General features: G+C 41.6%; 1 protein-coding gene and 1 gene segment (V, D, J or C); both read left to right on the forward strand.

Moving 5' to 3' along the window:
• The first annotated feature begins 12,363 nt into the window (after window positions 1-12,363).
• LOC115199772 (immunoglobulin lambda-1 light chain-like) lies at window positions 12,364-41,998 on the forward strand. The gene is made up of 7 exons (XM_029762189.1): window positions 12,364-12,528; window positions 12,733-13,039; window positions 38,207-38,247; window positions 38,874-39,182; window positions 39,505-39,567; window positions 39,953-40,000; window positions 41,014-41,998. The coding sequence occupies exons 1-7, from the start codon at window positions 12,486-12,488 to the stop codon at window positions 41,163-41,165; spliced, it is 963 nt and encodes a 320-aa protein (XP_029618049.1). The 5' UTR covers window positions 12,364-12,485; the 3' UTR covers window positions 41,166-41,998.
• A 25,047-nt stretch (window positions 41,999-67,045) lies between these two features.
• The window catches only part of LOC115199773 (T-cell receptor gamma chain C region C10.5-like), a 6,449-nt gene continuing 1,405 nt past the window's right edge, over window positions 67,046-72,089 (forward strand). Inside the window, 3 exon segments of the C gene segment in view lie at window positions 67,046-67,097; window positions 68,438-68,740; window positions 69,077-69,172. Of these exon segments, the coding sequence occupies window positions 67,091-67,097; window positions 68,438-68,740; window positions 69,077-69,172 (406 nt within the window).

Here is a 72,089-nt window from a genome sequence, read left to right on the forward strand (position 1 = left end):
AAGGGCTTAGGCGCGGGCACTGGCCTCCCCCGCCTTTCTGTTTTTCCCTCTGTTTACAGACTCGCAGATTCCCGGTCGGAATATTATCGCTTTTCTATGAGATAAATTGCATAAAAATTGATTTTAAACAGCGGTTGACATGCTTCGAAGTACGGTAATGGAATATTTAGAAATTTTTTGTCATATTATGCGCCATGCGCACGACCGTGACTTACCATTCTGATAGTGTCTAGAACTCACGAACAAAACGTCGCTGATGGAACATAACGATGGATTATTTGGGACCAAACCTACATTTGTTATTGAAGTAGAAGTCCTGGGAGTGCATTCTGACGAAGAACAGGAAAGGTAAGACCATTTTTCTTATCGTAAATGTGATTTTGGTGAAGGCTAAACTTGCTGGGTGTCTAAATAGCTAGCCCGTGATGGCTGGGCTATGTACTTAGAATATTGCAAAATGTGCTTCATCCGAAAAGCTATTTTAAAATCGGACATATCGAGTGCATAGAGGAGTTCTGTATCTATAATTCTTAAAATAATTGTTATGCTTTTAGTGAACGTTTATCGTTAGTAATTTAGTAAATTGTTAGTAAATTCCCCGGAAGTTTGCGGGGGGTATGCTAGTTCTGAACGTCACATGCTAATGTAAAAAGCAGTTTTTTGATATAAATATGAACTTGATTGAACAATACATGCATGTATTGTATAACATAATGTCCTAGGTGTGTCATCTGACGAAGATCATCAAAGGTTAGTGCTGCATTTAGCTCTCTTCTGGGTTTTTGTGACATTATATGCTAGCTTGAAAAATGGGTGTCTGATTATTTCTGGCTGGGTACTCTGCTGACATAATCTAATGTTTTGCTTTTTGAAATCGGACAGTGTGGTTAGATTAACGAGAGGCTTGTCTTTAAATAGCTGTAAAATCGTAATATGTTTGAAAAATGGAAGTTTTCGGATTTCTAAGGGATTTGAAAATCGCGCCACAGGATTCAACTGGCTGGTGAGTGGGTGGGACGCAAGTGTCCCGCATAGCCCCAAGAAGTTAAAGCTGGCTTTTTTAACTGACATCACCCGCCACCTGAACACGGTGAATCTCCAGCTCCAAGGGAAAGCTGCAACTCCAGACAAAATGCTGCATGTGGTCACAACATTTCAAAATACAATCACCACACTGTTTATACCTGACAAACAGTTTGTTCATTTCCCAAAACTCAGAGCAGTCACCACATCCAACCCAGACATACTGCAACATTTTAGCTGTGCTGCATTTTTGCGTGTGTTGAAGAGTTGGAGTTTGAGTCAAGATTCAAGGATATCATGGTGTACAAGGAGTTTTTCAAATTCATTAAGAACCTCTCATGTGCCAGTGTCATCTCCGATCCAATCATCACAGACCTCTGTCCTGACCATGCTGGAATAGAGAGTGAGATTGTGGAGATGCAGGCAAATGGCACATTGCAGTTAGATTAGTATTGTGGAGTAAGTACAATTTTATTGATCCATTCTCAGTTTTTTCTAAAACAGCTATTCAACTCTAACTGTTTTAAAGTCACCATTGGCTTCATGGTGAAATCCCTGAGCGGTTTCCTTCCTCTCCGGCAACTGAGTTAGGAAGGACGCCTGTATCTTTGTAGTAACTGGGTGTATTGATACACCATCCAAAGCGTAATTAATAACTTCACCATGCTTAAAGGGATATTCAATGTCATTTTCTTACCCATCTACCAATAGGTGGCCTTCTATGCATTTGAAAACCTCCCTGGTCTTTGTTATTGAATCTGTGTTTGAAATTCACTGCTCAACTGAAGGATCTTACAGATAGCTGCATGTGTGGGCTATAGAGATGAGGTAGTCATGCAAGCGTCCCACCCTAGTCAACAGCCAGTGGAATCGCGTGGCGCGAAATACAAATACCTCAAAAATGCTATAACTTCAATTTCTCAAACATATGACTATTTTACACCATTTTAAAGACAAGACTCTCGTTAATCTAACCACATTGTCCGATTTCAAAAAGTCTTTACAGCGAAAGCAAAACATTAGATTATGTCAGGACAGTACCCAGCCAAAAATAATCACACAGCCATTTTCAAAGCAAGCATATATGTCACAAAACCAAAACCACAGCTAAATGCAGCACTAACCTTTGATGATCTTCATCAGATGACACTCCTAGGACATTATGTTATACAATACATGCATGTTTTGTTCAATCAAGTTCATATTTATATCAAAAACCAGCTTTTTACATTAGCATGTGATGTTCAGAACTAGCATACCCAGCGAAAATCTCCGGTGAATTTACTAAATTACGCATAATAAACGTTCACAAAATACATAACAATTATTTTAAGAATTATAGATACAAAACTCCTTTATGCAATCGCGGTGTCAGATTTTAAAATAGCTTTTCGGCGAAAGCACATTTTGCAATATTCTGAGTACATAGCTCGGCCATCACGGCTAGCTATTTTGACACCCACCAAGTTTGGGACTCACTAAACTCAGAATTACTATTAGAAAAATTGGATTACCTTTGCTGTTCATCGTCAGAATGCACTCCCAGGACTTCTACTTCCAAATAATCCATAGTTATATTCAAATAGCTCCGTTTTGTTTGTGCGTTCAGGTCAATATCCGAAGGGTGACGCGCGAGCGCATTTCGTGACAAAAAATGTCAAAATATTCCATTACCGTACTTAGAAGCATGTCAAACACTGTTTAAAATCAATTTTTATGCTATTTTTCTAATAAAATAGTGATAATATTCTAACCGGGCAACGTTGTATTAATTCAAAGGCTGAAAGAAAAAAATGGAGAATTCTCATGACCGCGCATCTCCAGTGTCACTGTCCCCAGGCTGAACACTCACAAATTCTCCTGCTGTTCTTCACCCAGAGATAGCAGACAACACCTTCCACTTTCTGGCGGCTTTAGAGAGCCAATGGGAGCCTTAGAAAGTGTCACGTTACAGCACAGATGCTGTATTTTCGATAGAGATGCAACAGAAGGACAACAAATTGTCAGACATGGCACTTCCTGTATGGAATCTTCTCAGGTTTTGGCCTGCCATATGAGTTCTGTTATACTCACAGACACCATTCAAACAGCTTTAGAAACTGTAGAGTGTTTCTATCCAAATCTACTAATTATATGCATATTCTCCTTTCTGGGCAAGAGTAGTAACCAGTTTAACTTCTTGAGGCTACCTGGGACGTTAGCGTGCCACCTGTGGCGCACCCTATCAACAGCAGGTGCATTTCAAGAGCGGCAAATTTGAAACCAAATAAATGTACAAATTCAAATTTCTCAAACATACAACTAACTTACAGCCTTTGAAAGATAAACATCTTCTTAATCTAACCACGTTTACCGATTTCAAAAAGGTTTTACGGGGAAAGCATAAAGTTAGGTTATGTTAGGAGAGTACATTGACAATAGCTGTGTGCAATGCATTGTCGATTCAAAGACATGCCTCACCAAAACCATACAATCAGCTAAAATTATGCACTAACCTTTTACAATCTCCATCAGATGACACTCCTAGGACATTTTGTTAGACAATGCATGCATTTTTAGTTCTATCAAGTTCATATTTATATCTAAAAACAGTGTTTTACTATGGCGTTGATGTTCAGGAAATCGTTTCCCTCCAATACCGGCAGTCAAGTCATGACGACAAAATAATTAATTAATATTAGAAAACATTGCTAAAATATTATATTGTCATTCAAAGAATTATAGATTTACATCTCTTGAACGCAATGGACTTGTCAGATTTTAAATTAACCTTACTGGGAGATCACACTTTGCAATAATCTGAGCACTGCGCCAGACAAATACGCATCGCGATACAGACTAACCGCCATGTTGGAGGAATCTAAAATCGAAAATACTATATAAATAATCCATTACCTTTGATTCTCTTCATCAGATGTCACTTCCAAAGAGTCCCAGGTCCATAACGAATGTATTTTTGTTCAAAAAAGCTCATCATTTATGTCGAAAAACCTCCGTGTTGTAGCGCATGATCTAAGCCAGCCGGACTTCACTTCACTTCAAGAACGGAAAAAATATATTTCCGTTCGTTCAAACATGTCAAACGTTGTATCGCATAAATCATTAGGGCCTTTTTTAACCAGAACATGAATAAAATTCAAGGCGGACCATTGGGTTTTCTTTTAAAACGTTTCGGAATGAGAGTACCCACCATCAAATCGCGCGCCAGGGTGAATGATGGACCATCACGTTCCATGGCTCTTATTCGGTCAGATCTCACTGTAGAACACTCAAAACACTTTGTAAAGGCTGGGGACATCTTGTGGAAGCAATAGGAAGTGCCAGAATATAATTCACCCCCTTTGTTTTTCAATGGCATAGGCTCAAAGTCAATTCAACACATCAGGTATCCACTTCCTGTCAGAATCTGTCTCAGGGTTTTGCCTGCCAAATGAGTTCTGTTATACTCACAGACACCATTCAAACAGTTTTTGAAACTTTAGGGTGTTTTCTATCCATATATAATAAGTATATGCATATTGTAGTTACTGGGTAGGTGTAGGAGGCATTTAAAAATGGGCACATCTTTTTTCAAAAAATTCTCAATACTGCCCCCTATACCCTAACAGGTTAAATCGGGTACGTTTTTTATCCAGCTGTGCAAATACTGCCCCCTATAGTGAAGAGGTTAATAAGCTGCGCACGGTGATTTTTCCATTCATAATACATAACAGTGATACAATTTCAGTTAAATGTGTTTAATGCAGCCCTGAATCATTTCATTGAATATATCTATTGTTCCCTGGACGGCAGATAGATGGCAGTACAGCGCAGCTGTTGTACATTTTCCGAAATAGAACTCAAATGAAACAAATGAAACATGTATACAATTAATGGAAATGACACTAACAATTCTGTCAGGTGATAAGCACAAAACAGAATACAACTACCCACAATCCACAATACAAACAAACCCCTAATTATAGGACCTTCAATCAGAAGCTATGAGGAGCCGCTGCTTCCAATTGAAGTTCAAGAACAAAACTGCACATAGAAACAGAGTGACTAGAATAAACATAGAAAATGCCCTAACATAGAACATATACCAAAACTCTAGACCACTCTAATCAAACACCCCTTGTCTATACACATAGACTAACAATCCCCGAAACATATAAACAAAATACCCCCTGCCACGTCCTGACCACACTAACAAATAACACCTTTACAGGTTAGAACGTGACAGTACCCCAGAGCTTCTACGAGGAGCAGGAGTAGGATACACAGGGCCTTGGGTGAGTACTGGAAGTCTCGAACTCACCTCCTGCACAACCCGTCCTGGCTGGATGGCAGTAGTAGCCCTGTACGTTCGGGGTTCTGGTATAGGGCGGACTGGGCTATGCAGGGGCCTGATGGTCGCCGTGCGTAGAGGAGGTGTCCTGTAGCCTGGACTTCGGAGGCGTACTGGTAGCCAGACGTATTGGGCTGGCATCCTCCTTCCAGGCTGGATGCCCACTCTAGCACGGCCTTTGCTTGGGGCTGAGATCACACGCACCGGACTGTGCGTGCGCATGGGCGAGATCTTGCGTACCTCTTCGTACTTCGGTGCTCTACACTCCATGTGCTCCCCATAATAAGCACGAGGTGTTGGCTTCAGGGGCATCCTTTGCCCAGCCACCCACCCCATGTGCCCCCCCAAACATTTTTCTTGGGGCTGCCACTCAGGCTTCCTTGCTAGCCATGTGCCAACGTACTTCTCCCGGTCCTCACCGTTCCTTCGCCACAGACCACCTCCCGCCAGGATTTCCTCCCATGACCACGATTCCCTGTAATCCTGCTGCTTCCTTGGCTGCTCCCTCTTCTGTTGCTTGGTCCGGGTCTGGTGGGTAGTTCAGTAACGCGTGTTGTGTGTGGAGGACCAAGACGCAACAGGGAAGTGTATACTCATCTTCTTTTTAATATTGAAGAAGGAGAAACAAATGAAACACGTATACAATTAACAGAAACAACACTAACAGTTCTGTCAGGTGATAAGCACAAAACAGAATACAACTACCCACAATCCACAGTACAAACAAACCCCTAATTATAGGACCTTCAATCAGAAGCAATGAGGAGCCGCTGCTCCCAATTGAAGGTCAAGAACAAAACTGCACATAGAAACAGAGTCTTGGGGGTATGATATTTGACCTTCTGTAACTTTCTCACTCATCATTCACGATTCATTCAGAATTATCCATAATGACAGCAGTGTTTAGAAACATATTATATTGTTATTTATAGTAAAAGTGCATCTTTCTCTGAGAAATTGTATTAGTATAAAATAATATCATTTTGGACCACACTGATTATTGTACATCACATCCGGTCCGTCGAGCCAGCTGAGGCAAAAGAACCCGTCGAACCCGCCGAGGCATGGGAATCTGACAAACTGGTTGAGGCCTCCCAGGTAGCGCCGGTTCTGACTCCCGGATCTGACAGCACCTCCAAAACAAACAAAAAAACACTCCCTGATGCTTCCCTTTGGTGAGGTGTCATTCTGTAACGAGTGCGCTGAGAGTTGGGAAGCAAGTTCATTGGGTTTTAATAAATAAATGCAACATATTACAAAACACGAACAACGCACAGACATGAAACAATGACACCTGGGGAAGGAACCAAAGGGAGTGACAAATATAGGGCAGGTAATCAAGGAGGTGATGGAGTCCAGGTGAGTGTCATAATGCGCTGATGTGTGTAATGATGGTGACAGGTATGCGCCAAAACGAGCAGCCTGGTGACCTAGAGGCCAGAGAGGGAGCACACGTGACATAAATAAGGCCATAATGGGTGGACCGGTGGCTATTTATATTTCTATGGCAGCAAAAAGATGAATTGTTAGTATAACTTACATTTAAAATATAAAAATTTGCGAGGATATAATTTAAAACCGCAAACACAAAATTAAAAATATAAGCAATGAAAGTAGTGTTTTTCAGATGTAGATGGTGAAAGTTCTAAGGAAGGAGGTGAGAGCATGTACCAGAAGTATGCTACAGTTCTCCATTGTTTAAACAACCATTATTTTCCAACCGTGCGCACACAGTTAGAAGAAACAGTTAGAGGAAAGGAGAGATACAAAGAAGGAAGTGACATGCTGGTGAGCTACACAATCTAGGTCTAGGACACAGACACAGACACAGTTCTATCGATATAATACAATATAATAATATAGCAATGAAGCAAATTATATGAGGAATTTATTAGGAGTTGTTCAGTTTCAATGATGTCTATGGTGCTTCAAATTAAATGTTAGTTTCAAATTCTAATTTGTGCCACATCATGTCTGACAGCTCTTGGCCTATAGTAATACCCTACATAAGCCTTTTTCAAACTGCTCCTCTGGGACCCCCAGCCATTCCATGCATTTTAACTATTCCAGAACTAGGACACCTGATTTAAGTTGTCAACTAGTAATCAAACCCTTAAGTACTTGAATCAGGTGAGCTAGTTCAGATTTAATTTGGCATTACCTGATTTGACATATCTTTGTTTAATGTATAAGGCCAGATTCAAAAGACTTTTCGATAATCCCAAGGTCCTAAAATAGAAAATAAAATAGTGTGATGGTCCATGTTATCACTATTTTAAAACAAATATGTGTTAATAGGGCAATTAATATAGTACAGAAAATGCATGTATTTAGTGGAATGCACTGTACTTTGGAATTGTAAAGGTCTGCCACATCTCTCCTTTGAAAGATAACCAACGGAGATTGGATTATGATATCATATTCTATAATAATTTCAACACCAAGCCCCATAGTCTTGTGCTGTGAGTCTGACAACAATTGTAGGCATGCTATTATTTTATATTACTGAAATGTACAATGCGTATTCAAAACATTATGAACACATGTTCTTTCCATTACATGGTAAACCCAGGTAAGTTATGTTCCCTTACTGATGCCACTTGATAATTCCACTTCAAATAGTGTAGATGAAGGGGAGGAGACAGGTTAAAGAAGGATTTTTAAGCCTTGAGACAATTGAGACATGGATTGTGTCTGTGTGCCATTCAGAGGGTGAGTACCTTTGAACGGGGTATGGTAGTAGGAAGGTGTTCCTAATGTTTGGTATACTCAGTGTATATTTTTTTTGTGTTTTGTCGCAAACTGTCATAAAAATAATGCTTCCGGCTACTATTCAATCAAAGCCACATTAACATTATCCCACACTTGTTTAGCCACTATTGTTAAAAATCCAATCTAACAAAATACATTTTCTGCAATATTTCCCATCTGTCTGTCTGGAATGCGCGTTTGTCTATCACTCTGCATGTAGTGATGCTAATGATAACTGGCTTGTGGGTAGACAGAAATACTTTCCAGAAAAACCTTCTCAATTAAATGTTAACTGAAAAGTAGTCTTACCTGACATAACTATAGCATGATTGCGTGGCGATTGTTTTGCAAACTTGTGCTGCAGCAGTAGGCCTACAGTATCAACATACAACATCGCTAGACAGACACTTTCCTCTCTTGCAGTTAAAGGGGAATTACACCCCCAAAACCTTTTTTTTTACCTCAACATTTTTATCCTGATGTGATTTAAGCATAGAGATGGAGTCAGAACATCATTGTTTGTTGTTAATCTATGAATTATTGTAATATTAAATACAATTTTAAAAATGTGACATCCGCCCAGAAAAAGTGAATTCAGAAATGTTTTATGGGGGCCGCTTAGTTGTTAATTAACCATTCATTAGCAGGTATATTGACACAACACATATCTTGTACACCAAGAACCCGGGGAAGAGTTGCATGGAATAAGTAAAGAGAGGAATGTGCCTATTTTAAAAGCTGGGATGACCAGCGATGTTCTCTTTATAAGTGTGTGAATTAGACAATTTTCCTGTCCTGCTAAGCATTCAAAATTAACTTTTGGGTGTCAGGGAAAATGTATGGAATAAAAAGTACATTATTTTCTTTAGGAATGTAGTGAAGTAAAAGCAAAAGATGTAAAAAATATAAATAGTAAAGTGAAGTACAGATACCCCCAAAACTGACTTAAGTAGTACTTTAAAGTATTTTTACTTAGGTACTGCTTAACACAGCCTATGTAGTAGCAAATTTCTCAAAATAACCATATCCTTTCAAACGGGAATGGGTTTAATAATCACTGCCTTTGTGAAAGAAAAGTTACAACCGTGCTGTTTTATATGAGCAAACTGTCACCATAATTGAAAATAAATTATACTTAACCCCCCCGCCCTTACTATAAGATCATCAATTGTTTTTTGTGAAAATTGTATTTTATTGAATCACTTCAGAAGCGGAACTTAAAATCATAACATCCCCTATTCTCTATTTTCAACCTGTTGGCTTGAATCTGCAAGTTCCGACGCAGGTGTTGAGCTTAGACTCAATAGTGGTGGGAAAATGTGGTTACTATCTTTCTTTGTTGTTGTTTTTTCCAATGAAAGGTGAAACAGTAGTTACTGGAAACAAAATATAGCTGCATAACCTGCATGCACAGATAGTGTGATAAGTTGTTGGTTATTCAAAGCTGTTGGATGTTTAATTTTTTCTGGGTCAATTTCCAAATTTTAGTCATTAAGCAGACTCTCTTATCTAGTGCTCAAGGGCACATCCCACATACGTTTCTTCTAGTCAGCTCAGGGATTCGAATCAGTGACATTTCTGTTACTGGCCCATAACCGCAATGCTATGTGCCGCTATTCGGGTCTTGCCATCAAATTCGAGAATATGAGAGTGATCAGCGATCCTCAGACAAGACGATTCCATAGTGGTAGCTTATTGTTCTTGAATATGTAGAATTGTAGGTCTGTGGCAAAACAACTTCTTCATGCTTCTGTTTATGTGTACTTTTACCTTGAAACAATCAAAATAAATTAAATCAGGGTTGGAGTTTTGAATTTATTTTACCAGGAAAGTAATAGGGTTATCAAGAGAAGTAGCAAATACAGTAGATGCTAAGTACGTTTCCACGTTATTGTTATTTTAGTACCCATTCTGTGATGTAAAGTGTTACCGAAATGTCTTAAGATACTTTTTTTCTCTACACTTACCATAGAAGGCCCTTTAACAAAATAGTGCAAATGTTAGGCTACATTTTATTTAAATCTAATGGAAAACCAAAACTAACACACACATACATATATATATATATATATATATATAAGTGAAAATTATAGAATTTTATATATATATAAAATTCTATAATTTTCACTTTCATCCAAAAAAATGAAATACCAAGAAGAATAAAACCACCTTGAAAAATAACCTGGTGCCTTGAATGGTGAACCTTATTAATTTACTCTATTGAAAAATTAAGAGAATCTCTTTATTGGGTTTTCAATATAAAACAATAAGGCTGTGATTCAATCTGATTAACTTTGTCGGCTACAGTATTGACAGTCTGTTAGATACATGCAGCAGGATGTTTTTGTCACACATGAACACTTGCTAAAATGGACAATGGTTGTGGCATTTATGATGTTTGACAGATATACATTTCCAGTAAAGTAGGCAACCTAATCTATTCTCCAACATGACTGTCTTGGTATATTTTTCCAACATCTTAGAATTATTGATTGTTGTGTAAACATGTTCTGACATTCTACAATTCAACCTCTGATGCTAGTTCACAAAGCAGAGCAGTGTGCTAATATTTGTATTAGCCTTGTTAATGTCAAAGACGGATATTTGACATAGGTGTGTAATTCTTTGCTCAGAGCACCACATCATTCCTTATAACGTTGGTGAACTATTCTGCTCTACGAAAGCAAAATGCAGTAACTACAATTTGGTTAAAAAAATTGTTAAGAATGAAATCAGGCTTTGTAGTATCTGTTTTATATTCTGACTAAGTGTCCTTGTTCAATTATGTTCTGTTTCATAGAAAATGAAGTGTAACATTTGCAGTAACTACAAAATCCAATGATTTTTTTGTTGAAGTTACTGCACTTTGGCTTTGTTTCACATTTTAACTACAGTTACCTGCTCTGCCATACAAAGGCATAGAGCAGTAAGTACGCAAACAGTGAAACAGAGAAACATGGCTTGAAAATGTATTTGCTGTCCAGCCAAATATGCTGTAGGTAGGTAAATGATAATGCACTGATGTATTATCTTATGATGAAGTACTTTTTTATGTATATCAAGCATGACCATATCAAGCATGATTTTATCTATGATCCCTAAGCCAAATAAATGACCATACAAAGTCAAATAGAAAAACCACAAGAAAGTTGGATAAACACATTCATATTGTAGATACTCACAAAGTCAAACATTTGTTTTATGTATAAACATTTATAAACATGTCATGAAATAGTTCTTATCTTATGGTGAAACAATGCTTCTAGGTAAGTACAATATAACATTCAAAACATAACTACATAAAATCATTAAATATAGAATATAGTTAGAACTCTCAATCTGTTTCCATCAAACAGAAAAACAACAAAAAAGTTTGATGAAAAACATTTAGATTGTAGATACTGCACTTTGTATTACCCGTATAGTTGTTTAAGGTCATGCAAAGGCAGACTGCAGTGTCTGCGTTTTAGGGGTCATAGGAGGTTAAATCCGTGGTCATGGTTGATATGCATAAAAATTACTTCATAATTTGATGATACATCCCTGCATTATCACTTATCTACCTTCAACATATTTGGCTGGCTATCAAATAAAACTTTAAAGGCATTTTTTTTCAGTTTCACAGTTGGGGTAGTTAATGCATTTTGCCTTTGTAGGGCAGTATAAACCTTAACTGGTATATGAAAATGCTATAAATTAATAGTAACAGAACATCAGTGATAGCAGATTGTTGAGTCAAAATCAATGGTCCCCATTTATAAGACTGAAAAGATATAGCCTTTAGTTTGTTATGTGAACCATTTCACTATTTAACTTGATTTCTCAACATGATTCAAAGGCATATGTTTTAACACCATCTTGTGGAGAAAGAAACAAGGGAGCAATGTCAGTATTAAAGGAGTAATCTGGGATTGGTACATCGAGGTCTACATCAAAAGTATTTTTTTGATAGGAGGACCTTGAACAAGGATACATCAATAATTAATCACTTAGCTGAGTAGTATTGATAAATCTTTATTTTTTAGACAGTGAATGGGTGTGTCCCGATAGTATCCCGATAGTGTCCCGAAGTGTTTATTACTTCCCACAAGCATTAGATAGGTGGAGGCATGGGCTAGTGCCATTTCCACCATGTTTCTTTCAAATCAGTGAAGGGAAGTGAACAAGTGCACACTTTAGGAGGAAGGAGAGATAAGTAGATAATATAATTGGAACATACTGTAGCCCTTGTCAACGACCGCAGCAAGTGACATCAGATTGGAGGAGCCGTTAGAAACCACAAGGCCCAAGTGATGGTGTTTCACTCATATCTTTATCTCTGCTCCAACTGAATACAAGTATCTTCAGGTTCAATAGAGGACACATCATAATCATCATAGAAATGTCTTTAGGCTCTGTTGTCATTCTTTACTCACTATATTTAAGTAAGTGTCTGTCCATCACTTACAGTAGTTTTTTCCCTACAATTCAACCTGGTCAAGGAGCAACTGGAAATGACTAGAAGGAAATAGTTTCTGTCAGAATTTAAGTCTATGATTGATGCAAATACAGTGGACACGTAATTGCTTTTAAGTTTTGCTAATGTATTTTTGTCTCAGTGTGTTGATGTTGTCATTTTGTCATTGCAGTGTCAGTGGCAGGGCAGAAATTGGACCAGGAGATTTCATGGACTAGGAAAAAAGGAGAGGTTGTCTCCTTCAGCTGCAAATACAATGATCAGTGTGGAACGTATGTCTTCTGGTACCAGAAGAAAGAGGGCGAACCTTTTACCTTGATTCTCGACATCCGAAAGGATAACTGCGCTGTCGATGCATCTTACAACCATCCTCAAAAAGATGATTTCTCATCCGTGAGAAATAACAGATGTGATCTGAAAATCCAGTCAGTTAAAGTGTCCCATTCTGCCACCTACTACTGTGCCTGCTATTGGTCTGGGAACCCACAGTGAGAACTCATCCTCACACCCTGTACAAAAACTCTGTGGTTTTAATCAAGCTCTGAATTAATGGAAGAGAAAAAAAAGTTATTTTTGCACTGCACGGAGTGACATAATCAGAGGAACTGTTTGAAATGACACTCCCAGCTGGTGTTTCACCTCTCATCTTCATAATCGACTGCATGATACAAACCATACTTTATTAAAGTTCTGTGAAACCAATTACATTTTCAGTGATCATTTATCTTTCATAATCATATTGTTCAATGTTATCATTTTATATAGCTTTTGATTTTCTCAATTCATATTCACTGAACATGGAATGTGGTATAACAACATTCTACATTTTTTTGGTCAATAGATATAGACATTTCGGATTGTTCTTATTTTCCTCAATCGAGGGATCTTTGAAACTGCACGGTACTGTCTTTCCAAGCTAGTCGGAAGACTTCCAGTTTGGTGTGGCGCCATTTCAGTTCCAATTTTCTGGAAGCTTGCTTCAGAGCTCGGGTATTTTCTGTATACCAGGGAGCTAGTTTCTTATGACAAATATTTTTAGTTTTTAGGGGTGCAACTGCATCTAGGGTATTGCGCAAGGTTAAATTGAGTTCCTCAGTTAGGTGGTTAACTGATTTTTGAATGGAGGAGGTCTTTATTCTAGTGAGATTGCTAAGGCAAACACCGCCATGTTTAGTTTTACCCAACCTAGGTTGAGGCACAGACACGGTCTCAATGGGGATGGCTGAGCTGACTACACTAACTGTGCTAGTGGCAGACTCCACTAAGCTGGCAGTCTGGCTAACAGCCTGCACTATTCTCAAGGACTTTGAGGTATTGACATTGTTTTACACATTTGTGAATGAGTTAGAGCCCTGTCTATGTTCTTAGATAAGATGAGAGCACCCCTCCAGCTAGGATGGAGTCCATCACTCCTCAACAGGCCAGGCTTGGACCTGTTTATGGGTGAGTCCCAGAAAAAGGGCCAATTATCTACAAATTCTTCCCTACACTGAAATTACCCTTGCCTAACGATTGCGTCTGAAGCTGGGCTTGCAGCACAGCTATTCTCGCCGTAAGGTGATCGTTCTCCTGTATATTATGAGTACAGCGACTGCAATTAGAAGGCATCATGTTAATGTTACTACTTAGCTTCGGCTGTTGGAAATCCTGACGAACCATGTCCAGATAAAACATCCGGAGTGAAAAAGTTGAATGAAAAAAAGTTGAGTAAGGGAAAACTAAAATATAAACGGTAATTAAAAAGTAAAAACCGTAAAGTTGTCAGGTAGCAAAGTAAGGTTGGCAACAAAACGCACAGCAGCACATAAATGAGTCTGAAAGTTGTGGAGATGTTGTTTCCAACTTTCACCACCTGGGGGTGGACCGTCAGAAAGTCCAGGACCCAATTGCACAGGGCAGGTTTGAGACCCAGGTCCTCCAGCTTGATGATGACCTTGGAGGGTACTATGGTGTTGAATGCTGAGCTGTAGTCAATGAACAGCATTCTTACATAGGTATTTCTCATGTCCAGATGGGATAGGGCAGTGTGCAGTTTGATGGCGATTGCATCGTCCTGTTGGGGCGGTATGCAAACTGAAGTGGGTCTAGGTTGGCCGGTAAGGTGGAGGTGATATGATCCTTGACTAGTCTCTCAAAGCAATTCATGATGACAGAAGTGAGTGCTACGGGGTGTTAGTCATTTAGTTCAGTTATCTTTACCTTCTTGGGTGGCTATCTTGAAGCATGTGAGGACAGCAGACTGGGATAGGGAGAGATTGAATATGTCTGTAAACATACCAGCCAGCTGGTCTGCGCATGCTCTGAGGATGTGGCTAGGGATGCCGTCTGGGCCAGCAGCCTTGCGAGAGTTAACACGTTGAAATGTTTTACTCACATTGGCCACGGAGAAGGAGGGGGGGTGCAGTCCTTGTTACTGGGCCGTGACCATGGCACTGTATTATCCTCAAAGCGGGCAAAGAAGGTGCTTAGTTTGTCTGGAAGCGTGACGTTGGTGTCCGTGACGTGGCTGGTTTTCTTTTTGTAGTCCGTGATTTCCTATAGACCCTGCCACATACGTCTTGTGTCAGAGCTGTTGATTTGCGACTCCACTTTGTCCCTGTACCGGCATTTCGCTTGTTTTTCTTGTCTTGCGGAGGGAATAACTACAATAACTACACAATAACTTCAGTCATATTCCCAGACCTCTTTCCATGCTATGCGCGAGTGCCGCAATCAAGCCACGGTTTCTGGTTAGGGTAGCTTTTAGTAGTCACAGTAGGTACAACATCTCCAATGCACTTCTTTATAAACTCACTCACCGAGTCAGCATATAGATTGATGTTATCTGAGGCTGACCGGAACATACCACGGTCCGCGTGAACAAAACAATCTTGAAGTGTGGATTCTGAATGGTCAGACCAGCGTTGAATGGTTCTAGTCACTGGTACATCCTGTTTGAGTTTCTGCCTATAAGACGGTAGGAGAAACATGGCATTATGGTTGGATTTGCTGAAGGGAGGGTGGAGGAGGGCTTTGTATGCATAGCGGAAGTTAGAGTAGCAGTGATTGAGTGTATTACATGTGCGTAGTGCAATCAATATGCTGATCGAATTTAGGTATCCTTGTTCTCAAATTTGCTTTGCTAAAATCCGCAGCTACAATAAATGCAGCCTCAGGATATATGTTTTTTAGTTTACATAGAGTCCAGTGAAGTTCCTTGAGGGCCGTCTTGGTGTCTGCTTGAGGGGCAATGTACACAGCTGTGACCGTAATTGACGAGAATTCCTTTGGGAGATAATATGGCCGGAATTTGATTGTAAGGAATTCTAGGTCAGGTGAGCAGAAGGACTTGAGTACCTGTATGTTGTTATGATTACACCATGAGTCGTTAATCATGAAGCATACACCCCCGCCCTTCCTCTTCCCAGAGAGGAGTTTATCTCTGTCGGCGCAATGCATGGAGAAGCCCATGGCTGAACCGATTCGACAACATTTCCCAAGAGAGCCATGTTTCCGTGAAACAGAGAATGTTACAATCTCTGATGTCTCTCTGGAAGGCAAACCTTGCTCGAATTTCATCTACTTTTTTGTCAAGAGACTGTACATTGGCAAGTACTATACTCGAGAGTGGTGGGCGATGTGCACGTCTACGGAGCCTGACCAGGCGCCGTTGTTTTGGGTCGGCTTCTGGGGTTAGGTTCATTGTCCTAGGTGGTGGTCCCAACAGAGGATCTTTTCGGGAAAGTCGTATTCCTGGTCGTAATGCTGGTAAGTTGACGTCGCTCTTATATCCAATAGTCCTTCCCGGATGTAATAAGAATTAAGATTTGCTGGGTTAACAATGTAAGAAATTATGCGTAAAAAATAAAAATACTGCATTGTTTCCTAACAACTTGAAGCGAGGTGACTATCTCTGTCGGCGCCATGATGATGATACCATATCCTCAGAGAGCAGATTTCTCTGTTGGGAGGAAGTCTAACTTCAGTGAGCTGAAGATCCAGTCAGTTCAAGTGGCTACCTACTACTGAGTCTGCTGAACACACAGTGAAAACCTTTTCTACACAACTTGTACAAAAACTCTGTGGTTCTTTTTCAGTATGTCAACTTTGGTACAACATATTATGAGGAGTCACACTCCCTCATCTTTGGTTGAAGGATTTACAATCACGACTGACAATAAAATCCGTGCCTTGCTGGAAGCCCCACCTTCCATAGGTTATAAGCGTTAGGCTCAAATTTATTCCTTCAATCATTCTGCTCTTCACCTCGGTGTGAACAGGAATGATCCACCCTACTAAAATAAACAATTGGAAAATGAGACTGTCTTAAGTTGCAACAACTAAACTGTACCATGGTGGTAGAGCGTGCTCACCCACTGGACGTTGTGTGTTGAAGTTTGTATTTCTTCTCATAAGTTTCCTGATCACGAACAACTAGTTATTCTTACATTTTCTAGCACCATCAGTAAGATGGCTAAGAAAGCATCCGAAACAACGGTGACTAGGCTGGGTTCAGGGTCGAGATCATGCCCCCAGTCATGCAGTTATAGTATTTCTCCGAAAGATACTCATGATTTATGTCCAGTTTGTCTGGGCTTGAAACACTCACAGGCGGCCCTCGCTACAACCAGCCAATGTGCACATTGCCACATATTGTGGCCAAACTCTCTGGAAATACATATAGCATTCTTGAGGGAGCTGGGAGTTACCGATGGCGACTTACCTTTCCCGGATCCTGGTACCTCAGCTGGAACCCATGTGCAGGAAGTGGAGAAAGACTTGGGCCTGTGGTTGGAACAGGTGGAACTTGCATGCCAACAGTGGAATTGTGAGTCGGCTGGTTACATACAGGGCACAAGTTTGGATGACGACTTGGTGTCTCTGGAAGGCTCCTGGGGTTTCTCGGGTAATGAAGAGGACTTAGTTCTGGGACAGCCAGCTCCTCACGTTTCAGAAGTAGCAGGGGAAAACCTAGTATCAAACGCATCATTCGTAGAAATGTACAGCAGGTTGGCTATGCATTTGGAGGTGAAGTGGCCGTGTTCACCCCCAGCACAGATGTTATCAAGGTTCGGTGGGAAGAACCTGGCCCCTGTGCTGCATGGGTGTGTTCCCTTCATGGATCTGGAAGGGATGAAGGATCAGGGCTGGTACACACACCTGTCATGACTGTCCTGATCAGGTCAGGGTACAGGAGACCACCACCTCACGCCCATAATAAAACTTAGGCCACAGAGAAATTCCTTTGTCCTAACAATGGAGAACTGGCATCAGAACATTAAACATGCAATAAAGGGACTTTGGAAAAATGGTTTCCGTCAGCCACAATGGTGGTCATGACGAGAGGTGGAATATTAAAATGCATGTAACTTTTGTATTGTTTTTAAAGGTTAAGAGATTACGTTATTATGAAAACATTGTACCTTTAAGAGTTTTCCCAGTATATGCCTGATGTTTATACATTGTACGTTGTGTAGAAAATATCCAAATCAAACAGAATGTTTTGGTAAAGATGAAATGTGAAGTTAGTGTCTAAAATTGGATTTTTAGTAGAATCTAAGCCTTGCCCCCTTTTACTTGGTCCGCCCAGAAAATTGCCCTAAAGGCGGTTACACCCACTTCTGACCCGAGGGTATAAGACAGGAGAGTGAAGAATTAACATTGGAGACTAATTGACCCCAAGCTGCAGCTAAGGTCTAACAAAGTTGACGAACCCCAAAACGAAACACAAGGTTGAAGACAAAGAAATCTTTTTCTACACGAGCTACGGACGAGTAGCTGTGTCTAAGCGGGTGAATTCAAGCCGAACCACCCAGCCTCCACTCTCCATTGAATCGTGGTATCAACACCATTCGGGCCGAAGCTGTGAGCTCTGAGCTACAGAGCTGTCTGTCCTCAGAAGACCCCTTTCAGATCAAGGGTGAGGGATCAGACCATTTAGCCAAGAAGGACACTGACATCGTGAGGACAACCAGAGAGTTGCGCCGGAGAAGTGCGTCATTTAGAAGCCTAAACGACCCACCCGGAGCTTCCCACCTGAGACCTCCAACATGTAATTACATCATTATATTCTGACCCATAAGAGCGGCAGTTCGGGGCAAGGCTAAATAAGCATGGCTGACAAATGTATATTTCTCTCGTGTACTTCCTTTATTTCTCTCTCTTTAAAATCCCCATTTTGGGTAACAAGCGCCATAGTGTGTTGGCCCGTTATACTAAGTCCTAATCAATAGCTAGACTGTGTTTTGTGTATGTGTATTTTTATCATCATTTTAGCTTGCTAGTAAATAAATAATCAACTAAGATTGGTGTGGTAAATTCAGTGGTAAAGCCCGGGTCCGTGCAGATTCCCGGATTATACGACGTTCAGATTATGAGACTGTAGAGGAAATTGATTAATTTAGCGACTGTTGTAATCGATATTCTGATATCTTTTGAGTTAATTTGGGAAATAGAAACTCAATCAAAACAATGTTCCCATGGTGCCCCAGGTTAATGAGTTAATAATTGCTTGATTCATTGCTTAATTCATTTAATCACGCAATTATAAACCGTTAATCATTCGATGAGCAACAGTTGTCACATTAACTAATACAACGTCACGACATATGGCGCCCCCTGTGAGGAATCTAAGATAGGACTAGGCCGCACTGTTGTGTTATTCCATATCAATTGTGTAGCAATATATATACATTCCATTAATAGCTATAGGCAGGACTAGTGCGGGAGAGAAGTGTGTGTGTCGTTCCATTTCACCCAGATACTGGTCGGGAGAGAACGACCCCTGTTGTATATCTGACCAAAGCCAGTGTGAAGGGGGGTCTACCGAATGCTACGAGCTAGGGCATATGTACCAGCCGATGCAGGCATTCTGAGAAATAATACTAGTTGGGCCTAACGTAGTGTTATTTCTGTCGATCGCTTTCAGGAGTGATCTGACTCGGTCATAAGTAATTCCTAGAGCAGAGGACATATGAGCCAGCCATTACGGAAATTAGAGTAGCCAGATGCTAAGCTAACAAAGTGGAGCAGCCATTTTTGTTTTCCTATTTGTTCATAGTGAATTCCCGCGTTAGACGGGAATCCTGTGTGATCTCAGCTTGGGCTATCCGTAACCTCTGGCGAAGAAACGCCAGTCATTTTTCGTGAAATAAGTCAGGTTACGCTGTACGATATCCAACCAGTCTCAACTGATTGGATATCATTGTCTCGTTCAATTTAATATACATTAAATTGCTACACTACCTGGTTATGGTTGGTACACTATGGTTGGTTACGGGAATAATACACACACGAATGTGCCATAACCAATGAGACATGGTTAAACTGTTCCACGTTAACTTAGATATAGCAACTATTTCAGGTTAATTAAAGCTAATTCCTTTAGCCTATACGGGGTTGACTAATCATTCAAATTGATTAATAGATTAAAGCCATTTACCAGCTTAATGGTGTTTAGGTAGACTTTTTAACAGTATTGTAAAATTCTATTTTCACTGGTACCCTGTCGATTTTAGCTTGTGTTAACAGTGACCTCCGGTGGTGAAGAATCACCAGTAATTATTTTTAAATAATTCAGGTTATGCTGTACGATATCTAACCAGTCTCAACTGATTGGATATCATTGTCTCGTTCAATTTAATATACATTAAATTGCTACACTACCGTCCAGGTTGGTTATTGGAATAATACGCAAACTAATGTGTACTAACCAATGAGAAATAGTTAAACTTTTCAACGTTAACTTAGAGATAGCAACTCTTTCAGGTGAATTAAAATTAAAATTCCCAAATAGCCGATACAGGTTAGATTTAGCATTAAAATCGATTTAATCAATTAAACCTGTTTTGGCAAGTTCAGTAATAACCAACTCACATTACTGACCCAGTCTTGATGATTCATTGACGTTTACAAACTGAGTTAAATCGTGTTTGCAGCCTCCAACTAAAAAAAAAAAAAAAAAAAACATTACGTAAATTGAAATAACTGACAATCATAATAATGAGCAATCCATCAGATGGGTTTCCACCCATTTCCCCTCTAATCAGTGGACCTTCACCCACGGAAAGATTGATCGCGGACCTCAGCAACGATGCAAATCCTAACTATGCCGAGGGGCTGAAAATGTTAGATTTCAATGCCATAAGCGAGAAAAATGCAGACATTGCGACAGACGCTCTTCAAAATACACCATCAGGCGGAGGCCTTGTGAAGGTTCTCTCCAGTTTAGCCCTCAACTATGCCCACCAGCAGAGATGGACAGTGCACCAGTACCTCAGTGCCCAGCAGAGGCACGAGCAGGAAGCTGGGGAGTTCAAGGTACAGGTGGAGAGAACCAGGGAGCTGGCATCGAAAGCCGAAAAAGATAAGCTACTGCTAGCTGAGGAACTGTGTGTGAGAACAGATAAATTGGAAGATCTGTCTAACACTTATAACAAAGAACGCGAACAAACTCTTGACCAAGTCTGTATTCTAAAAGAACAACTCGGTTTAGCCAAAACTAAATACGATGAAGTCCACGCGAAACTAGATGAATCGGACGAGCTAGCTAGAAAACGGGGCGAGCAAATTGATGACCTACAAACGTTTGTGAATGAAACCACTCAAAGCAATAATGCTCTATTCCAAAAGCTGCAGACCAAAGACGATCAGTTAATGAACACAATGACCAAGTTGGAGGACAAAACAGCAGAACTCATTGAAGTCGCTGATTTAATGAAGGATGAGAAAGACCAGGTGAGAAAGTTGGAAAATGTGACCTCTAAACAAAAGGAGGACATCGCATCACTGGATCTCTCACTCCACACTCGCGACCTCTCCCTGCAAACCATGACAGATAAGTATGAGGCCGAGCAAAAAAAGGGCGACACCTACGTGTCGAAAATAAACACCCTCAACTCCCAGGTGGACTCTGCGATGCAGCATAACACCACCCTTAGGTATCATCTGGAGGAACTCCAGAACAGTCACGCGCTATCGCGGGACAACCAAACCAAGCAACCTAGCTCACATCCGGTGCTAAGAGAACGAGGGAATGTAGATGACAGGAGATTTCAGCCTCTTTCTCTTGGCCATTCGGCCCACAGTGAATTGGGGCCTCCTCGCCAACACAACCACAGCTTGACTTTTCCTCTTGGCCTCTCGGCCCACAATTCTCCACGGGAGAGTGCAGATGCTCCCCGCGCACTTGGCGGGGATCGCCTTGACAAAATCGTCAAAAACTTCCGCCTCTTCGACCCCGTTCCGGGAAAGCCAAACGACACTGAGACATTCTTAGCAGACATAGAGGACGCCTTGGATGGCTACCCAAACGCTACGAATGCAGACAGGCTCTATCTTTTGAAGCGAACGTCCAACAGACACGTGACAAGGTTCATCCGTCTACAAGAGCAACACGTGCAAAACGACGATGCTAAACTTGCCACGGTTTTGAAAATAGAATTCAGTGGTTCTGCGACTCGCAAACACGATAGTTCGTTGGCTAACAATATCAGACAAGCTCGAAATGAACACCCACAAGCCTACTATCACCGGCTTCGTTCAGCTTACTTTGGCATGCTCACTGAAACAGGAATGGAAGACCTATTACCGTTCAAACAACTTTTTCTGTCAAACATGTCTCCCAACTTCATTAACTACTTGGGCCCTACTGCCCACGTCGGGTTGCCAATCTCGACGCTCCGAGAGCTGGCAAGCACCGCTTTTGAAGCATCAAAAGCAAGCCGGGCTAAGAGCCCGGACACCTCGACTTTTGAGCTTAGGCGGGAACCATCACTCGAATTAGAAGGGGCTGCATCAGGGACATATGCTGTAAAAGAGGACGATCAAAGGGGGTGGCTACCAAGTAACCACCACCCCGACAACCACCACCGTAACAATAGCTACGATGAACGTCCCCAATCTAACAGGTCCCGTAGAGATCAACCTAGCCGACATGCCCCTCCGCCTAACTCTCACAAAGGGTCAGGACACAAGGGTAACAAGCGTAACAAGGGCAACAAAGTGTTCAACAATGATTTAAACGCTAACCGAAATGATATAGAAGCTCTGATAAAAGATGTACTGCATCGTAAGAAATTTGAGAAAGAGGACAAGGATAAATCCTCATGACTAGGCGTAAAATCGTTGGAAACCGAGTCCGCCGAAATTCATGCAATTCAAGAGGACGCAAACATTTCCATTACCCCCGACCCCACTCAAATCCCTGTCCAGGTACCGCCCGTTCTAGACACAAGCCCGCAGGTTTTGTCTACAGACTTGGACACGGAGGTGGAGATGCACGAGATAAGCAGCTTTGCAACAGATGATTCCTCTACCATTCCGACAGAGGACCCACTGGGTCACGTAGGTGACTTATCTGTCTTGGTAATCGACGCAGATTACAAACCGCTCCGTTCTCCCAACCCACTCCATTTTGTTGGGGATATGACGAGAAAAACCAACACGAACAGGCCATACCTTAGAACAGTCCTGGAGGACTGTGTGACCTGTCACGCTCTGATAGATTCGGGTTCAACAATTTCCCTCATATCCGAAACCTTGCTGGATGAACTAAAAAGGGCAGTGGACCCAACAAAACGTTGGTTGAAAACGGAACATTGCGATACGAATCTTCGAGGTTTCACTCAAGCTACCTCGCCCCTAACCAAACGTCTCCTACTTAAACTCAACTTCGAAAGCGTGTCACTGATACACCCCATGTATGTGACTAGCATCGAAATCGAACGAATGCTGATTGGGAGTGATTTAATTGACCGTTTGGTACCACTAATGGATTGGAAAACCAATCAAATCTGGTCACAAATACCTATGCCAACTCCGTTGACTTCGCCGCATTCTTTCAAGGCTACCTGCCATACATTGTGCAACGACATGGGTCCGACGTCAGCATCTGACGCAAACCCTGTGAACTTGGCCATGAGCCCGCCATTTGTGGCAAAGGACAATGTGAGTTCGACTCGGAACTTAACCGAACATGTGGTTTTCTTGTGCGGCTTGGGTGATTCACCAGCCGACACTTACCGCCCTCCTCTGATAGGGGGCGTGTGCCTAAACGGCACTATGGCTGAGGATACCAGGCTGGCCACCTGGTCAGAAAAATCCGCAATCAGTTTGGAAATGTTCAACGAAATTTCGAAAACGGCTAACTGCCATCCCCTTGTGCCGAAAACGTTTAGATTTCCACTGGGAACGACTCCCCAGACAACACTCACCGCAATAGGGGTGTGTGCGCTATCGATCCGCATTGGAACCAAGGAATTATTCCACTACCTACTGGTTGTCGCGGACCTCCCACATACAGTCTATGTGGGAGCGGACATTTTGGTAAGATTGGGTGTTAAACTTGATACCCTACACCAAGTTCTTTGGTCTTTGGCGCAGCCAAACAAACATGCCTTGTCTTTCGACCCGGTGCGAATGGCTTCCGGGCAGACTATTCCTGAAGCTTGCAAGACGATAACTGAGTCCGCCATGTTGATACCGGCAAGAACCACAGAGGTTTCTGTAAGACTGAACCTGGCGCCCGGATACCGGATGGAAGGCACCACTGCGTTCTTCCAACCCTCCCCAAAACTATTCGACTTGGGGCTAACTATCAATGGCAACCCACTGTTGGAACTAACCGCTAGATCCACTTACCTCCTGGTACAAAATCTGACTCAAGCGGATATTTCCATTCCTCGGCACACTCAGCTAGGAACATTGATCGATTACGCCTTCCATGATTTTGAACTAGTTGTTCCTGTGATTGGGCCTCTTCCGTCCTCCCTAGACCTAGATGGCGAGGGAGGTACGCTGTTTACTTGTCAGTCAAAAGCAATAGCACTAACTCCTGTATTGCCACTGGACGACACATTGGCATTCCGGCTGGATGTCGATCCTGACAGCAACCTGTTAATATACTCCATCGTCACGGAGGATGATATTGCGTCTCCTCCTGCATGTGAAGTACACTCTTGCGAGGTAACAACCCCGATGACTCTTCCAAAAGTGACATGCCGTCACCACCCGATGAAGACCTGTACAATGTCGCCGAACCATATCCTGGTTTCCATGCACAGGTAATACAACTACTGTCGGAGGCTGATGCTCTTGTCAATGACACTGAACGCCATCAGTTGAGAGAATTGTTTAACAAACACAGTGAGATCTGGTCGACAGACTCGCTGGATTGCGGGGTTACGGGTATCCATGTGGTGCGTATTCCTACGCCACCCGGAGCAACTCCTACGTTCGTTAGACAATACAAAATCCCGCTCGCAGCATACGCAGCAGTACAAGAGATTATCGATTCCTTATTAGCTAAACGGATAATCAGGGAATGTAACTGTACGTACAGCGCTCCCGTGTGGCCCGTTCTGAAACCAACGGGTAAATGGCGTCTTACCATTGACTATAGACAACTCAACAAACTGGTTCCGTTGTCTCGTTGGCCAATGACACAGCTCGACCAAGAGTTGCCAAAGGTGGCAAACGCCAAGTACTTCTCCACCGTCGACGTGGCAAATGGTTTCTGGACCATGACAGTCGACCTGCGTGACCAACACAAGTTGGCTTTCTCTTTCTCGAACAAGCTCTTCACGTTCAATCGTTGCCCATTCGGGTATGCGAACTCCCCCTCAGAGTTCAACATCTTCCTGCACAAGGCGATGCCAGACGCAGCCTCTAGGGGGACGATAATTTACGTGGACGACGTTCTCATGAGAAGTGAGACTTGGTCACATCACCTCAATGAAATGGACCACGTTCTCACCCAACTCGGGACTGCAGGGGCTAAGTTGGCCATCATGAAAGGACAATGGTGCAGGACCAAGGTAAACTACGTTGGGCTTCTGGTGGGTGCCGAGGGCATCCTGCCACAGTCTAACCGAATCCAAGCAGTCCGCAACATCAAAACACCTACAAACCTTCACGAGGTGCGCAGCTTCTTGGGAGTATGTAATTACTCCCGTCAATTCATCGAAAACTACGCCGACTTGTCAAAACCGTTGACTCACCTTCTTCAGAAAGACACCCCATTCGTTTGTGATGTCACTCACAACGAAGCGGTGGCTTCCTTGAAAAACCTGCTTTGCGAGGCACCCTGCCTGGTATACCCCAACAAAGACAAGACATTCTTTTTGGAAGTCGGTTTCTCAGAGCACTGCCTTAGTGCTGGGTTGTACCAAAAATACGACCAAGACAAACGTGTGGTTGCTTACGCGAGCAAACACTCAACCCCGCCGAACACAAATACTCAGACTGCGAAAAAGCGCTGCTGTCGACAGTCTGGGCGATCAAACACTTCACCAGTTATGTCGGCGGACAAAAGGTGATCATAGAAACATGTCACCAGCCTGTGACTTTTCTGAAAAGCCAACGAATCCGTGAGGGTGCTGTACACAACAGCAGGATAGCGGCTTGGCTCATGACGCTGCAGAGCCATGATGTAGTAATCAACTACGCAAAAGCAAAGAACCTGCCTTGGGGCAGTGCTTTGGCGGTGTGTCAACACTGTGGTGACGATGAAACCGACTCCGGACCACCCCCGCGTGACATCGCTCCGCCATTGCCTTCGAACCATCACTATTTCGAAGAGAACGTGTGTCTCGACATGCCGATGGCATTTGTAGATGGCTGTTCTTACCGCCATCTAGACCACTTGCAAGCTGGGGTGGGATTGGTATGGCACAACGACATTCCGTGCAAACCACTTCAATTTCAGCTTGGCAACAAGACCAGCCAGTTTGCAGAAGTGGCTGGCGTGCTGATCACCCTGCAAACAGCAGTAAAACACGAATTGGCAGAACTGGCGATCTGCACCGACTCTAACTACGTGAGACTCACCTTCTTTTGCCACTTGCCGTTTTGGAAACAAAAGCACATGACTACTTCAAGTGGTAAAGAGGTGAAAAACAAAGAGCTCATTCTAGCTTGTGATGATCTCATCACCAAACACGACATACAGGTGTATTGGAAGAAAGTCAAGGGACACTCCAAATCACCTGGTCGTGACAAACTTGGCAACGACCATGCTGACAGCATGGCGAAATCTGGTGCAATTCACGGCACCCCTTGGGTGTTTGCTGCTCGAGACGAAAAACCCACTGAGGAAGCTATGGTGTCTGCGGTAACGCGTAGCCATGTAGCACCACGGAAAACGTCGTCGCACAAACATAATGTGTTGCTAACGCATTCATTCATGAATGGCGACCTGGTAGCAATGCAACACCAAGATGAGTCCCTCGCCACTTTGATGGCATTCCTGTCGGATCCTGTCAACCACCCAGTGTCCGAACTGGCTTTGGCAGGTTCACACGACTTGCGTTCGCTGTACGCAACTAAACAGCACCTCACACTTGTAGATGACCTATTGGTGTATGTTTCAGAAACCGACACCGTTTGAAGGTGGGTGGTTCCTAAAACACAGAGGGGATAATGATAGCTCATGCCCACGACGAGCCATGTGGAGGCCATAGGGGGGTCAAGGCTACATGTGAAACATTGCGACAGGTGGCCCACTGGCCTCACATGGAACAAGACGTGGCACGATACGTGAGGGGGTGTCTAGTTTGCTGCCAGTTTCAACCCACCAAGCCACTTCACAGAGCACCCCTGCAACGCAAGGGTGTCTTACCCCTGGAGCTCGATCCAGATCGACTGGGTCGGCCCAGTTGCCAGGTCTGCCAGAGGCAACAAGTACCTCCTCACAGTGACTTGCGCATTCACAAAGTGGGTGGAATGCCTGCTGCGACCAATGACACAGCGGAAACCACTGCCGTTCTTTTGCTAAACCACGTTTTCAGTCGTTTCGGTCTGCCAGGAGAAACCGTGGACAGCGACAGAGGAACCCACTTTTCGGCAGCTGTAATGACCGAACTGTGGAAGCTCCTGGGAGTCAAAGCTAAACTCCACATTGCGTACCACCCTAGGAGCTCGGGGGGGGTAGAAAGGAGCAACCAATCAATTGTCAGAATCTTGAGGAAATATGTGGCAGCCAACCACAAAGATTGGGACCTCAAACTCCCATTGGTACTGATGGCAATCAGAGCCACACGCAATAGGTCTACGGCAATGACACCCTTTGAGATGATGACGGGCCGGCAAATGACCCTTCCACTGCATCTCCTGTACCAACCGGGAGATGTCGCCGCAGCCACCGCCTACACGGCTCACCAATACGTGACCGACTTGCGGAACCATCTCCAGACTACCTTTGCGTACGCTCAAGGACAATTGGAAAGAAGTGCAGAAGGTGACAAGACCTATTACGACAAAAAAGCCTCACACCAGGTGTTCGAGGTCGGAGATAAGGTGTGGTACTACATATACACCAAACCCGCGGGCGTCGCAACAAAGTTCCTGCCCCACTGGACGGGGCCACACGAGATTGTGGTGAAGCTATCACCTGTAGCTTACCAGATCAAAATCAGCAAAGGTCGACAAAACGCCACATTAAAGTGGGTCCACCGGAACCAAATCAAGTTGTACACTCCCCCCATGGGAATAGAAGGGGTGCTAGCCAGCACCGAATAGATAAAAACCCTAGCAAAAAAACAGAGGTACTAAGAAAATTCTTAACCTGTTAGGGTATAGGGGGCAGTATTTTCACGGCTGGATAAAAAAATTTACCCGATTTAATCTGGTTACTAATCCTACCCAGTAACTACAATATGCATATACTTATTATATATGGATAGAAAACACCCTAAAGTTTCAAAAACTGTTTGAATGGTGTCTGTGAGTATAACAGAACTCATTTGGCAGGCAAAACCCTGAGACAGATTCTGACAGGAAGTGGATACCTGATGTGTTGAATTGACTTTAAGCCTTTACCATTGAAAAACAAAGGGGCTGAGGAATATTTTGGCACTTCCTATTGCTTCCACAAGATGTCCCCAGCCTTTACAAAGTGTTTTGAGTCTTCTACAGTGAGATCTGAGTGAAGAAGAGCCTTGGAACGTGATGGCCCATTAGACACCTGGCTCCCGAGTTGATGGTGGGTACTCTCATTCCGAAACGTTTTAAAAGAGAACCCAATGGTCCGCCTTGAATTTTATTCATTTTCTGGTTAAAAAAGGCCCTAATGATTTATGCGATACAACGTTTGACATGTTTGAACGAACGTAAATATATTTTTTCCGTTCTTGAAGTGAAGTGAAGTCCGGCTGGCTTAGATCATGTGCTACAACACGGAGGTTTTTGGACATAAATGATGAGCTTTTTTGAACAAAACTACATTCGTTATGGACCTGGGATTCTTTGGAAGTGACATCTGATGAAGAGAATCAAAGGTAATGGATTATTTACATAGTATTTTTGATTTTAGATCTCTCCAACATGGCGGTTAGTCTGTATCGCAATGCGTATTTTTCTGGCGCAGTGCTCAAATTATTGCAAAGTGTGATTTCCCAGTAAGGTTAATTTTAAATCTGGCAAGTCCATTGCGTTCAAGAGATGTAAATCTATAATTCTTTGAATGACAATATAATATTTTACCAATGTTTTCTAATATTAATTAATTATTTTGTTGTCATGACTTGACTGCCGGTATTGGAGGAAAAACGATTTCCTGAACATCAACGCCATAGTAAAACGCTGTTTTTAGATATAAATATGAACTTGATAGAACTAAAAATGCATGCATTGTCTAACATAATGTCCTAGGAGTGTCATCTGATGGAGATTGTAAAAGGTTAGTGCATAATTTTAGCTGATTTTATGGTTTTGGTGACGCCTGTCTTTGAATCGACAATACACTACACACAGCTATTGTCAATGTACTCTCCTAACATAACCTAACTTTATGCTTTCCCCGTAAAATGTGCATTAGTAGATTTTGATAGAAAACACTCTAAAGTTTCTAAAACTGTTTGAATGGTGTCTGTGAGTACAACATAACTCATATGGCAGGCCAAATCCTGAGAAGATTCCATGCAGGAAGTGGAAATCTGATTTGTGGAATCACCTTCAACACTTTGCCTATGAAACACACCGTGAGTTAGGATTCATTTAGCACTTCCTAAGGCTTCCACTAGATGTCAACAGTCTTTACAAAGTGGTTTGAGTCTTCTCCGGTAAAAACTGACCGAATGAGAGGCCTGGAAAGTTGGTCATAGGGGGAGGGCCATTACTACTATGACGCGGGCGCCCGTGGGTACCCTTTCGTTCCGAAACGTTTAGTAAGACAATGCAATCGTCCGCCTTGAATATTATTGAAGCTCTGATTGAAAAAGGCCCTAAAGATTTATGTTATACAACGTTTGACATGTTTGAACGAACGTAAATATATATTTCTTTACACATTCGTGACGACAAGTCCCGCGCGCTTCAGTACATTATGAGTAGCCTTCGGAACGTGCTAACAAGAAGGAGCTATTGGGACATAAATTATTAACTTTTTCGAACAAAACTACATTTGTTGTGGACCTGGGATTCCTGGAAGTGCCTTCTGATGAAGATAATCAAAGGTAAGGGAATATTTACAATAGTATATTTGATTTTAGATGGTTCCAAGATGGCGCTAACCTGTATCGCCTAGCCTATTTTTCTGAGCATAGCACCTCGTTTATTGCAAAGTGTGATTTCCCAGTAAAGTTATTTTTAAATCTGGCAATGCGGTTGCATTCAGGAGATGTTAATCTATAATTCTTTGAATGACAATATTATATTTTACCAATGTTTTTGAATAGTAATTTTGTAAATTGTAGCGCATATTCACCGGAAGCATTTGAGGGAAAATATTTTCTGAACATCACGCGCCGATGTAAAATGCTGTTTTTATATATAAATATGAATTTTCTCGAACAAATGAATGCATGTATTGTGTAACATGATGTCCTAGGAGTGTCATCTTATGAAGATTGTCAAAGGTTAGTGCTTCATTTAGCTGTGTTTTGGTTATTTGTGATGCATGTGGTTGGTCGGAAAATGGTGGTGTGGCTATTGTGTCTATGTACTCTCCTAACATAATTTAATGTTTTGCTTTCGCTGTAAAGCCTTTTGGAAATCGGACAACGTGGTTCGATTCAGGAGAAGTGTATCTATAAAATGGTGTAAAATAGTCCTATGTTTGAGAACTTTGAATTATGACATTTTGTGGTTTTAAATCTGGCGCTCTGATTTTTCACTGGCTGTTGAATAGTGTGGGATGATTTCGTCCCACTACCCTAGAGAAGTTAACCTAGTAGTTACAAACAGCACATTAAATAATCAACATGTATTGATTACATCTTTACTAATGCTGCAGAAATATGCCTGTTGGGTATAGGGGGCAGTATTTGCACGGCCGGATAAAAAACATACCCGATTTAATCTGGTAACTACTCCTACACAGTAACTAGAATATGCATATAATTAGGTTTGGATAGAAAACCTAATTAAACACTCTGAAAACCTAGAAAACACTCTGAAGTTTCTAAAACTGTTTGAATGGTGTCTCTAAGTATAACAGAACTCATATGGCAGGCAAAAACCTGAGAAAAAATACAAGCAGGAAATGAACATTTTGTGGCTGTACTATTTTCAAGTCATTGCCAATAAAACACACAGTGACAAAGGATTCATTTTGCACTTCCTATGGCTTCCACTAGATGTCAACAGTCTTTATAAAGTTGTTTGAAGCGTCTATGATATGAATAATATGCATATCCTAGCTTCTGAGTTGGTGTAGAAGGCAGTTAAAAATGGGCACATATTTTTTTCAAAATTCTCAATACTGCCCCCTGGCCCCAGCAGGTTAGCACTTGGTGGTCTATAGCAGCTTCCCACAAGAATGGGATTTAGGTGAGGCAGATGAACCTGTAGCCATATTACTTCAACAGTATTTAACATGAGATCCTCTCTAAGCTTAACAGGAATGTGGTTCTGAATATAGGCCGCAACACAGCCCCCATAGGCAATTTTGTATTTTCGGTACAAGTTATAATCATGTATTGCTACCACTGTATCATCAAAGGTATTGTCATGACTCTCCTGGTTGAGGATCTAAGGCCTCAGATCAGCTTAGCAAATGGCTGACAGATAGCCAGACCCCCCTCTCTCCCACAGGAGAGGAGATGGGGGCTGGGCCGGTTTTATGACACCTGATGCCAATTGTAAATTGTATGCAGCAGACGACTCCATTTCGTCTGTAGTATCATGACTGGAATATCTTTGTTACAGAGACATTTTGCCGGCCAAAAACTCTTAAGGTCCAAAAAGTGAATATTGGAACAATATGTCTACAATAGGAATGTTAGGAATGGTCCACCATAAAGAATAATAATTTCATATTGTTTATTATCTAGTGATGTCATTAAAAACTGTAAAATGAAAATACTGTAACTTGAAGAGTTTTCACACTGTGTATGTTAAGCTTCCATCTAATATGATGTTATTACAATATGAAGAAGGATTAAACAATTTTTGTTAACATATTCAGAACAGAAAGTGTGGCACGTTTGCTACATGTGTGAAATGATTGAAATGTGGAACCTCACCAACCAGACCAGCAGACGTGAATCTTGAGCTGAACGTTACAAATGGTTGGAAACTCAGAAACTTGACACGAGGGGAAGAAGATAAGCTCACTACACCAAAACATTGACAGTCTAAAGCTGTAAATGTTAAGTGGTCTAGAACGTTGACTGTCTACCTGAGAAAGGATGGAGAAGATCCCATCACAGACAATCATTGGTGCATCTGAAGAAGCATCTGAAGAAACATCCAAGCCAGAACAACTAAGAAGGACATTGTGACCTCTGGTGGACAACCAGAGCCTTACAACCATCGAGCCCTTCCCATAGAAGGATCGATTGGTTTCAGAGAGACGACGGACAAAGACATCAACACGTAAATACATTACATTCCTTACCCAAACAGGCGGTGGTTCGTGAGCAAATGTACAATAAGTTCGACTCTCTTTGTCTCTCCTCACTTTATCTACCCCTCCCTCTGCTTATGTGTAATAAGCCGTCATATCAAATAAAATAAAATTGTATTGGTCACATGCGCCGAATACAACAGGTGTAGACCTTACTGTGACATGCTTACCTACAAGCCCTTAACCAACAATACCTCCAAAAATAAGGAATAAAAGTAACAAATATTTAAAGAGCATCAGTAAAATAACAAATAACAATAGCGAAGCAATATACAAGGGGTACCGGTACAGAGTCAATGTGTGGGGCCAACGGTTAGTCGAGGTAATTGAGGTAATATGTACATGTAGGTAGCGTTAAGTGACTATGCATAGATAATAACAGAGAGTAGCAGCAGCATGGGGGGGAATGCAAATAGTCTGGATAGCCATTTGATTAGATGTTCAGCAGTCTTATGGCTTGGGGGTAGAAAAGGCTGTTTAAAAGCCTCTTGGACCTAGACTTGGCGCTACGGTACCACTTGCTGTGCGGTAGCAGAGGGAACAGTTTATGACTAGCTTGGCTGGAGTCTTTGACAATTTTTAGGGCCTTGATCTGACATCGCCTCTGTCACCGCCTGGATGGCAGAAAGGTTGGCCCTGGTGATGTATTGGGCCGTACTCACAACCCTCTGTAGTGTCTTGCGGTTCAAGGCCGAGCAGTTGCAATGCCAGGCAGTGATGCAACCCGTCAGGATGCTCTCGTTGGTGCAGCTGTAAAACCTTTTGAGGATCTGAGGACCCATGGATGCCAAGGAACTTGAAGCTCTCAACCTGCTCCACCACAGCCCCGTCGATGAGAATTGGGGCGTGCTTGGTCCTCCTTTTCCTGTAGTCCACAATCATCTCCTTTGTCATTGATCATGTTGAGGGAGAGGTTGTTGTCCTTGCACCACACGGTCAGGTCTCTGACCTCCTTCCTATAGGCTGACTCATCATTGTCAGTGATCAGGCCTACCACTGTTGTGACATCAGCAAACGTAATGATGGTGTTGGAGTCGTGCCTGGCCATGCAGTCATGCGTGAATAGGGAGTACAGGAGGGGACTGAGCACGCACCTCTGAGGGCCCCTGTGTTGAGGTTCAGCGTGGCAGACGTGTTGTTACCTACCCTTACCACCAGGGGGCGGCCCATCAGGAAGTCCAGGATCCAGTTGCAGAGGGAGGTGTTTAGTTCCAGGTTCCTTAGCTTAGTGATGAGCTTTGAGGGCACTATGGTGTTGAACGCTGAGCTGTAAACAATGAACAACACCTTTTGTCTAGGTGTGAAAGGGCAGTTTGGAGTGCAATAGAGATTGCATCATCTGTGGATCTGTTGGAGCGATATGCAAATTGGAGTTGGTGTAGTGTTTCTGGGATAATGTTGTTGTTGTGAGCCATGACCAGCCTTTCAAAGCGTTTCATTGCTACAGACATGAGTGCTACGGGTCAGAAGGCATTTAGGTAGGCTACCTTAGTGTTCTTGGGCATAGGGACTATGGTGATCTGCTTGAAACTTGTTGGTGTTACAGACTCAGACAGGGAGAGGTTGAAAATGTCAGTGAAGACACTTTCCAATTAGTCAGCGCATGCTCGGAGTACATGTCCTGTTAATCCGTCTGGCCCTGCGGCCTTGTGAATGTTGACCTGTTTAAAGGTCTTACTCACATCAGCTTTGGAGAGCATGATCATACAGTCGACTAGAAGAGCTGATGCTCTCATGCATGTTTCAGTGTTACTTGCCTCCACACGAGCATATAAGTTATTTAGCTCGTCTGGTACACTCATGTCACTGGGCAGCTCTCGGCTGTGCTTCCCTTTGTGGTCTGTAATAGTTTGCAAGGCCTGCCATATCCAATGAGAGTCAGAGCCGGTGTATTACGATAAGATCTTAGTCCTGTACTGACGCTTTGCCTGTTAAATGGTTTTTTGGAGGGCAGAGCGGGATTTCTTATAAGCTTCCGGGTTAGAGACCTGCTCCTTGAAAGCGGCAGCTCTACCCTTTAGCTCAGTGCGAATGTTGCCTGTAATCCATGGTTTCTGGTTGGAGTATGTACGTACAGTCACTGTGGGGACGACATCCTCGATGCACTTATTGATAAAGCCAGTGACTGATGTGATGTACTCCTCAGTGCCATTGGAAGAATCCCAGAACATATTCCAATCTGTCCGAGCAAAACATTCCTGTAGTTTAGCATCTGCGTCATCTGACAACTTTTCTATTGACCGATTCACTGCTTTAATTTTTGCTTGTAAGCAGGAATCAGGAGGATAGAATAATGGTCAGATTTGCCAAATGGAGGGCCAGGGAGAGCTTTTACGTGTCTCTGTGTATGGAGTAAAGGTGGTCTAGAGTTGTTTTTCCCTCTGGTTGCATATTTAACATGCGGAAAGAAATTAGGTAAAACTGATTTAAGTTTCCCTGCATTAAAGTCATTGGCCACTTGGAGGGCCGCCTCTGGATGAGTGTTTCCCTGTTTGTTTATGGTGGTATACAGCTCATTGAGTGTGGTTTTAGTGCCAGCATCGGTCTGTGGTGGTATGTAGACAGCTAAGAAAAATAGACATGAAAACTCTCCCGGTAGATAGTGTGGTCTTCAGATTAGCCACTCGTCGCCTGATCCTCACAAGACACCCCGATCTCCTTCCACGCAATCTCAGTCTCTTTCTCCTGCAAATGAAGGGGTTGAGGGCCTGTTTGGGTGTCTGGAGTAAATCCCTCTTGTCCAACTCATTAAAGAAAAATTCTTCGTCCAATTAAAAGTGAGTAATTGCTTTTCTGATGTCCAGAAGCTCTATTTGGTCATAAGAGACGGAAGCAGCAAAACTATATACAAAATAAGTTATGAAAAGCGCGAAAAAACAAACAAAATTGCACAGTTTGTTAAGAGCCAATAAAACGGCAGCCATCCTCTCCGGGGCCATCATACACACTATGATGTATCTTGTCAGTCCACTAGGGACATTTGTCTCATGTAAGTGTGTATTTTGTGTTATTATTTAGTTAGTTAGTAAATAAATAATGCAATACATTTCTGTAGAACTGAATATCAGGAAAGGCTGGGGTTCTTATGTATTCAAGAAGTCTGTGATGTTCAGAATGAGACTGATATAAGGTAATGATTAATAAATGACTGTTATCAATATATCTTATATAGCTTGAGCTTATTTCAGGAGATGGTAACTCGTTAAACAACTTCTTCCGTGGTGCCCCATATTCCTAGGAAGGTAATTTTTACATGATTAATTTAGTTGAGTAACAATTCAACATAGTTAGTTGATTCGATAAATAACAGTCATCACATTAATGCAAGTCACGTCACAACAGTATTATCTAAGTGAGTGTCAGAGATAGTCAGAATATGAATGTCATCTGTTACAAGCAAGTTATTGACTTCATGAAACTTTTTTCTTAGGCTACATATGTTAGTATGGGCTATTTTTAACACTTTTCTGGGATGCTTGATTGTTTTTAATCCTTTACTGGGAAGCTTATCAGAAGTAGACTTGCTCATGGTATTTATATTGAAGATGATTGTGAGCTGCACACAGTGGACTTCCTACTAGGGCACACCGCCTCAGTGCAACTGGTTAATAAGTACGTGTTTACTGCATACAATAGCTGTAGGATCAACAGAGGTATTCAGGGCAGTTAGGGGGACATCAATTAAGTTACTTACATTGTGTCTGCCAACGCACATGGGATAATGTACATTTGATGCAGCATTATGGCAACTCAGCATCACAATGGTATGGATTACCTGAGCTCATTGATAAGTCATTGTCTCAACGCAGCCTTCAAATGCATGGACAGAGTCCAGGAGCCAAGATGATTTGGATGGACTCCATCATTCCTATAAAATATCTTCTGTTTCTAGAAGGTGTCAAAGTTATCTATAAAAGTGATTCCAACAGAGCTACAGTAATCTTTTAGCCAGGTGTGTAATGCCAGTAGCCTGCTGAATCTTTCACATCGCGGCCCAACAATGGTACAGGACCTGAAATGATTGGCCGCTTTTTGGAATCCTTCAGTGCTAGAATCAGTTCTTTAAAATCAATTTTCAGAAGTTCCGATCTAGCCCTCCTGATGTCGTTTGACCCCACATGAATTACGACATAGTCAACTCTTGGCATCTGTCATGGAGCTGTTGGAAGCAGCCTTTTAATGTCCTGTATTCATACTCTTGGGTAGCACAGGATTTTTGCCCCAGGAACCAAGATGTTTCTTACAACAGAGCTGCCGATGATGGTTCAGCCATTCTTTCGGCTCGAGTGGTTTCGCAAACCCCTCAACGACCGAAGCGCAGTGGGGCCGATCGACCCGAGCAGGCTGTAGTGTCCATCGTGGATGATGAATGGGCCGGTCTCTCAGGCAGCCTTACGGTCTTATGAGTGTGGTTGCTCTGAGGATCTGAGTCCGAGGAAGAAGCCACCAAAGAGGGCGAGAGAACAGAGGACGAAGGCGCCGGTACCTCCGGAACCGATCTCGAACCGGAAGCCCCTAGGGAAGAATGCATCGGAACCTCTGGATCCAGGGTGGCAAAGTCGTTTCTGGTCTGTGTCCGGTCCGGGCTTAACATTTCCAAGGAGGCCTCTGTTGCCAGAGGACTCTTTCTTTGATTTCCACAGCGAGTGACATATCTCCATAGCTGGATGGTTGGGTCAAGAACAGTAACATCCCCCAAGTCATCCAGGAGCATCTTACTAGCTCTGTTCTCTAGGGAGGGAGGAGACCCCTTCGGGGAGGGAAACCTGGAGAGTACTGGCCAGTCGGCTGTGGAGAGCCGATACGGTGGCGGAATTTCCACCAGACCAGAGCGACGTCCAGCTACTTGGGTAGAAGAAAAAGAAAAAGTAGGTGGGATTGGATTCCCCAGTAGCTTGTGTAGGTTCGTTACTTGTTTGCTAAGAGTTGCCACTTTGCCCCTATAGTCCTCTGCAAGCAAACAGTTGCTACATTGAATGTCCGGGCGGTCCACATTCTCCCCGAATAAAGCAAAATAAACACAGTTCCTGCAGCGTTGATAACATTCAATATCAACCTCCATTTCAGACTGCCGAGCTAGCTAGGCTAGCTGGGTTTCCGTGTCTCACCCTTTTACATGGAATCTGGCAGGATCCCGGGACAGATACTAGCATTCACAGCAACTGCGCCCAACTGAGCCACGGGATCCAAAATCCAAAAGTATATCAAATCAAATACAAGGAAACACTGTCACAACTTTACAAAAACAATAAACCGAGGTTTCTCATTCAGCAACATACGTCGTGCTCAGATGACGTGAGTATGACCAGGAGTTGGTGTGTGTGTGTGTGTGTGTGTGTGTGTGTGTGTGTGTGTGTGTGTGTGTGTGTGTGTGTGTGTGTGTGTGTGCGCGCGTGTTCTAAGGTGTGCATACATTTGTGTGTGCTTTTGTAAAATGAATTAAGGGATGATTTTTATGTTGATAACCTTGGAAATTATTAATGGAGAAGAACATGTGACATTCTGTTAAGTGGTCAACCTTTGCAGAGGCGTCATGCCCATAGAAGGTACAGGGGCACGTGCCCCCCTCAGATTATATCAATAAATAAATAATTAAACAAAGCTCAAGAGGTATGCTTAGATTTGCAAAACAATTGACATATTATTAACATAGAATTGAACATAATGATTATGGTTTTAGATTGCAGAAAAAAGCTGTACTCACCTACTTTGTGCCCCCTCAGATATTTGGGGTGCATGAGGCCCTTGAACCTTTGTACACTTAACACACGCCATGCCAAACACAGTGCAGGCTACTTTTTGACAAGGGAATTTTCACTGTGTATGTACTTGTATTTGGATCTGGTACGAAACTTTATGTGACAGGTAAGAGATTCATTCCTCTGATTTTCAGCAGATAAACAAAGCAGTAGTCATTAGTAATTAATAATTAATCTATATGTCTAATCTGTTTCCAAAATAATTGAGAAAACATCCTGCAGCATTGCTCCACAAATATGCATTATTCATGATCAACTCATGTTCGAAAATAAGAAAGCCTTATTTGAAAGCCTGTTATTCGCCTGTAGAATTAATCATTCTGATTTTCAATGATGCCATATGAACAATTTACAGTATATTGCATGTCCTTACTCTTAGAGATATACATCCTCAGTTAAATTTGTGATAGAAATGTTAAGTCATTTGATATAGGGTAAAAATGTTGAACTGTTTACTGAACTAGTAATCTTGTGAATTAAATGATATTGGAAGTTTAATTTACATTATATAGAAATAAGATATTCCAGAAAGGATATTTCTTATGAAAAAAATCTAGTTCATTTATTTATGTATGTAATTAATTGTTTACTTGAATATAGACAGTAAAGCTGGATATAAAACAAATGCTGTGGGACATCATGATTCAACAGACTACCTCTGTAGTCTGACAACTTGTGTGTGATGTCCCTTTAAAGAAGACTGTAAATGTTATTGTTTCTCTTGAAAATCAGACAACAATAGTGTACAAAAACCCAAAGTGACGGTCTACCCAGCGTCCAAACCTGAGCCAAATAGGAAAACCACCCTGCTATGTCTGGCTAGAGACATGTTTCCAGACTTGGTCAAGATTTCATGGAAGATGGTGGATGAAAATGGCCGAACAGTAGAGGTACCCAAAGCAGAGAGGGAAGAGCTGGAGCAGAGGGAGGAAGGACGGACGACCAGTATGATCATCATTGATAAAGGCAAGACATACAGCAACAAATACAGCTGTTCTGTGGAACATGAAGGGGGCCCTCAAGATGTTGACATACCAAAAGGTAAAGACAATCATTGAAATTGTTTTACATTAGTATGTATTATTCATGTAATATGTATTAATGTATATGTTTATATGAGTAGGCAGTCATGTAATCCGAAAATGGAATATTACCTTTTCAAAGTAAAAAAGAAAGTACGCCTAGCCAACATAAAAATTGGACTGACACTTGGTAATTGCACAGGAATGTTGTCTCGTTAGTTTCGCAAGTTTAAACAAATCTTGTTTTTTTGCGTAACTCTTAGTCTATCTCTGACTGTAGCCTACATAATGCTCTGAAAAAAAGTATTATTTAATATGACCTTTTTACATCTCGTTCTCAGAGGAACCAACTGAATCTTCTCCAACCACCATGGCTGCACCAACCACTTTGCAGGTTACCTATGGTAAGATTTTTTGTATTTACTTCATGCATGGTTGGGGTTAAATAAAAAAAACTAAATATTGTAATATATATTTATTTAGCATTTTTTTATGGAATCATGTGTGCATCTGTCTAAAACTGGCATATCACCGTTTCAAAGTAAAAAAGAAAGTACATAACAATTTGACTCAAGTAAACAACGCAAGTAAACAAATAGCCAATGCAAATGAAGGTTAACTTTTATCCCCAATGCAATCTCCAGAGAAAACGGCATAACTTGTCATAACTGTAGCAACAGAGATATGGCATGGCTGGGAACTTTTTCATTATCTGACAGTAGATAATGCTCTGCTTTTTTTCTTTAATATGATCTTTTTCCATCTCATTCTCAAATGAACCAACTGAAGCTTCTCCAACCACCATGGCTGCACCAACCACTCTGCAGGTTACCAACGGTAAATATTTAAGTGTATTTCATGCAGTTTTGGGGTCTATTCAAATAATTAAAAGTTGATGAACTGATTTAGATATGGTGAAGTTGTATTATTCAGGAGTGTAATATGGTTAGATGAGAAGTTGTTGAAAAGTGTGATAAAAGTGATTTAATGTGATATTTATGGTAAATTTGAGGTGTGGAGCAAGAATGATGCTTTGCATGGCCACATCTAAAGGTAAGGGAAGAATGTTTTGTAAAGAGAAACATTTTAAATCTCGTGACCTGCGGAGAGATGGCACTGTCTAATGAATCTAAAAACGTTGAAAGATCAAGGTTTTGTGAGACCGCATTCACGATAAACGCTGCATATGTCGGCTTAATTGTAAATAGCCGACAAAGTGCAATCAGATCGATTCAAGCCTTTGGCGGGTTCAAATCAAATCAAATTGTATTTGTCACATGCGCCGAATACAATAGGTGTAGACTTTACAGTGAAATTCTTACTTACAAGCCCTTAACCAACAATGCAGTTTTAAGAAACAAAACCTAAAAAGATAAGAAATAAAAGTAACAAATAATTAAAGAGCAACAGTAAAATCACAATAGCAAGGCTATATACAGGGGGTACCGGGACAGAGTCAATGTGCGGGGGCACCGGTTTGTTGAGGTAATTGAGATAATAGGCATAGCGGCTTTTAAAGACAATGTTCTGGTGTTCGCAGAGGTCCCATCCATGGTAAACGTTGCATATGTTCGGCTTGTTCAGAAATGGCTTTAAAAACCACATTGCTTATATCCCATGATCGGATTGAACCTTGTCCTTAAAAAAATGTATGATCAATATTTTATTGACATTTTTTATACAGAAACAACAAAATACAACAAATACAAATAGGACCCAGCAAACTCATGAAAAAGAGAAGAGAAAAAAAGAAACAAGATAACAGTAAACAAAAAAACAACAGAAAACTGAACTATATTATAATAAAATCACTGGCTAATTTCCTGGCCTTACTCTTTTCTTTTCCCCAGATTCATTCAAGTCCATATGCGGTCTGAACTTGGCCTCTCTGGTTTACACAGTGATGATAGTGAAGAGCATGGTGTACTGCTATGGGCTCTCTTTCCTGCTGCACTACAGGAACATGGGTTGTAGACCCAAAACCTGTAGACAAATTCATTGAAAGGATATCCCTATATATTGTGTTTCCCTCCTTAAAATGAATATCACATAATATTTACTTTTGATGATTGTGGGAGCCACCCACTACAGACACTTGAATACGGTTCAGTTAAGGAGAGCAAATCTTGATGGTAGAAATATGATTGAAATAGTTTTATTAAAGTTGCCTTGCTATATGTCATAGCGTCAGATTACTTTTTTACAAAATCTGTATTTGATTTTTACAAAAATATTTACCTAATTATCATATGTATTTCTTTAAATATGTCATTATTAAATATATAGGCCCTTGATTTCTAAATATGTGTCATTATACAAAATCATTTTTAGTAACTTGTCAAGTGTGTAATGAAGTGTATTTTTTCTCAAGTAATTAGAGTTAGTTTTCTGACAGTATTTCATATCGTCATTAAATGTTCTCATTCATTTACCATGAATAATAGAAAATCTAGCTTTTTTTTTGCTTTAAAAAACTAAATGATAAGTGCTTATTGAGCCAGAAAATTGATCTATGAGTGAAATCAGTAATTTGTAATTTTTTACATTGATACAATGCTGTTGTTGTTTATTTTTTTACATTGATACATAAAGCTTGTATGAAAAGTGACATTTTCCTTGTGTAACACAGCCTTGTAGTGAGCAAAGTTTCTCAAAATAACCATATAATTTCAGATGGGGATGGGTTTAATTATTGCTGCCTTCATGAAATAAAAGTTAAAACAAACATGGTTCTGCAATGTATTGTATAGCCTACATTTTGTACAGTTCCGTGCTATTTTGAATGAGGAAACTGTCACCATAATAAAAAATTTATGATTCTTAAAACCCCCAAAACATTGTATTTCTTATAAGAACATCTATTCTTATTTTAGAACATTTTAAATTATTGAATCACATCAGAAACGGAACAATAAGATCATAAGATCCCTTATTCTCTGTTTTCAACCTGTTTGCTTAAATGTGCATGCTCTGACGCAGGTGTAGAGCCTATAGACTCAATAGTGGTGGGAAAATGTGGTTGATATGTTTCTTTGGTTTATTAATGAAAGCTGAAATGTTAGTTAATGGAAACAAGATACAGCTGCATAACCGAAACAAGATATAGTTGCTTAAGCCCAGCTCAAGCGTGTGATGAGTTTTTGGTTAGTCAAATTTGCTGGATGTTTCATTTATCTGTGTTTTCGGGTCTTGCCATCAAATTTGAGAATATGACAGTGATGGGCAGAAAAGACGATTCCATAATGCTAGCCTATGGTTCTTGCGTTTTTAGAGTTGTAGGCCTATGACAAAACAACCTCTTCATAATTCTGTTTATGTGAACTTTTTACCTTAACAACAAAATTATTTTTCCAACACTTTATTTCCTCTGTGTAAGTTTTGAAAAAGTTGTAAATATATTTAAATTTAGTTAGATATATACTTTTTGAAAAAGTATGTACAAGTAGGAAAGCCTAAAGATAAATAATTCACTTGTTTAGAGAGAACATTTTAGATCATTTTTGAGTAAAGTAGTAGTATATTGGATGAGTGTGTTGGGGGCAACTCGCCCCCCCAGGCTAGGATCCCTTTTATGGTTTTAAATGTGTATCTACCTGTCATTTAGACAATGACTAGCCCAGTTAGCACTAGTCATTTATTCTAACTTTCTAGCTAGTTAGCATAAGCTGCTAGGAGTTCTAGCTAGCACCATTACTACCAGATCGTCTGAGGTAAAATACATTTAAAAAAAGATAACGTAACTTAATTTCAGTTGTAAATGTTTCCACTAGTGACTGATAGCTTTACAGTTAATGCAACTTTATAGCCTTTTAGCTATTTTACAAATCATTTTATGTCATATAGCTAGATAGCTATCTACGTTTTTAAGAGAGAGCTTTTCAAATGGCATCTCTTCCCCTGTTTTCAGTCACATTTACATTTAAGTCATTTAGCAGACGCTCTTATCCAGAGCGACTTACAAATTGGTGCATTCACCTTATGATATCCAGTGGAACAACCACTTTACAATAGTGCATAATCCAGTGCATAATCCAGTGCATAATCCAGTCACAGTTGGGGACTGGATTAGGTGTGAGCAGTGCAGGAGGTGGGCTCATGAGTTGTGCTCCAAATTCACTGGGGATAGCTTTATTTTTGACCTAAAGATAGAAATTACAATCGTGCAATAGCAGAGCATAAGAGAGTTACCACATCAATGTTATACTGACTTAATTAGTTAAACTGTTGTTATTAAATGTTATTTTCCAATGTTATATAAAGTTATTATTTATATGTCATTTATATGTCATTTAAAAAACTGCTGGGATTTAAAATCTTGCATTTTTCAAATCATATTCAGTGCAATTGTACATAATGGATTGTATGGAAAGGAACAACAAAGAAAGAACAAATAAAATGTATGTGCAGGTGAGTGAAAAAGAGGGATAGTTACCCCAGTACCTAAAAAAATGCAGTTTTCTAAAAACAACATTCATTAAATTAAACTGTAGCCATTTATTTCCCTTTACAGTTTATTTGCCTAAGCATAACATTCATATACAATGTTTTTTCCCAACGTTGCTTAGACATTGTTCTTAGCAGGGGCTACTTACCCCCTAGTACACTATAATTAGTTTTTACAAGGAAATGTATATGATTATCAAAAGAAGTAGCCTAGTAGCCTAGTAAATACAGTAGAGGTATTTTAAGTTAGTTTCCACATTATTATCATGTTATTACCCATTTATTCTGTGCTGTAATGTAAAGTGTTACCCAAATGTCTTATTAACAGCCTTTTGTTTTCTATACACTTCCAAAAGAAGGCCCTTTAACAATATGGTCAACTGTTACATTTTATTTAAATCCAAAGAAATACCCAAATCAACAATACCCAAAATAACCAATAATAAATTCACAATAAGCTAGTCCACAGTATTACAACATTGAATTAACAAGAAATGTACTTCTTGTTAAAATGTGGTAGGTAACTGTTACTTCCTAAACACACACAGGCTTGCCACTGATAATTAACTTGGTGTCTTGAACGGGTGAACCTTATTATTTTACTGTGTTGAATAAGATAAGAGAATACTCTCTTATCAATGTAAAAAAAAAGGCTGGGATATAGTCTCATTGTGCTTTGACGGCTACAGCATTGACAGTTTGTTAGCTACATGCAACAGGATGTTTTTGTTACACATCAAGACTTGCTTATGGGTAGGCTCGTTGTGACATTTATGTTGTTTGATCAGTGACAGATAACTTTCCAGTAAAGTGGTTGACCTAATCTAATTTCTAACATGAGTGTCTTGATATATTTTTCTGACATCTTTAAATTATTGATTATTGTGTAATCATTCTCTGACAATCTCCAATTCAACCATTGATGCTAGTTCACAAATCACAGTAGTGTGTTACTATATTAGCCTTGTTTATGTCAAAGATATATGAAATGGCCATACTGTAGGTGTATTGTTCTTTGCTCAGATCAGTATGTCATTACCGTGATGAACTATAAACCTTAAATGGTATATAAAAATGCTGTAAATTAATAGTAACATAACATCAGTGATAGCAGATAATCTAGCCAAAATCAATGGTCCCGATTCACAAGATGGAAAATCAGATCCAATCAAGCTTTATTTGCATAGCACATTTTAAACATGGATGCAATGCAATGTGCTTCACAGGAGAAAAAAATCTCTTGGCAGTGACCAGCCATTTTCGTATATCCATGCTGATTAAAGCTTAGCCTACTAGCTATAATTATTCAATGCACCACTACCAAATCTTATGAAGCTGCAAAAGTGAACAACATTCCCCTCTCTGTATGCTAATGAATATACTATTTGTTATGTTTATTGGGAATGAAAACTGGAGGGGGGGCAAATTCTATCAGGGGTGTCCATACCCGGCATGGACACCCCGTAGAGCCGGCCCTGCTCAAGTGCAAAACAGCATCTTTTTGCAGATTCTTTACCTACATGCTATGAGGCTTTTTACATGAACACTTAGTTTACATTCATCATGATGTGCTGCTTTAGTGTCTGTGTGTTGTGTGTTTTTCTGTGTTTTTATTGGCTAGTGCAATCAAATTTACCCTTTGAGGGATTTATAGTACTATCTTATCTTATTTACTAATGCATTATTGGGTTTTACTGTCATCCATAGCTGTCTTTTACATTTAGTGGTAATTTCTCCAGGTTATCCCCAGCTAGTTATCTAATAGTGGTGGGATAATCATTCTTGGTTTATCCCAGATTGCCCTTTACAGGATAAAACATGCATTCTTAGAGTTATCTATTAATTAGTTCTGTCATCTTTCATTAGTGCTGTAGTAATCATGAAACATCAGGTTAGGCAATATTTAGGAGTGTTCTACATTTTAGGATAGCAGTAAGCATGTTGATGCACGATATCATGCATGCTTGTACATAGTGTGTATGCAAGGCATCTTATACCCTGATGCAGCTCACTCTGCTACAGTCATTTTAGCTGAGTGTGACTCATATCTACCACCATCGTGATGGCGCAAATGATATGGGACGCTACATGTGCTTTTCACCAGTCAAGCAGCGTGATATTTTGTGCCTCTCGGATGGCATCAGTCTATCGCCGGCTGAACATTACTGGGTCTTTCCATCATTAAGCATATGTTCACAGAAGTACAGCCTCCTTTTACATTTGATAACTACTACTAACTCAAACCATATGTGTCACGTCCTGACCAGTATAAGGGGTTATTTGTTATTGTAGTTTGGTCAGGACGTGGCAGGGGGTATTTGTTAAGAGTGTTTCGGGGTTTGTTGGGCTATGTGTTTAGGTAGGGGTGTTTGTTTAGAGTGTTCAGGGGTTTTTGGTTATGTTCTATGTTAGTATATTTCTATGTTCTGGTCTAGTCTTTTTAGTTCTATGTTTAGGGTTATTGGATGGACCTTCAATTGGAGGCAGCTGTTCCTCGTTGCCTCTGAAGGTCCTATATAGAGGGGTGTTTTTGTAATGGGTTTTGTGGGAAGTTGTTTTTGCACTGCTGTGTTAGCCTGCAATACCGTGCGTGCGTGCGTGCGTGCGTGCGTGCGTGCGTGCGTGCGTGCGTGCGTGCGTGCGTGCGTGCGTGCGTTCGTTTTCTTTTTGTACGTGTTCAATAAAAGTTAAAATGAGCACTCAACCCACTGCGCCTTGGTCCAGTATATACGACGACCGTTACAATATGCCTAACTTTTTTCCCTCAGATTTCAAGTTATCACCTTGGACTTTAGTCAGGAAGCATACACTGTAACCCGGTGCAATAACCAATCAAGGCTCGCTATAGCTTCCAACTGCATTGGATTGGCTGGTGATGCTAGCATTACCTAGCATGCTGTGGGCTTGCTAAACACCCACATGTCAGTCATTTGTTGGCGATTATGCATTCATTGCCTCTAATGGAAACGTTCAGTTGGAGAGTTTATTTCAGACACTCTTAAATGCAGGCATATTCTAGTAATCTACCGGGTCTATTTCTCTTGTTACCAGGTCATCATCTATTCTTCTCTCATGGTTTACCGGCATATACTGTACCATTAGACATAAGATTCAGATCAGGTAGACTGTATTCTAGGTCTAAGTTTTAGATTGTCATGTCACTTTCACTGTTCATACTATAGATGTTCAGCTGCTGCTTAGCAGTATCATCAGTGACATTTGTCTATTTGGATAGCACAGGTGGTTATACTTAGCTACCGTTTCAGTTGCGGTTTTGGGGGGTTTGTTAGTATACTGTACTCTTCTCTGTACGATGTCTGCTGTTATATACTGAACAAAAAATATAAATGCAACATGTTGTGGAAAAAGACACAGGGACCAATGTCAGTATTAAAGGAGCAATCTGGGATTGGTACATGGAGGTCTACATCAAAAGTCTAAAATGTTATTAGGAGAACCTTGAACATGGATGAACCTGGAATTTATCACTTGGTTGAGTAGTATTGATGTATCTGGTACAAAGACTATCATGGTTAAATTTAGACAGTGAATGTTTGCGTCCCAATAATATCTCCATTCTCCTGAAGTGTTCAATACTTCACACAAGCATTGAATAAGTGGAGGCATGGACTAGAGGCCTTACCACCATATTAATTTCCTACCAGTGAAGGGAAGTGAACAAGTGCACACTTTGGGAGGAAGGAGAAATAAGTAGATCATGTAATTGGAACCAAGCCCTTGTCAACGACCACATGAAGTGACATCAGATTGGAGGAGCAGTTGGAAAACATAAGGCCTGAGTGACGGTGTTTCAACTCACATCATCTCATGCTCCAACTTAACAGTTATCTTCAGGTTCAATAGAGGACACATCAGAATCATAGAAATGTCTCTAGGCTCTGTTGTCATTCTTTACTCACTTTATTTAAAGGGGAAGTTCACCCAAAAAACACTTCTGGGCCCTTTTTAACACGTGCCTGGTCATTCACCACCCATTGCATGAGTATTTAGAGCAAATGTAACCAATAGCCTAACAAATGAACAACTCTTACAAAGAAAGAACAAAGACTTAACTTTTGAATGTCTTAATTAAGACATCCTCTGTTAAATTTCAGCCCGAGCCACCTGTATGCCCAACCCCCACCAGTCTAGTCAATAACTCAACCCCTCTTCCAACACAACTTCCTTCCCATCTTTTTTTATGTCTCAAGGGAAAGATTTGTAAAACAAAAGTTTAACAAAAACACACATACACCTACACATTAATACACAGAAACAGTATACCGTCCATATAATTAATATCATAGGCCTAATATAACTGTATTGTAACGATCGTTGTTGGAAGGATGGTCGGACCAAGATGCAGCGTGGGGTAAGTTAATGATTTTTATTTATGATAACCGGCACAAAACAAGAAAGAGTAACAAACAAAACATACAGCTTTGTAGGTCTAAAAAAGCAACAATACAAAATCAAGATCCCACACACAACAGGTGGAAAAAGGCTGCCTAAATATGATCCTCAATCAGAGTGTCACGTCCTGACCAGCAGATGGAGCTGTTGTAGTAGTTTGGGGGTCAGGACGTGGCAGTCTTGTGTGTGTGTGTTTGAATGTTCTCTGTGTCTTGTGACTCCTGATCAGGAACAGCTGGGGATCGTTGTTCCTGATTGGGAGTCATATATGTAGGAGTATGTTTGTCACTGTGTGTTTGTGGGGAATTGTGGTGAGCACTGCTTTTTTTGGTTTAGCCTGCTACCCTGTCGTATCGTGAGTACTGTTCATTGTTTGGTTTATTGTTTTTTCCAGTGGATACTTTACTTGTTTTGTTAATTAAAGAAACATGAGTGTCCACACTTCCACTGCGCCTTGGTCCTCCTTTCAAATCCACGATGGATACTGTGACAGAATTCCCCACCACCAAACCAGGACCAAGCAGCGGAAGAAGGCTGGCGAGGACTGGGAGACACGACGGGTAAGGGAGACCGAGAGGCACCCCCAATAATTTTTTTGGGGGGGGCACAAGGAGAGTTTTGCGGGGCAAGAATGGAGCCCCAGGCCAGCTCCCCGCACTAGCATGGAGGTGCGTGTTTACAATCTGGTACGCCCAGTACCAGCACCACGCACCAGGCTTCAAGTGCGTGAACCCAGCCTCGCCAGTCAACAGTCGCCAGAGCTGCCCGCCAGTCAACAGTCGTCAGAGCTGCCCGCCAGTCAACAGTCGTCAGAGCTGCCCGCCAGTCAACAGTCGTCAGTGCTGCCCGCCAGTCAACCGTCACCAGAGCTGCCCGCCAGTCAACCGTCACCAGAGCTGCCCGCCAGTCAACAGTCGTCAGAGCTGCCCGCCAGTCAACAGTCGTCAGAGCTGCCCGCCAGTCAACCATCACCAGAGCTGCCCGCCAGTCAACAGTCGTCAGAGCTGCCCGCCAGTCAACAGTCGTCAGAGCTGCCCGCCAGTCAACAGTCGTCAGAGCTGCCCGCCAGTCAACAGTCGTCAGAGCTGCCCGCCAGTCAACAGTCGTCAGAGCTGCCCGCCAGTCAACAGTCGCCAGAGTGGCCAGACTGCCCCGAACTGCCGGAGTGGCCAGACTGCCCCGAACTGCCGGAGTGGCCAGACTGCCCCGAACTGCCGGAGTGGCCAGACTGCCCCGAACTGCCGGAGTGGCCAGACTGCCCCGAACTGCCGGAGTGGCCAGACTGCCCCGAACTGCCGGAGTGGCCAGACTGCCCCGAACTGCCGGAGTGGCCAGACTGCCCCGAACTGCCGGAGTGGCCAGACTGCCCCGAACTGCCGGAGTGGCCAGACTGCCCCGAACTGCCGGAGTGGCCAGACTGCCCCGAACTGCCGGAGTGGCCAGACTGCCCCGAACTGCCGGAGTGGCCAGACTGCCCCGAACTGCCGGAGTGGCCAGAGCTGCCAGACTGCCCAGACTTTCCCGAGCTGCCAGACTGCCCAGACTGCCCCGAGCTGCCTGCACCTGAGCCACCTCCAGGATAGGTGGGTTGGGGAGGGAGGGTGTAGCACAGTGCCGTCGGTGACGGCAGCCACCCTCCCTTCCCTCCTTTCCTTATTGTTTAAGGGTTAGTGTTTATGGGTTTTGTTGGGGATTTTGTTTGTTGGTGTTTTGTTTTGTGGTTAGGTGCATTCCGGGGTCTGCACCTTGAGGGAGGGGTACTGTCACATCCTGACCAGCAGATGGAGCTGTTGTAGTAGTTTGGGGGTCAGGACGTGGCAGTCTTGTGTGTGCGTGTGTGTTTGAATGTTCTCTGTGTCTTGTGAATCCTGATCAGGAACAGCTGGGGATCGTTGTTCCTGATTGGGAGTCATATATGTAGGAGTATGTTTGTCACTGTGTGTTTGTGGGGAATTGTGGTGAGCACTGCTTTTTTTGGTTTAGCCTGCTACCCTGTCGTATCATGAGTACTGTTCATTGTTCATTAAAGAAACATGAGTGTCCACACTTCCGCTGCGCCTTGGTCCTCCTTTCAAATCCACGATGGATACTGTGACACAGAGACAATGATAGACAGCTGCCTCTGATTGGGAACCATACCAGGCCAACATAGAAATACAAAAACTAGAGTACCCACACCTAGTCACACCCTGACCTAACCAAAATAGAGAATTGAAAAGCTCTCTAAGGTCAGGGTGTGACATGTATAGCTCTTTTTACTTGCATGCAATATAGCTGGGTCACCCCATCCTGCCCCTAGGGGTCAACGGCCCTGTAGCGCCCCAACACACCCCACTCAGGTTTAGGATCTTAGATCTTATCATTATTGGTTTCAGGTGTGTTAGGCCAAGGCCAGAGTGACAACCAACAGTATGGCAGACCTCCAGGGCCAGGACTGAGCAGCCCAGCAGCTAGGGATTGCCTAAATAGGTATCTCGTCTGACGTGGGCATGTTTTCAACACAGACCTCTTTTGTCATACAGTATTCCATTTAAGGCATGCAGACCTCATGGAAGTTGCACTGTATACCATTAATCTTTTAATAATTAAAATCTAGTGCTACATAACTTGACATTTCTTCCATTCATTGTGGGAGGATAACCAACTTTCCAATTAATGGCAATGCATTTCTTGGCCGATATAAATGCTAGGTTAGACAGTTTCTTCTGATAACATTCGCCAGTATCAACATTCCCAAGCAAACAAAAACAGGGAGAAGAGATAAGACATGCTGACATGCTGAGATAAAAGACCATAACATAGATGACTAATTTCAAGAACCTGGGCATATGTCACGCATCACTACTTTACATGAGAGGCATTTGAAGGTAAAAAACAAAATTGTGTTTTTTGGTAGGAATGCCTTCTGGAACATGTGACCTTTCATGTGCCTTAAAAATAAACGTGTATGCCATCTGTAAATACAAATACAAAGTAATAATTACGAGCCTAGTTTGTTTGGCCACAGGAAGAATACAGGACCCTTCCCGCTAGCCATGATTGGCTGAGATAATGGATGGGCTGGACATCCCGAGAGATGAGTTTGTATTGGTCTGCCATGTAGCACGCGTCTGTCTATGACTGTCTTTATCTTTATCCCTCTCTTTATCCCTCTCTAACTATACTGCTACAGAATTGGCGCCCGAACAGGGACTTGAAGAGAAGCACCCATGACACCACCCACACAAAGATGAATCATGTCTTTTGTTGAAACCCCATGCTGTCAATGTGGATACACCTAATGTTAATCATGACCGGGATTCTTTCATTGTGGAAGGACTCGATGGTGTAATGGAGTTGGAGAGCACTGGCCCTTATCCCCAGGCTTCTGGTTGGCCTATAACTTCTCCACCATTACCCTCCCCTCAACCTCTTCCTGTTACCCTGCCCAGACAGATTGGGAGAGGAGTCTCTGTGCTCACTAGACAAATGGAACAAAAATGGACACACCAAGCATAGTTTGACAATGCAGGAGAATGCCATTCGGAAACACGGTGAAAGTGTAGAGGCTCATCAGAAAGATGTGCAGCTGAGGTTGGCTCACCTCAAATGGAAGAAAACCAGCAACAAACTGTTCAGAGACAGAAATATTGACAAGATTCTCTGAAGCAGGATATTCAAGGAAAAATGCAAGTTTCAAAACACTAATGGAAACTAACCATTATTTAGTCATAACCTATCTTGAGGAGGAACAAAAACAGAGAGCAGAGGAGTCAGCCTCTGTTGTGAAGGGAGTGTGTTCTTATCTGAAAGACATAATGGAGGACATGAAGAACTCTCTCACAGGGTAACTATGATTTTTGATTGAACAGACGCAAAAAGAGACCTCTAATGAGAAGGAAAAAGCACAAAGGCCACAGACCTTCAACTGGAGGAGCTGCACCAGGAGGTAATGCAGTGCTTTTCCATTCTGGACAAATCATCTGCACCTCCCTCAGGGTTTACCTCTGCCACTGGCTCTGCCATTAAGAAGGGGGTGAAATGCTAATGGAACCCTGCATGCCAAAGCGCATTTGAAGCATTCAAAAACAGTCTCATCACTCCTCCAGTGCTTGGACATCCTAACCAGAATGCTAATTTCATCGTGTACACAGATGCAAGTCAAACAGAACTTGGAGGAGTCTTGTCTCAGAAAACAGGTCCTGGAACATAAGAAGTTCTTGCCAAAGTAAGTCGCATCCTTAATTCAGCCGAGAGGAATTATTCAATGACTGAAAGAGAGTGCCTCACAGTGGTCTGGGCTTTGGAGAAATGGAGCTACTACTTGGATGCTAAGGTCCTCACCATTCACACAGACAATGGCAAGACCAACAGCCGTCTTATTCAATGGTCTATCAGACTGCAGAGGTTTGACTTCATCATTGAGTGTCGCAAAGGAAAACTGAATGTTGTACCAGATGCTCTTTCTCGGATCACAGAGACTGACATTGTTTGTCCTCTATTGTGTACCACTTACACTACTGCTAAGTGCCTGGATGATTCCTTCCCTCTGGATGATGACAGTGTGTGGAGAGCATAGCAGAATGATGCCGCCATCATGGCGATCCATAAGAGTCTTTCTGAATAAAGTGTATAGAAAAACTCCAAGGGATGGAACACACAGAACTCATTACCACATCTTCCTTCCCTCTACATTGAGTGACCAGATGATCCAAGCTTATCATGCCAACCCATGTGTTGCCATCTTGGAGTTTTCAAGACCTACCGAAGATTACAGGAGGTGGCTTACTGGCCAGGCATGTAGGTTGATACCAAGACGTTTGTCAGAAATACAAACCATACATTGGTAGACATGCCGAAAACTGCCGCAGACCGTTGTGAACCATCCCAATGAAATGCTGGGAATTGACCTCATGGGACCTTTTCCTCCCAGCCTGGGGACGCGGAATGAATTTTTGTTGGTGGTAGTGGACTACTACACACATTGGGTGAAGTTGTTTCCACTCCGCAAAGCCACAGCATCCGCCATTGCTCTAATTCTGCGAATGGAGATTCGGGATCCTAACTGACCTATGACTATAATTTTTACGAGGATTAAATTTGAGGAATTGTGAAAAACTGATTTTAAATGTATGTGTAAGGTGCATGTAAACTTCCGACTTCAACTGTGTGTCACGCCGACTTCAACTGTGCCTCAGCGGAGGCGAACGGTCCACTCCAGATCCCCGGGATTGTCCTCCTGCGGCTGGAGCTGGACGCGCCGGGGAAGGGGTAATGTCACGTATGGTCTATCCCCGGCACTCTAGGTCACCACGCTCCTGCGCCTCAGCCGGATCGACAGGTTTCCGCACCTTAGCAGAGGTGACCGGTCCGCTGCTGATCCCTAGGATCGTCATTTTGGTCGGCGTCCTGCGGCTGGACCCGCACGTCGGGGAGGGGGTAATGTCACATGTGCTCCCTCTTCCGGCCTCTAGGTCACCAGGCTGCTTGTTATGGCGCACACCTGTCACCATCGTTACGCTCATAATGACACTCACCTGGACTCCATCACCTCCTTGATTACCTACATCTGTTTCTCCCTTTGGTTCCTACCCCAGGGGTCATTGTTTCTGTTTTATGTCTGTGCGTTATTCGTTTTTCATGTTATGTTTCGTTTATTCAGTAAAAGCTTAAATCCGTGTTAATCTAACTGCATTGTCCAATTTACAATAAGCTTCACAGCGAAAGCATGCCATGAGATTGTTTGAGGACGGCACCTCACATCAACATATTTTTCAAACAGCACAGGTTTCATAAATAACGATTAAATACTCACTTACTTTTTGAAAATATTCCTCTGACTTGCAATCCAAAGGGTCCCAGCTAAAACATGTAGTGTCGTTTTGTTAGATAAAATCCTTCTTTATATCCCAAAAATTCAGTTTAGTTGGCGCCATCGTATTGAGTAATCCACTCGTGCAACATGCAGAGGACAGAATTCCTTAAAGCTCATGCAACCTCTTGAAGCGCCCGTCCCGCATGCGGGATCAACATCCAGCGTAAAATAATTTCGCCATGTTCATAACCGAACAATATAATTTTTTTTTTTCATTTGTTTTTTTTCAAATATAGAACTATTTTATATCGTTTTATAGATACACCTCTCCTGAATCGAACAACTTTGTCCGATTTCAAAAAGGCTTTACAGCAAAAGCAAAACATTAGATAATGTTAGAGGAGTATATCGTCAAAGTATTCACATAGCCATTTTCCGACCAACCACATGCATCACAAATAAACAAAAAACAGCTAAATGCAGCACTAACCTTTGACAATCTTCATCAGATGACACTCCTAGGACATCATGTTACACAATACATGCATTCTTTTGTTCGATAAAGTTCATATTTATATATAAAACATAATTTTACAACGGCGCATGACGTTGAGGAACTATTTTCCCTCAAATGCATCCGGTGAAACAGCGCTACAATTTACTAAATTACTATTCGAAAACATTTTTAAAATGTAATATTGTCATTCTAAGAATTATAGATTAACATCTCGTGAAAGCACCTATAATGCCAGATTTAAAAATAATTTTACTGGGTAATCACACTTTGCGATAAAAGGGGATGCTGTCACACGTATCTTCGTCTTCTGACGATATAACGAAATCATCGTCGGAAAAGGATGACCAATACGCAGCAGAGTCGATATATTCCATCTTGAACATTTAATTAAATCAACACGAATACAAAAACAAGAAACAAGAAAACGAAAGATAAACTGACAGTCTGCAAAGCCTAAGGCTAAACACAGAACAATCACCCACAAATCCCAAACACAAACACACCCTACTATATGGGACTCTCAATCAAAGGCAGATAGACAACACCTGCCTTCAACTGAGAGTCCCAACCCCAATTAACCAAACATAGACATACACTCACTAGACTCCACATAGAAATACCTAAACATAAACCAACACCCGGAATTACTAACTCAAACACCCTTTTAACAAAAACACACCACCCTGAACCACATAAAACAAATACCCTCTGCCACGCCCTGACCAAACTACAAAACAATTAACCTTATATACTGGCCAGGACGTGACAGATGCGATACTCAGAAAAATAGGCTACCGTTACAGGTCAGGGCCATCTTGGAACAATAGCATATCAAATCTACTCTTGTATACTATTGTAAATAATCCCTTACCTTTGATTATCTTCATCAGAAGGCACTTCCAGGCATCCCAGGTCCACAACAATGTATTTTTGTTCGAAAAAGTTAATAATTTATGTCCCAATAGCTTCTTGTTGTTAGCGCGTTCTGAAGGCTGCTCCAAAAGTATCGTCGTGCGCGGGACTTCTCTCTCAACAAATTGCTTTTTAAAAAAATGTAAGTTTGTTCAAACATGTCAAACGTTGTATAACATAAATCTTTAGGGCCTTTTTCAACCAGAGCTCCAATAATATTCAAGGGGGACGGTTGCATTGGCTTTCAAAACGTTTCGAAAGGGGAGGGTAGCCAGGGGCGCCGGCGTCATAATGGTGATGGCCCTCCCCATGTGACCAAAATCAACAGCCTGTCATTCAGTCAGTTTCCACAGTAGAAGACTCAAACCACTTTGTAAAGACTGGGTACATATAGTGGAAGCCATAAGAAGTGCTCAATGAACCATTGCTCACGGTGTGATTTATAGGCAAGGTGCTGAAGTTGAGTCCGCAATTCAGAATTCCACATCCTGTTACAATCTATCTCGGGATTTTGACTGCCTTTTGAGTTCTGTTATACTCACAGACACCATTCAAACAGTTTTAGAAACTTTAGGGTGTTTTCTATCCACAGCCATTAGGCCGTTTAAAATGGGCACATATTTTTTTCAAAAATCGCTGTAGCGCCCCCTATCCTAGGTGAACCTCAAGAGGTTATTATTAACTTTGCATTTCTGTGAATTACTTAGTTAGTAAATAAATTATTTTAAGACAATTGATGTATGGATGACTCATAGTGAAGACTGGGTTCGTGCAGATAACCAACAATTTACGACGTTTGGAATGAGACTGACGTGAGGTAAATAAGTCATTAATTCGAAGACTAATTGATCAGATATTAAAATATCTGAAAGTTATATTAGGAAAATTATAACTTTGTAATCTTAATATTTTCCTTTGTTCCCCGACTTCCTAGTTAATTACAGTTACATGATTAATCAGGTTAATCGCATAATAATAATTACAGAGTTATTTGATATGTCTTCAGTTTTAATGATGCCAAAGACACGACAGTAATATAATTGTAACTTAGCCCTTGTCAACGACCACAGGAAGTGACATCAGATAGGAGGAGTAGTTAGTGACAGTGTTTCACCTCACATCATGTCTGCTCCAACTAAACACAGTTATCTTCAGGTTCAATAGAGGACACATCAGAATCATCATAGAAATGTCTCTGGGCTCTGTGGTCATTCTTTACTCACTTTATTGAAGTACTGTATATGTTCTTCTTACAATGCACCCTAGTCGTGGAGCAACTGGAAATGACTAGTAGAACAAAGTGTCTCTGTCTGAATTTAAGTCTATGATTGATGCATAGATTGCGGACAAATGTAATTGCTTTTGAGTTTTGATAATATATTTTTGTCTTAGTTTGTTGTTGTTGTCAAATGTCATTGCAGTGGCAGTGGCAGGGCAGAAATTGGACGAGGAGATATCATGGATTAGGACAGAGCGAGAGCCTGTCTCCTTCAGCTGCAAAGACAATGATCAGTGTACAACGCATGTCTACTGGTACCAGAAGGAGGGAGAACATTTTACCTTGATTTTTGAGCTGTGAATGAATCAAGCTGTGAATTAATGAAAAAGAAAGTGTTCTGCACCACAGGAAGTGACAATGTCAGAGGAACTGTTTGAGACGACACACTTCAGCTGGTTTTTCACCTCTCATCTTCATAATCGACTCTATGATCCAAACCATACTTCAATAAAAATCTGTTAAATCAGTCTGATGTTCAGTGCTTTGGAGCTTTTCATTTCCCCAAATCTTAAGCACATATTCACTGAACATGAACTGTGGTATAACAATATTCTCTCTTTTTCTGGGTAAGTGGTTCATCAAACCTGTATCCATATATTTGAAATGGAATAACTCTCCTGTGATTTTGTTTTTGTGATCAACTTCTGTTTTACAGTGGCTGCTTCAGGACAACGGCTGCAACAGGACCAGATATCAAAGACTAGGAAAGAGAAACAGAGTGTCTCCTTCGACTGCAAAGTTACTGGTCGGTGTGCGGGTAACTTGGTCCACTGGTACCAGAAGAGAGAGGGTGAACCCTTTACTTGGATTCTATACTTTGATTTCGATGACAATTCTGACAGCCGTGCTACCACTCATCCTCAGAGAGCAGATTTCTCTGTTTGGAGGGAGTCTGAGTCTGACTCCAGTAATCTTATGATCAAGTCCATTAAAGTGTCCCATTCTGCCACCTACTACTGTGCCTGTTGGTTCTCGGGAACCCACAGTGAGAACTGATCCACACAGCCTGTACAAAAACTCTGTGGTTTTAATCAAGCTTTGTATTCATGAAAAGGTTTCTATACCACAGTAAGTGACATAAGAGGTTTGAGTGTAGTGTCTTCTTCAAATCCAAAGTGAAATGCAATTATAAAAGGAATTATAAATAAATTAACAACATGTCTTGCCAATGAGCAAACAGTGTCTAAACTGCATCTTCTTGATGTGTCCTGTATACGTACATTGTGTGCAGAGGTTGGACAGAGGTTTGTGTGCTTTTTAGGTATATATGGGTATAACAGTCAGAATAACCTATTTACATAAGTATTCAGATTGTTTGCTATGAGACTCAAAATTGAGCTCAGGTGCATCCACGTTTCCATTTATCATCCTTGAGATGTTTCTGCAACTTGATTGGAGTCCACCTGTGCTAAATTCAATTGATTGGACATGATATGGAAAGGCACACCCCTGTCTATATAAGATCCCACAGTTGACAGTGCATGTCAGAGCAAAAAACTAAGCCATGAGGTCGGAGGAATTGTCCGTAGAGCTCTGAGACAGGATTGTGTTGAGGCACAGATCTGGGGAAGGGTACCAAAAATTGTCTGCAGCATTGAACGTCCTCAAGAACACAGTGGCCTTCATCATTCTATCGTGACATTATTTATATGCATGCAGAAGCCTCTGTTTTGAAACCATTGGATTCAGTTTTCCATTCAGCAATACACATTATTACTGGGGACGGTTTTAGAACTCATCATTGTATTCTTTACAAACATGTGGGATGGACCTCTCTGTCTGTAATAAGAGAGCTGTACTCTCTTTTAATGATTTACAATGCAGTTTTGTAACTGTTTGGTCTCAACAAAATTGGAAAAATATGCTTTTTGTTTTTTTGCTCCTTGTGTGGAACAAAATGCAGAATTCCGTGCAATTAGATATTCTGGTGCCTTTCAGGCAAATAAAATGATTGATTGGAGACTTTTACGTTACAGAATGCGATTGCTTTTCTTAAATATATTTCATGTTGTGTATTATGTGTTTTATTATAGTGTTCTGTAGGGCTGTTGTGTTTTATGTGTAAAGGTATACAAGGCTCTCATGTAAAATAGTTTTACCTCAGTGTGACTCCCTGTTTAAATAAAGGTTAAATTGAGATAAAAAGAGAAAAAAAACATGAGGTGATGGTGGCGGATGAATGGCACGACAATGGGCCTCAGGATCTCATCAAGGTATCTCTGTGCATTCAAATTGCCATCGATAAATGCAACTATGTTGGTTGTCTGTAGCTTATGCCTGCCCATAACATACCCTCACCGCCACCATGGGGCAATCTGTTCACATCGTTGACATCAGCAAACAGCTTGCCCACAGTATTTGCACTCCCGGATAAAAAACGTACCCGATTTAATCTGGTTACTACTCCTGCCCAGTAACTAGAATATGCATATAATTGTTTGATTTGGATAGAAAACACCCTAAAGTTTCTAAAACTGTTTGAATGGTGTCTGAGTATAACAGAACTCATTTGGCAGGCCAAAACCTGAGAAGATTCCAAACAGGAAGCGCTCTCTCTGACTATTTCTTGGCCTTCTTGATCATCTCTAACCAAAACAGGGGATCTCTGGCATAACGTGACATTTTCTAACGCTCCCATAGGCTCTCAGAAGGCGCCAGAACGTTGAATGGTGACTTTGCAGGCCATGGCTGAAAAACAGTAGCGCATTTGGATAGTAGTCGATCTGAGAACAATGAGACTGGGGCGTGTGCACGAGGAAACTCCATGTTTTTATTTTTTCGTCTTTGAACGAAAACAGGGTTTCCCGGTCGGAATATTATCGCTTTTTTACGAGAAAAATCGCATAAAAATTTATTTTAAACAGCGTTTGACATGCTTCGAAGTACGGTAATGGAATATTTAGACATTTTTTGTCACGAAACGCGTCGGGCGCGTCACCCTTCTTTACCCTTCGGATAGTGTCTTGAACGCACGAACAAAACGCCGCTATTTGGATATAACTATGGATTATTTGGAACCAAACCAACATTTGTTATTGAAGTAGAAGTCCTGGGAGTGCATTCTGATGAAGAACAGCAAAGGTAATTCACATTTTCTAATAGTAATTCTGAGTTTGGTGAGTACCACACTTGGTGGGTGTCAAAATAGCTAGCCTGTGATGGCCGGGCTATCTACTCAGAATATTGCAAAATGTGCTTTCACCGAAAAGCTATTTTAAAATCGGACATAGCGATTGTATAAAGGAGTTCTGTATCTATAATTCTTAAAATAATTGTTATTTTTTTTGTGAATGTTTATCTTGAGTAATTTAGTAAATTCACCGGAAGTGTTCGGTAGGAATGCTAGTCACATGCTAGTCACATGCTAATGTAAAAAGCTGGTTTTTGATATAAATATGAACTTGATTGAACAAAACATGCATGTATTGTATAACATAATGTCCTAGGAGTGTCATCTGATGAAGATCATCAAAGGTTAGTGCTGCATTTAGCTGTGGTTTTGGTTTTTGTGACATATGCTAGCTTGAAAAATGGGTGTCTGATTATTTCTGGCTGGGTACTCTGCTGACATAATTTAATGTTTTGCTTTCGTTGTAAAGCCTTTTTGAAATCGGACAGTGTGGTTAGATTAACGAGAGACTTGTCTTTAAAATGGTGTAAAATAGTCATATGTTTGAGAAATTGAAGTAATAGCATTTCTAAGGTATTTGAATATCGCGCCACGGGATTCCACTGGCTGTTGAGCGCAAGCGTCCCACCTAGCCCATAGAGGTTAAACATGTTGGCATTACAGTCTCGGACATGGAGAGGTTGAAAATGTCAGTGAAGACACTTGCCAGTTGGTCAGCACATGCTTGTAGTACACGTCCTGGTATTCCGTCTGGCCCTGCGGCCGTGTGAATGTTGACACGTTTAAAGGTGTTACTCACATCGGCTGCGGAGAGCGTTTTCACACAGTCTTCCGGAACAGCTGGTGCTCTTATGCATGTTTCAGTGTTATTTGCATCATAGCAAGCATAGAAGTAGTTTAGCTCGTCAGGTAGGGGGCAGCTCTCGGCTGGGCTCCTCTTTGTAGTGTGTAATGGTTTACAAGCCCTGCCAAATCCGACGAGCGTCAGAGCCGGTGTAGTACGATTTGATCATAGTCCTGTATTGAGGCTTTGACTGTTTGATGGTTCATCGGAGGGCATAGCAGGATTTCATGTAAGCTTCTGGGTTAGAGTCCCGCTCTTTGAAAGCGGCAGCTCTTGCCTTTAGCCCAGTGCGGATGCTGCCTGTAATCCATGGCTTCTGGTTGGACTATGTACATACGGTCACTGTGGGGACAACTTCATCGATGCACTTATTGATGAAGCCAATGACTGATGTGGTGTACTGATGCCATCGGAGGAATACCGGAACATATTACTGTCTGTGCTAGCAAAACAGTCCTGTCGCTTAGCATCTTCTTCTTCTGACCACATTGTTATTGATCTAGTCACTGGTGCTTCCTGCTTTAATTTGAGCTTGTATGCAGGAATCAGGAGGATATAATTATGGTCAGATTTACCAAATGGAGGGTGAGGGAGAGCTTTGTCTGCGTCTGTGTGTCGACTATAGGTGGTCCAGAATTATTTTTACTCTGGTTGCACATATAACATGCTGATAGAAATTTGGTAAAACGGATTTAGGTTTCCCTGCATTAAAGTCCCCGGCTACTAGGAGCACCGCCTCTGGGTGAGCGTTTTCTTGTTTGCTTATGGCGGAATATAGCTCATACAATGCTGTCTTAGTCCCAGCCTCTGACTGTGGTGGTATGTAAACATCTACGAAGAAAACAGATAAACTCTCTCGGTAGGTAGTGTGGTCTACAGCTTATCATGAGATAATCTATCTCAGGGGAGCAATAGCTCGAGACTTCCATAGATATCGTTTACCAGCTGTTATTTACAAAAAATACATAGTTCGCCGCCACTGTTCTATCCTGCCAGTACATCGTATAACCAGCCAGCTGTATGTTTATATTGTCGTCATTCAGCCACGACTCCGTGAAGCATAAAATGTTACAGTTTTTAATGTCCCATTGGTAGTTTAATCTTACGCATAACTCGTTGATTTTATTCTCCAAGTATTGCATGTTTGCTAGCAGAATGGAGGGAAGTGGGGTTTATTCGATTGCCTACGAATTCTCAGAAGTCAGCCCACTCTTCAACCCCAGTTTTCTGCCTCCTCTTCATGCAGATCATGGGGATCGGGGCCTGTTCCCGAGGAAGCAGTATATCCTTTGTGTTGGGCTCATCAGATTCGTGAAAGGAAGAAAAATATTCTGCTCGTCCATGGTCATAAATTGCAGTCCTGATGTCTAGAAGTTATTTTCGGTCATAAGAGATGGTTGTGGCAACATTGTGGACAAAATAAGTAAAAACATAAGTTTCAAACAAACACAATCGGCTAGTGGCACGTAAAACGTCTGCCTTCTACTCCGGCGCCATCTTGGTGTATCAATAGTAACCCTTTGCAGGGGAATTTTGTAGACATGTCTTTGTATTGTGTTTTGAGAATCTGAAGAGAAGAGAATGAGGTGGGTGTGTCATTACTGTTGTAGTCTTGATTTTATACCTTTCAGTGTCCCTTGCTAGTTTCTGTCCACAATCTTGTTGTGCTCCATAACTGCAAGGTGAGTCCGCTCCCTCATGCTTGTGTACAGAAAATGCCCCCAATTTGGGGTATTTTCTAGCAGGGCACTGTGGAAGGACTTTAAGGTAAAAGAGAAGAGGGGTAGACTAAATTGATTACATGGTCTGTGAGGTACTCTGTGGTCCTCAGGCTACCTCTAGCCACCTGTAACCCTATAACACAAACATAAGCCATACAAACACTACCCAATTCATGTTTATACCATGCTTACTGTAAATGGAGCTATTTTAGCCGTCAGCCTGTACATATTTGGCCAACTTACCTTCACCTTGTGCAGAGCTAGGGGTTAGAAGCGCATGTTGGTGGAATCAGATTATATCCCACCAAAACAAAATACACAACAAAACACAATTTAGCCTAGCTAGCTAAACATACCTTACATGGACATTTCAATATTGTCAGCTTGCTGTTAGCTAACTAGCGTCACTAAATTGGCATCAAGATTGCTAGCCAACTGAGACTGGCTGACAACAACTAACCAACCATAGACAATTTTACACATTCATCATTGCTACCAGCACACAAACAGAGAGTGAGTTAGTTGTATCAACAATTATATTTTAAGTAACGGAGTGTGACATTACCTAGCTAACATTAGCTTATGTCAGTCAAAGATAGAACAAAACTCTTCTGAAGGTAGCTACCAGTCTAGCAGTGATGAAAATAGGCGAAAATGATTGACAGCGTGTATACCAAAAGAAAGCTATATCTTTTTTATTTAACTAGGCAAGTCAGTTAAGAACAAATTCTTATTTACATTGACAGCCTACCAGGGACCAGTGGGTGATCTGCCTTGTTCATGGGTAGAACAATAGATGTTTACTTTGTACGCTCAGGTATTTGATCCAGCAACCTTTCGGTTACTGGCCCAATGCTCTAACCACTAGGCTACATACCACCCCTTAACTGATGGCTTTCAGAGTTCAATACCGGATTGTAATGTTAAAACCTCTCTAGGAAATGTGGGACACTAGCGTCCCACCCCGCCAACAGCCAGTGAAATAGCAGAGCGCCAAATTCAAAACAACAAAAATCTCATATTTTAAATTACTCACACATACAAGTATTATACACAATTTTAAAGATAATCTTCTCGTTAATCCAACCACAGTGTCCGATTTCAAAAAGGCTTTACGGCGAAAGCATAGCATTAGATTATGTTTGGACAGCACCTATACAAGAAAAACCAGACAGCCATTTTCCAAGCAAGGAGAGGCATCACAAAAACCATAAATACAGCTCAAATTAATCACTAACCTTTGATGATCATCATCAGATGGCACTCATAGGACTTCATGTTACACAATACATGTACGTTTTGCTCGATAAAGCTCATATTTATATCCAAAAAAACCATTTTACATTGGCATGTAATGTTCAGAAATGTTTTGCCTCCAAAACACCCGGTGATCAATTTACAGAAATACTCATCATAAACTTTGATAAAAGATACAAGTGTTATGCACAGAGTAATAGATAAACTACTCCTTAATGCAACTGCTGTGTCAGATTTCAAAAAAGCTTTACGGCGAAAGCAAACGTTGCAATAATCTGAGTACAGCGCTCAGACATCAAAACAAGCCATACAGATACCCGCCATTTTGGAGTCAACAGAAGTCAGAAATAACATTAGCAATATTCACCTACCTTTGATGATCTTCATCGGAATGCACTCCCAGGAATCCCAGTTCCACAATAAATGTTAGTTTTGTTCGATAAAGTTCATCTTTATGTCCAAATACCTCCATTTTGTTCGCGCATTTAGTCCAGCACTCCAAATTCACTAAGCTCACGAGGTTAGTCCAGACAAAGTCAAAATAGTTCCATTACAGTTCGTAGAAACATGTCAAACGATGTATAGAATCAATCTTTCGGATGTTTTTATCATAAATATTCAATAATATTCCAACCGGACAATTCCTTTGTCTTTAGAATTGAAAGGAAAGGCAGCTCGCTATCACGGCCGCGCGCATGTTTGAGCTCATGCCAAATTTCCAGACACATGACTGAATCAGCTCTTATTCTCTTCCCATTCACAGTAGACGCCTGAAACAAGGTGCTAAAGACTGTTGACATCTAGGGGAAGCCTTAGAAAGTGCAATATGACCCCACAGATACTGTAGTTTTGATAGAGAACCAAAAGAAGAACTACAAATTCTCAGACAGGCCAATTCCTGCTTGGAATTTTATCAGGTTTTTGCCTGCCATATGAGTTCTGTTATACTCACAGACACCATTCAAACAGTTTTAGAAACTTCAGAGTGTTTTCTATGCAAATCTACTAATAATATGCATATTCTAGTTTCTGGGCAAGAGTAGTAACCAGATTAAATAATATAATAATTATTTTAGCAAAAAACGTTATCTTTAATTTACAGTCTGTAGAAGCTATGAGAATATAAAGGTTCAGTACTTTTGTGAAGCATCACAGCACAGTTGAAAAATATATGGCGTTAAGAGATAGATGGGAGGGGTTGAGTGGAGCTGAAGGCGTGGGACTAATAACAAGATAACCAATGTAAAACATATATGGGGTCTGTCACGTTTTCTCTTAGGAGCAGGAAAGGAGCAGAGTCAAATGCAGGAGACTGAGGTCCGGTAGATCAAAAGTTTATTTCCACCGTAGACAATAAGGCGTCCGAAAAAAAGCACAGGGTGCGCATAACACCCAAAACAGGAGAATTGTACGGAAACGTTTAACGCACGGGGCGCAGCCCGGCAAACACCGTACAAAACAGTAACACGCTGAATATAAAGCCAGCGCTAACTAACACCTGTCCTCTAGTGACAGATAAACAATCCCGCACAAGAATCCCAACTGAAAATGCACACTAAATAACCCCCCCACTAATTACAGACACAAAACAGGTGCGGGATAGACAGACAAAACCAAAAGACACAGAAACAATGATCGGTGGCAGCTAATAGGCCGGCGACGATGACCGCCGGGCGCCGCCCGACTGAGGTGGGGCGCCACCTTCGTTAGATACTGTGACAGGGTCTGTAAAATGTATATAGGTTCAGAAATGTTGAGAAATAGCACAGTTACAAATATAAATCAAACTGGATGGACATCAGAAATAGAGGAAGGACTAAAAACAAACAAAATATAACTATTGTAAAATAGTTTGTCTGTAAAATGTGTATAATATGTATAAACTGAAGGTAAAAGCTTAAGTGTTATTGTTTATTAGTTTACTCCAATTGGGGGAAGGGTGGTAGGGTTTGCGGGGAATAATAAAGATATATTCTAAAAAAAGTATCTGTTTTTGTATGCATATGTATATGTATGGGTATGTACATGTATGTATATAGATATATATATTTACAAAAAAAAGATATGGGGGATTGGAAATGATGCAGACAATTACATTGATGGAAGCATCCAATCTTTCCGCAATATTATGCTGATCCACCTGTAAAGAAAAAAAGAAAACATGGGTACATGAGGAGACTCCAGGAGCAGAAACTGCATGGATTCACTGTGGTTGCCTGACACTTGCAGGTGGATAGAAACTGTACTGTGGATGACTCTGCCAATAGAGCGCCCATCCAGCGCTCTGACGTCCATCAGAATGGAAAGGAGTTAAGTGGAGATGCCCAGCTCCGACACCAGGGTAGTGGAATCAAACCCACAACCCTGGCTTTGTAAACACCATGCTCTACCAACTGAGCCACAGGGAAGACAAAAAAATGACAGCTGTGTCATCTACATTTCAAAATAGTTGGGAAGAGATTTTCGATGTACCCACTCCATGGCACATGGTTTATGAATTGATACGCAAAACAACACCGGATTCAAAACTAAGCAGGAGACAATCTAGACCTGCCCAGTTACATGGTCTCCGTAGGAGGCAAGTAAGCAGCCCTCGGTGATTCCCGAGAGAACTCGGGTGACATCGGATTCACTCGGAAATGTAGATGTTGGGGATTTCCGGGATTCCTCTGAGGCGAGGTGGGAATCAAGGATGAGCAACAGCGACAGGGAACAGATTCCCTCTCCCTCCTATGTTCCTGTAGCCACCCATCGATCCGGATGGTCAAGGCTATGAGGGAGTCGAGGTCCGGGCAGCTCCCGGGCTGCGAGGTCATCTAAAATCACCTCCGATAATCCGGGAAGGAACATGTCTAACAATGCTTCCGTGTTCCAGGCACTCTCAGCCGCCAACGTGCGAAAATCCACTGCGTAGTCTGCCACACTACTGGAGTCTTGACGTACCTGTTGCAGCTTACGAGTAGCCTCTCTCCCGGACAACGGAGAATCTCACACCTTACATACCTCTGCCACAAACTCCTCCAGTCTGAGACAAACGGCGGACTATTGCTCCCACACCACCATAGATCAGGCGAGGGCACTCCCGGACATCAGCGTTATGAGGTATGCTGTCTTCGAGCGGTCCAAGGGGACGAAGAAGGCTGCAGCTTGAAGATGAGGGAGCACTGGGAGAGAAAGGCCCGGCAGGTTCCAAAATCTCCAGCGTAGTGCTCCGGAGGGGGTAGCGAGAGAATGGAATCCCTCCATAAGGCATTGCAGTAACTCCAATGGTGGCTCCTTGCTGCGAGACAGCGTTGTGGAGCTGGTCTGAGTCTGCTGGGTCAGTCATGGCCAGTTCGCACTGTTTTTCAAGTCAACCAGCGGTTTTCTTGTACTTCTCCTTCTAATCTTCCTGGTTTTGACCCTTTCCTGTTTTCTGGACTCCGTACCCGCCTGCCTGACCGTTCTGCCGGCCGCTCTGTACCTCCTGGACTCTGAACTGGTTTTGACCTTTTGCCTGTCCATTCTCTTGCCTACCCCTTTTAGATGGTTTGAGTGTTTGTTTAATAAATATCAATCTGCCTCCCGTGTCTGCATCTGGGTCTCACCTTGTGCCCTTATAGGGCCAACTTCTTGGAATGAAATGTAAGTCAGGACTCTCTTGTTTCCTACCCCAAGTCAGTGATAATTTGCATCATACATTTTCATTATCTTAACATAAATTAACATACTTTTTTCATTGTTGGAAATTTTCTGCAGCATGTGACAGCACAGCAGTAAGCCTAAGCTGGTTTGGAAAGTGTTTTTATACAACGTAGAGACCTAATATTTTACAAATAACTTATTTCAATAACAGGTATTTGTATCAACATTTGAGCTTTTTACAATAAACATGTCTTTACAGTGTTATTAGTTTAAATGGCACGTGTGCTTCAGAAGTAGCTAATACAGGCTATACCTCAATCGATTAAAAAAAATCTTCATTTCTGGTGCTCCTAATGTTTATGTTGTGCTCTTAACTTTAAGTTGGGAGCACCAGTGCTACCAATGAAAAAAGTTCACTTAACTTTGGCAGTAGGCTTCATGTTCCAACTAATTGTTTGTGTGTGCGCCTGTATGCATGCGTGCCACCTCTAGATATATTTTTAAGCTCAAGAGGTATGCTTAGATATGCAAAATAATATACATATTTTGTTTTACATACTGTAGATTTAAGCATGATTTGAGTGTGCCCCCTCAGATATTTGTGCCCCCTCAGATATTTGGGGTGCATGAGGTGACTGAACCTTTGTATAGCTAACACAAGCTCTGTCAAGAAGAAGTGAAGACTACTTTTTGACAAGGGAATTTTCACTGTGTATGGTTATGTATTTGGCTCTGGTACGAGACTTTCTGTGACAGGTAAGAGATCCATTCCTCTGATTTTCGGGCAGAAAAACTAAGCAGTAGTCATTAATAATTAATCTGTCTAATCAGTCCAACATAATTGAACAAACATCCTGCAGTATTGCTATCCAAATATGCACACACTATTTATGATCAACCCATGTTAGAAAAAGTATCTATGAATTTGAATATTTGTTATTAGCCTGTATAATTGATCGTTCTGATTGGCAAGGAAGCCATATGCATAATTTGCAGTGTATTGCGTGTCCTTAATATTAGATATACACCCTCAGTTAAATGTGATATGTAGAGTAATCTGATATAGGGAAGAATGTCAAACTGGTTACTGAGCTAAGAATCTGATTTAAATAATATTGAATGTTATAATTGACTTTATATTGAAATAAGATATTCCCTAAAGGATAGCTAAGAAAAATATCAGATGGTTTATTTATGTAAGTAATTGTTTACTTGACTATAGACAGTAAAGCTGCGGGACATCACGATTCCTTTTGACATCAGAATACATCTGAAGTCTGAACTTGTGTGACGGCCCTTTAAAGAAGTCTGTAAATGTTGTTATTTCTCTTGAAAACCAGACAATACCGTACGAAAACCCAAAGTGACGATCTACTCAGAGTCCAACCCTGAGTCGAATGTGAACACCCTGCTATGTCTGGCTGGAGACATGTTTCCAGACTTGGTCAAGATCTCATGGAAGATGGAGGATGAAAACGGCAGAGCAGTCGAGGTGCCTAAAGCAGAGGGGGAACAGCTGGAGCAGAGGGAGGAAGGACAGACGACCAGTATGATCATCATTGATAAAGAGAAGATTTACAGGAACAAATACATCTGTTCTGTGGAGCATGAAGGGGGCCCTCAAGATGTTTACATGCTAAAAGGTAAAGCCAGTCATTGAAATAGTTTACATTAGTATGTAGGCCTATTATGTTTTATATACATCATTATTAATTTAATATGTATGTAATATAATTATGAGTAGGTTATTGTGTATTCAACCTTGTAAAATTGGCAGGCCTACCTATTACCTTTTCAAAGAAAAAAGTATATAAAAATTGGACTCACACTTGGTAATTGTATTGGAATGTTGGTGTAGTTAGTCTCCCAAATTTTTAAACAAAATAGCCTTTTTTTCTTAAGAATTATCCTCGACAGTAGCCTACATAATGCTCTGAAAAAATCTTAAATAATATGATCTTTTTCCATTTCATTCTCAGATCAACCAACTGAAGCTCCGCCAACCACCGTGGCTGCACCAACCTGTCCGTTCAGAAATGACACGCAGCAGTCACAAACTCTACATCTTACCGATGGTACAATTTGTGTATTTCATGCAGGGTTCGGGTCAATTCAAAAATATGGGGGGGAGTGTAAGTGGTTGGATAAATTAACCAATTTAGACAGGTATTAAATTCGATTGCGCTTTGTCACAATTGCACCTTTTGGAGAATGCATTCATGGTAAACGCTGCTTATGTCTGCTGAATTGGAAAGGACCTTTTAAGGGTGCTTTCACATACAGTGCATTCGGGAAGTATTCAGACCACTTGACAACATATATTAAATTAAAATGTTCTCTCGGATTAACACAATGAAAATGCAAAACAGGTTTACATTTTTTTTTTACAATGTATTTACATAAGTATTCAGAGCCTTTCCTATGAGACTCAAAATTGAGCTCAGGTGCATCCTGTTTCCATTGATCATCCTTGATGTTTTTACAACTTGATTGGAGTCCACCTGTGGTAAATTCAATTGATTGGACATGATTTGGAAAGGCACACACGTCTCCATATAAGGTCCCACAGTTGACAGTGCATATCAGAGCAAAAACCAAGCCATGAGGTCGATGGGATTGTCCGTAGAGCTCCAAAACAGGATTGCGTTGAGGCACAGATCTGGGGAAGGTTACCAAAACATTTATGCAGCCTTGAAGGTCCCCAAGAACACAGTGGCCTCCATTATTCTTAAATGGAAGAAGTTTGGAAACACCAAGACTCTTCCTAGAGCTGGCCGCCCGGCCAAACTGAGCAATTGGGGGAGAAGGGCCTTGGTCAATGAGGTGACCAAGAACCTAATGGTCACTCTGACAGGGCTCCAGAGTTCTTCCTCAGTCAGACACATGACAGCCTGCTTGGAGTTTGCCAAAAGGCACCTAAAGGACTCAGAACATGAGATACAAGATTCTCTGGTCTGATGAAACCAAGATTGAACTCTTTGGCCTGAATGCCAAGTGTCATGTCTGGAGGAAACCTGGCACCATCCCTACGGAGAAGCATGGGGGTGGCAGCATCATGCTGTGGGGATGTTTTTCAGCGGCAGGGACTGGGAGACTAGTCAGGATCAAGGGAAAGATTAACGGAACAAAGTACAGAGAGATCCTTGATGATTTACCTTCCAACAGGACAACGACCCTAAGCACACAGCCAAGTCAACGCCGGAGTGGCTTTGGGACAAGTCTCTGAATGTCCTTGAGTTGCCCAGCCAGATCGAACATCTCTGGAGAGACAAGAAAATAGCTGAGCAGCAACGCTCCCCATCCAACCTGACAGAGCGTAAGAGGATCTGCAGATAAGAATGGGACAAACTCCCCAAATACAGGTGTGCAAAGCTTGTAGCGTCAAGAAGACTCAAGGCTGTAATCGCTGCCAAAGGTGCTTCAACAAAGTACTGAGTAAAGGGTCTGAATACTTATGCAAATGTAATATTTCAGTTACATTTTTAATAGCAACCTGTTTTTGCTTTGTCATTATGGGGTATTGTGTGTAGATGGAAGAAAAAAAGGCTGTAATGTAACAAAATATGGAAAGTCAAGGGGTCTGAATACTTTCTGAATGCGCTGTATCCTCTTATGATCCGGATCCTGGAGTGTTTAGTAGCCTAACCTCATCCGCGCTATAAAGCCAAGCCCCACCCAAAATGCCATATTACAACTTATGTGTTGTGATAATTGCGTTGTTAGCCCTGTAACCTGTTCGTTCATATGCCTTGCAACCGTGATAGAAAGGCCAAGATAATAATAGGATAGTGGTTGAATAAATTCAACCACAACTTTGTTTTATTACAAAACCGTATAGTAACATCAAAGCAGTTCACAAAGCATATTGCATGTACAGTAGCAGACAGTTACATGACCTACAGCATGGTCAAGCAAATTAATGTTTCTGAAATTTGCTGACCGCTAAACAACTATTGATTTACAGCAGAACCACAGTTACCGCAAGTCGCAAAGAAAACAGGAGCTACCTCCTCTATTCCAGCACCATTTCAACTTCAACATTTTCAACATCATCAAATCACCTCTGCTTAGTCTGATACAGTGACGACTAAAAGATACAAAAAACAATTTAGTCCAATTAACGTAAGCTAGATATGTGGCTGTCATGGTTCTGATTTCTGTGTGCATGTATCTGTGTGTGTGCTCATGCTCGTTTGCGCAAGAAGTAAAACATGTTGGCTCACTCTACTTGTACAGAAATGCCAATGCCATTCTCCTCTTTCATTTACATTTTACATTTTAGTCATTTAGCAGACGCTCTTATCCAGAGCGACTTACAGTAGTTTCATGTTGAGGAACGGTCTTTCACACTGTCATATACTACATGATTTTTTTTTTGCTTACTCGCTAGCCTAACTTCCACGTTAGCTAGGTAACATTAGTCCAAATCCCGGACTCCATCCATGGCTAATTTAGAAAATAACAATTTTAGCAAGCTGGCTAGCTAGCCACCGGAGGACAACAACTAAAAAAGATGCAACAATTCAAGTTTTTCTGTCAATGGCATTTGCGCTCAATGGGATTTGAGTGACGCAAATCCAAGCTGGCTCTTAACTTTTTTGGGGGAATACCAGGACCATTCGCTGAGCTCGATCAGTTTAGCTCAACGCTGATTGGCACATTATTTGTACTTTTTTTTTTGTCAAGGGAGTCCAGATGCTCGCTGGCTTCCCTTGCCTTTTAATGCTATGGGCGGCAACAATGTCATACTCGTTTGGACCAGACCGCATCAGATGGCCCACACTTAGAGACAGAGGGGTGCTGTTTTGCTCACTCTGATGCTTTCTCCTGTGAGATACATTGTCAATTGCGAATTGAAAATTATGAAACAGAGACGAAAAACATATAATTTTTGTATTGGTCATTTTTGGGGGGAGGCTTGGCTTCCCTTGGCATCTATGAATACATGTCAATGCTGAAATGATTCCTGGACCTGCATGAGTAGTGGCTCCA

The sequence above is a fragment of the Salmo trutta genome, chromosome 9 (genome assembly GCF_901001165.1).
Source record: "Salmo trutta chromosome 9, fSalTru1.1, whole genome shotgun sequence".
NCBI lineage: Eukaryota > Metazoa > Chordata > Actinopteri > Salmoniformes > Salmonidae > Salmo > Salmo trutta.

What these genes read in the sequence shown, in the direction of transcription:
- LOC115199772 (XM_029762189.1), top strand. Translation starts at nt 12,486, where the DNA reads ATGTCTTTAGGCTCTGTTGTCATTCTTTACTCACTATATTTAA. An exon ending in TCTTTACTCACTATATTTAA is followed by an intron (nt 12,529 to 12,732) that starts GTAAGTGTCTGT and finishes TTGTCATTGCAG; the next exon opens with TGTCAGTGGCAGGGCAGAAA. An exon ending in AGATGTTGACATACCAAAAG is followed by an intron (nt 39,183 to 39,504) that starts GTAAAGACAATC and finishes TCTCGTTCTCAG; the next exon opens with AGGAACCAACTGAATCTTCT.